Genomic DNA, 72,089 nt, shown 5'->3' with positions numbered 1-72,089 from the left:
TGTGTCTTGTTCAGGAATCTATCATGACAGTTATTCGTGACTGTGGACCAGATTAACCATCTTTTCCAATCAGAATGAGTTCTGTTTTGTTGTAAAATATAAACCTCCTCATATGTAGTTCTATTACTATCAGGTGTGGGCTCAGGTATGGACTGTTTGTTTAAATCTTTTATTTCAGCCAGGCAAAGACAAGATGTCTGTTGAACATTTTCATTTAAGACCATTATTTGTTCTGGGATGATGCAGGCTCTGAATAATGCTTCTAAACCTTGTACCTGCCTGTCTTTTGTGCCCCAGACAGTTTTTGTCTCAATGTTGTCTTTCCAAAAGTCAAAACCTAATGTGGACAATTGAGCATAAAAGGCCGCAGAATACATTTGCTTACTATTAGTCAACATACTTTTCATGCCTGTCTTATTAACATTTTTGAAGTAAAATGTTTCTGGATTTCTGACATTAAAACCTGATAAGTATGGACATTTTAAAAAAAATGTTTTTGAGCTACACTTTGGTGGCGTTGGACAATGTTCCCATTGATTATAAGTTAAAACATTTCTAGGGTTTGCAGATTTGTGCAAATAATGATGAACAAAATGATTAAAACAATACATTTCTTCATAATTTAATGAACCCTCTAAGTATTCATGTTTTGCAAATTTTGCTGACATTTCTAAGTCTGCCATCATATTATTAACAGTCTCAAAGTCCCAATCATCAGAAAATGTACTCGGTAAAACAAAATCACTCAGGGAAGCCTTAAATTGGTGTGGAATCTTCAGCAGCTCGACAGGGCCGTAAATGTCTTAATCAGTTCTATCCCATGCTATACCACCAGGTAGAGGAACGGCTGTGATGTTTACTGATGACAGGTCTCTTTGTTCACGATGAGATGATTTGTGTGGCTTCAGGAGCAAGTTGATGTTCTTACTTGCTGTGTCCATTTTACTATATTTCCCAAATCTATCAGCTTTCCCAAACTTAAAACAAGAATGAGCCATAGTAGGAGAAAAAGTACACCTAACACAATCCAAAATTCAACCCATGGTGAAACCAGATATGTATTTGCAAGCTGGTGAAAAAGTTCTGTTACTTGTTCCTTGAAGGTTTTGTTTGATGGCGTTTTTTCAGGCTCATTTGGATCCTCAGAAAAGGTATTGAAGTTGATGAAATAGCCAGAGGTAGTTCTGTCAATTGTTGGTATTGCATCCGGATTATTTGAAATCGCTGGAGCTGCTTGTTCCCTTGACATGTTAGTATAGTCAGATGCTACATCATTGTAGACAGGAGTTTCTTGACTAACTGTTATTTGGGTTTCAAGAGGCACAAGTTCCATGGCTTTATTGCATAGTCCTTTTTTTCTCACTGCAGATTCTTCAAAGGTGATGATTCTTTCAGTTTGAACCTCTTGGATGGTAGCAAGATTTGTCTGCCTGCTACATCTTTGGAGTCCACTCGGCCTACTACTTATTATCGGCCACATGGTGTGGTTTTACCAGGTCAATTGATACAGACCGGTTCTCCTTTCTTCCAACAAGGGGCAACAGTAACACTGTTCTTGATCCGTGGACTGTTTGTACAGGTACTGGTTTTCTGTAGGAATGCCCAAATTCCTTCTTATCCGCTATTTTCTCTCTGACCAGATCCCCAATCTTTGGAATCCAGACAGGTCTTGCTGGGACAGGTGGTTTTTCTTCAGTGGTCGTTGGCTTTTGTATTGTGTTGCTTAGATTTCTTCGTTTTCATTTAAGTCCTGCAAAACAGCCAAACAGTCTTTGATATCAAATGTTTTTTGTTCTACCACTGAAGTATGACGATCAAGGTTTTCGACCATCATTCTAGTACCAAAAAGGATTTCATATGGAGTGATTCCACCCAGAGAATTTCTTGGCAGGTTATTAAGACAACATTGGACACTTATTAGATGTTTGAACCACCCGTCACCCGAACCTAATACCCTGGCTGTTATAGATTGCTTTATGTCACGTTTTGTTCTTTCCACAACCAAATTTCCCTCAGGATGGAATGGACTTGAGTACAGCAATGCAATGCCCAAGCTGGCCAAGGCCTCCTTGTAAGCCCGAGAGCTGAAAGCAGGACCCTGGTCAGAATGTAGCATGCGGAGCGTGGTTCCGCATGCTACATTCATGTGGAGAAGCGTGGCTCAATGGTTAGAGCAGCAGACCCTGATGCAGAGGTCTGGCCCGGGACCAGGGTTCAATTCCCGCCTCGGCGGCTCTTGGATTCAATCTCCCCGGACCTGATAATTCTCGCCTCGTGCCTAGTCTAATCATGAGTCCCACTCTGTGACTCTGGGCAATAGCTTGCTTAATCTCCACAACGGCCCCAGCAGCGCTTGGATGCCTGACTTCACCTTGGCGGTGCCCAGGAGTGGACATTTCACATGGAAAAGCCAAAAAGGGTTCCACAGCGGTATGAGTGCAGCGCCGGGACGCCCCGTCGCGTGGGCAGCCGTGTGCTTTACAAAATACAACACACATTTACATTTACATGCCGATTGCGTATGTGCCGATAAAGACTCGCAAATCTTTTATAGCAGTTTATGGATCACATGAGTCTTTTGTAGTTTCTGTGAAAGAACTCCTTGTTCCCAAAGCATTTTATGCTTGATTGTGCCACCTTTTGCGTCTTCGAAACCGTTTTGAACCGTTTTCAGCAAATATTCATTGTAAGACTGGACGCAGTAATACGAGTCGCACACTATGAGTGTGGGGAATTCGCAATCGGGATTTTCAAGCGCCATCTTGAAAGCTTGGAGTTCAGCTCGCTGAGCTGTACAGTCTCAGAGAGTTTGAGTTTTTGTGACCATAGGTCTGAATTTACCATCGCCCACGCAGCACTGTAAGCTTGTTTTCCCCCAATTGCGGGTTGTGCTGATCCATCTGTATAAATTATACATCCGTAATGTTCTAGAGGCAGAATCTCAGTGGGCAGAGGACATTCTTGTTCGTATTGGAGAAATTCTTGAGTCTTTTAAGTAGGGGTCAAAACGTATTGTGTTGCAGCAAGAGAATTAACTGATTGTATCCATCTTGGATGTAGAGCTTTTGCATTTGGAATGCTTGTGTGTCACTGCCTCTAAGGCAGGTACAGGAGTAACGACTTTTATGCGTTTACCCTGTGCGAGGGCTCTCTCTTTTGCTACTGCAGTTTGAACCGCTGTCAGAATTTTTTCTGTTGAAGTGAATTTAATTTCAGCGTGTGTCTACAAGTGTGATTTGTAAGCTATTGGTACCTTTTCACCTTCATTAAAGGTTAGGTATGTGAATCCGCATCTCCCTGAGATGATTCGGATTACAAGGTTGCATTCATTTACACGTGTCTGTAAATGGGTTGTTGCTAACATGTCTGTTTGTACTGAACGCAAAATTTCTGTGTGTTTTTGAGTCCAATTAGTAGATTTGAAATCAGGTTTGATTAATTCGTAGAGAGGTTTAACCCTTTCTACGTAATTTAGAATGTAAGTTCTTCCGAAATTCAGGAATCCTAAAACTGACTGTAAGTTTTTCAGTGTTTTTGGAGGTTGGAGCAGCACACATTTCTCTAAAATGTTTACTGCCAGGCTTTTGCCTTCACTTGAAAGTTCGTATACCAAGAATAGGACGTTGAGGTGGACGATTCTTGATTTTTTAAAGTTGAATTTATACCCTTCAGAGGCAAAGCCAATTATTATGGTGTTCACCCTGTTCAAGTGCCTGTCCAAATCATCGTCTGTAAGATAGATGTCATCGACATATGATAATGCCTCATCATCATACATTTGCAATAATTCTGTTACTCTGGCTGAAAATAACCCAGGACTGTTCTTGAACCCCTGTGGGAGACGACAGAAGTGACGCCGTGTCCCCATAATTGAAAAAGCTGTCAAGTACCTGCTTTCAGGTGCGATATTTTGACAGAAGAAACCGTTTGAAATATCTAATGTGGTTTTATATTTTTTGTGCATAATGTTATTCATCAGTGCTGCACAGTGTGCATTTTGTACTGCAAAGGTTTTGCAACAAGAATTTAAATGTCTGTAGTCCAAAACTAGACGATAAGTATTGTCTGGTTTGAAGACAGGAAACAAAGGATTGTTCATGGAGGAGGTGCATGTTTCAATCACCCCTTGGTATTCAAGTTGATCTAGGATCTCCCTGACCTGCTTTTTATATTCTTATTTAACCGGATACTGCTTCTGAGCAGTTGGTTGAATTTTTAACTGGATATTATGGTGAGGAGAATCCTCATCCCATCCTACATGATATATAATACTGGAGCCTGGGCCACAGACCATTTTCTGGCATAGGTGTATTTTTTATGAATAGGAATATGATTTGAGAAAGCTGGCATAATGATTTCTTCGCCATGTGGGCACTTCCTGACAAATTCAGGTGGCCAGTCTTTTTCAGCCAGAAGAATGTCATAACCCTTAGATAGTTTTTCCCAAAAGAGTGCTTTTATCACCTTGGCTGCTGCCGAGGATCCTCTGCTGTGCTGGGCTATAATATTAATGGGTGTGGTCATGAGCACCCTAGAGGTATACCTCATCGAAGGGGTTATTTTCCTAGTTATGTCCCCCTCTATTCTGAGTGTTACTTCATATAACTTATGTGGTACACTAACCCTGGTAGCTGCAATTTCAACCTGAATGTATTCATTCAAGTCCACTGTCTCCAGATGATCCTTTAGGATCTTGCGAGCTATGGTAACCTCTGCTGTGCTGTCCAGCATTGTCTGGGCCCACTCCCCGTTCTTGAGTTGTGTCCTCAAGGTCCTCGGCATGTCTGATTTTAAGACTTGCTACCTTCATTTTGGTGAATTGAGTTTTCTTATTTTTCGGAACGTGTTGATCATCTTTGGACTTCACGCGTTCTTCCTTGTGTTCTGATCGTCCCCTTCTTTCGGATTTCTGCGAGGAAGTCTGAAGGGTACAAGAGGATCGTGTATCAGTATCTTGATATCTATCAGGTTTCCTCAAATTATCACTCTTTCTGAGGTTATACCTCTTTTCAGAGGGCTCCTTTTGAGGAGATGTTCGTCTTGATTGAGAACGCTTTTCTTTAGGAAGTGTCTGTCTAGTATTTTCCCACTTTCTTTTTAGGAGTAGTGAGAGTGTTTTTAGTAAAAACTTTTTCAGGATTTTATGTTAATTCAGGCTTTACTGGTTTCCCTCCCAAACTATCTCTTCCAAGTTCTTCCTAGGATTTTTATATTATTCTGGCCAGTTCATACGGTTGCTCAGTTACATCAAGTTCTTTTAGTTTTTGGCGGATTGCCACGGATGCTGATTCACCGTTAATATTAGCTCATATTATAGCTGAGACCTGTTTGAAATCCTTCAGTAACTTAATACTGAGATTTAAAGCAGGCTCTGCCCTGTATTAATTTTGAATCTGTTTCAGGACGTCTGCTATTACCGTCATAGACGGTACTCCATGAGTTTTTGTGTAGATTGCAGCAAAGACTGTACCTCAAGTGTCACAGTCCTCCAGGTGTGGTGCGACCCCCATTGGTAAACAGATTGTTAGAATCCTGTGTTTTTCTTGAGGTGTACTATCGGGAAATACTGCCTCGATCTGAGTAATTTTTTGAGCTAACCAGAATGGAATTTGTTCCCTTTTTGTGGGTAATTTACCAATGACTGATTGTATATTCTGTGGTGTAATTTTGTTTGTGTTCCCTTGATGAAGGGTTTGTTGTGGAATCCTTATAGCAGGTTGGATTGTTAGAGTCCGCATGACATATTGTAGGGCTTTGAAGACTTAGCTCTTTAACCAATAAGTTTGTGTGCTGATTACTGTTTCCTAAAGCATCATACTGCGCCTAGACACCCTCGGGTATTAGCTGCGCATTAAAAATTCCATAAATAAATAAATATTGAACCAATTGTCTATGTATTTTAATTAATTGTTTTAGCTGAGATAACAGTTCTACTTCTGTCATTCTTTCACTGTCAGGATGTGGTGTATAGCTGGCTAGTACCGGCCATGTTGCTCCTGGCCTACCTAGTGGACGGAGCCTGGTAATGTGATTTTGATCTTGTAGGGCGCCTTTAAAACAGAGCTGATGCTCTTGGTAAGTTAGTGGAATTTCAATGTCCTTGAAAGGAACGTATTCCGCTGGGTGTTCCTCTATCTTATAGAAGTGGAACACATGTGTTGTTAGATTTGCTTGTGGAAAGATAATCCATGAATAGAATACCTCTCTCTGCCGATATTCATGTGCCTCTATGACAAATATAATCCTACCACCTCTTGGTGATAGGCCATTTTCTATAGGCTTTATAGCTATTGTTTCCCTTACACTTTCCGAGATGATTATAGCATCTGCATCATTTTGTTGGAAACCTGTAACGTCAAGACCTGCTTGGTTTGCATTTACTGCAGTTCCACTAGCCCCACGATTATCCTCGTCGGCCATTTTGTTGAAAGTTTTTGCAGAGCAAGTTTCAAGGAGACAAAGATAAGTTCCCCAAAATTTTGGAACACTGTATCCTTCAACGTTGAACAACTCCAAAACGAATACATAGGATTTTCGTCCTACTCAGTTATGGCGGATATTTTATCCTTTTACCCACTCCAGACGTCTATTGGAGTATTTTACGGGAAAAAGGGGTCTCTGTGAAAAGCACGACTAAGTTACTCTAGTATCTAGCGTTAAATTAGTGCCTTACCAAACGTTGGGAGCCATGTAGTGTAGTTCCTATATTCCCAATAGGCTCTGTGCATTGGAATAATATATCCTATAGATGTGACGTAGGGCTTATGTCTACTAGGTGGCTATCGAATATATTATATCACAACAAAAAGAGAGACAGGGTAGTGGGATACTCTCGCACCCCAGTGTCAATCTCATAAACAAAACAAGAGTATTCCAAGGAAGGATAGGAGACCATCAATATGGAGCAAGGAACGACTTCACTTAAGGCGTTTTTTTGAAAGAAAGCCCTCACTCACCACCTAGTGATGACATGCTTCATCATCGGGCCCCACAGAGGGAATCTAGCATCCCCTCTGTGTGCTGCAACGCCAGAACTACTGCGGAGCGGGTAGTGGGTAAGGACAGTGATGTGCAAAGAATATTAAGTGAGTGATGTGAGGTTTAAAATCAGTCTGTAGTGTATCAAAACAATTTTATTAGGATCACTAAGGACTTATCAATAAAATGATGTGTCGGAAATGCGTCCACAATTATTCAAGTGGTAGTTTCCTTAAGTCAGTCGACATGTTTCAGCCACGAAACGGTGTGAATTTACCTGGCATTCTTCAGGACTTTGTGTGAATAAACCCTGGCGGCATGGACTCGCTAAGGTCCACCCTAACCTAGGGACGTGAAAGTGAAAATAATTAATGAAAAAGTGCAAAAAATTAGAAAGAAAAACTGTCTTTCTAATAACTCCTGGTTTAGGAGGCTTCCGATTTTACGGTTTCTGCACCTATTAGGGAAAGAAAGGACAGAGACAAACATAAAAACAAAACATACAATCAGTTGTCTTATTGATTGCCTATTTACAGTCCAAGGTGCTCCAGTTGGTGGTATCAGAGACATCATGTGGTCGAATAACAGTATAGTTAACACCACCTTGGTCCCCAGAGTATAGAATATTATGGGTAGGTAGTGCGTAGTGCTATACGTGCTATGTACAACGCGTGATATTTACAAGGGTTGTGGGTTAAAAACGCTATCAACCTAAAATTGGGCGCGATCAGAAATCGTGCCGGAAAGTTAAAATCAGGGTAATTTCTCACTTTGATAGTGTGATAAATGCACACCATGGGTCACAGGAGGGGGGTGGAGGCGTAATCGGCACACCCTGTGGTCATCAGAAATAAACAAAGAAATAAGGTAAGGCAGATGCAACACTCAGATCGGTACTTAGCTTAGTAGGAGGTAGAAGGTTTGTGGCTCGTCTGTACTCACGCCCTCAACGCTCGGCACCCTCAGTATACCTAAGGCGACCCTCTGCTGGACCCCGAAGATGTCCGCTCGAGGTAGCGAGGACGCTTAAGTAAACACTCCGTTTCACCGCTTCCGGGTGGGCGCGGTCAACCTGCGTCAGTGCGTGCACAGCGGGCCAATCGATGCGCTGTGGGCGCCGGGAGTATCCAGCCAATGGTTGACGAAGCATCGTTGTTAATGGCAACCAATGCTATGCGTCTACCCGAATCACTGCTGATCGGTTCCGCTGTTACTAAGAACACGGCAGTGTTGATTTTGAAAAAATGCAACGTTGCGGTAACAATTTTAGAACACACGGGACATTGACATTGGAAATGACTGGGTTTTGTTTTCTTTAGAAAAAAACGAACGAACGAATGCGGGGGCACTGTAAGAGCATTGCTTGATTGCGTGAGCTGTGCACGCACTGACGCAGGTTGACCGCGCCCACCCGGAAGCGGTGAAACGGAGTGTTTACTTAAGCGTCCTCGCTACCTCGAGCGGACATCTTCGGGGTCCAGCAGAGGGTCGCCTTAGGTATACTGAGGGTGCCGAGCGTTGAGGGCGTGAGTACAGACGAGCCACAAACCTTCTACCTCCTACTAAGCTAAGTACCGATCTGAGTGTTGCATCTGCCTTACCTTATTTCTTTGTTTATTTCTGATGACCACAGGGTGTGCCGATTACGCCTCCACCCCCCTCCTGTGACCCATGGTGTGCATTTATCACACTATCAAAGTGAGAAATTACCCTGATTTTAACTTTCCGGCACGATTTCTGATCGCGCCCAATTTTAGGTTGATAGCGTTTTTAACCCACAACCCTTGTAAATATCACGCGTTGTACATAGCACGTATAGCACTACGCACTACCTACCCATAATATTCTATACTCTGGGGACCAAGGTGGTGTTAACTATACTGTTATTCGACCACATGATGTCTCTGATACCACCAACTGGAGCACCTTGGACTGTAAATAGGCAATCAATAAGACAACTGATTGTATGTTTTGTTTTTATGTTTGTCTCTGTCCTTTCTTTCCCTAATAGGTGCAGAAACCGTAAAATCGGAAGCCTCCTAAACCAGGAGTTATTAGAAAGACAGTTTTTCTTTCTAATTTTTTGCACTTTTTCATTAATTATTTTCACTTTCACGTCCCTAGGTTAGGGTGGACCTTAGCGAGTCCATGCCGCCAGGGTTTATTCACACAAAGTCCTGAAGAATGCCAGGTAAATTCACACCGTTTCGTGGCTGAAACATGTCGACTGACTTAAGGAAACTACCACTTGAATAATTGTGGACGCATTTCCGACACATCATTTTATTGATAAGTCCTTAGTGATCCTAATAAAATTGTTTTGATACACTACAGACTGATTTTAAACCTCACATCACTCACTTAATATTCTTTGCACATCACTGTCCTTACCCACTACCCGCTCCGCAGTAGTTCTGGCGTTGCAGCACACAGAGGGGATGCTAGATTCCCTCTGTGGGGCCCGATGATGAAGCATGTCATCACTAGGTGGTGAGTGAGGGCTTTCTTTCAAAAAAACGCCTTAAGTGAAGTCGTTCCTTGCTCCATATTGATGGTCTCCTATCCTTCCTTGGAATACTCTTGTTTTGTTTATGATATCGAATATATTAGACTTAATTGTGAGTGCCAACTAGCTCAAAGGTCACTAGAAACTTTCTCATAAACATGACAACTTTGTTTCCCATGATAAAACTGATCTTCAGAGTCTTGGAAACAATAGATAGATATTTTACTCAGTCATTCGTGCATGCTTCCTTTCACCAGAGGTGTAGAGAAATAGAGAGACGGGCGTTCTCAATCAAAGTATTTATTGAACAATCTTCTTTCTCAGGCAGAAGAAATAAACTGCTACAATCGTGATACTGGTTGCAAAGTATAATGCGTACAGTAAGAAGAGTATTATAAAATAATACTGTAAAAGCATTGTGTGGTTCCTAGACCATAAATAAATACATACATAAATAACAAAGGCTAAAAAGTACTCAACTGGTGCTTCTAAAATACGCCTACCCCGATGTACCTAACCTAAGTCTAGTACAAGGAAAGAAGTGAGGTGTAGCATAAATTTAGTATTCTTTGCCAAGAATTCATCCAAGATTTATCTTAGGGTCTAATCAGCTCTGTACCTTGGTTTAGAATGAAGGAGGTCTGCCTCAGCACTCGATTTCCCAACAACCCGCATGGGTAGCTTGGAAACACTGGAGCTGGATTTCTCGGCCAGAGAAAAGACAGCGTCTCAGTGCGTCTGCTGGAGGGTTGGCTTCCTTCGGCACTTGCTGTAGCAGGATGCGTCGGACAAGTAGATAGTCAAACTGCTCCAAACCACTGTGTGTTTGCTTGGCAAGTGTGGGCACATTTATACCTTGAAGGTGCCGAGTTTTTCGTAAAGGTGAAAATAATGTCATCAAAGAGTCTCAGTTCTTTGAAAACTCCATGAGTTCTTGGACAAATCAATATTCAAGCAAGGGGATGTCCCTAGCTGCTGAAGCCGAGTTTTCCAAGAAATCTTTGTGGATTTTCGGAACTAGTGGAAGTAGCCATGCCGTATTTGGACTGCATGAGCTAGATCTAAATATGGTTATGATTTCTATGCCTATATAAGGATATGGTGATTTATACCTATATAAGGGCATGAATCGGGAAAATTACACTAGGGTCCTAAATTGCTATACAACACCATAGGAACACACCCAGATCACACTCAATAGTTCATTTGGTATATATCATATTTATTTTTTTATATATTTTTTATTATTTATTCATACCAAACTTTCTCCTGATCTTTGCTTTTACAACATAATTGCATCGATTAACATGTTTTTTTCACATGATTTTTACAAAATTCCACATATTGACATACATCATTTATCACAGGTTCCGTTTATTATGTATAAGGTTTTAAAGTACATAATGCCTATTGGTGCTTTTTACATTGATATGATTGGTTGTACTATTAAATATCAACCCCTAGAATATCATGTTCCACAAATGTCCAGGGCAGAATATATTTAGAGGTAGGTGCATACAGGAAAGTATAGATGTACTATTCCTAACTCCACATCTACATACCTTGAGGATACATATATCACATAGGTACATGTATGTAGAGTGAGGATTAGAACATCTGTAGTAAACTGTCAATATTTTGGATTCAATATTCTGTCCTCAATATTCTATGCCAACAATATTCTGGTTTCAATATTCAGGGTGCACACATTGTGATTCTATGTGAAGGGATACCTGGATTTTTTAAAGATAAATATAAAAGCACACTCAATGAACTTTCCACAATCAAACTTTAACTCCTATTAATTAGATGGGATTCGAAGCAGAGGGGTGTAAAGTTGTAAACAGCTGGCTTGCAACTTTGTGTTTTTTCTAAACTGTTAAAGGTTTGTGAAATGCAACAATTATGAAGTTCTTGTTTTGTTTTTAAAATAAGCTGGCCTCAGCTCAGAGCCCTCCCTCCCTCACTTTTTTCTTGAGGTGGTGGATGTGTAGTCTCCACACTCAACATTTTGTTGCTGGAGGGTTTCCTACCTGGGATATTCTACATCAGGAAATCATCACAACTGGAAGGCCCAAAAGGATAAACCTTACCTCAAGTAACGTTAGGAAACTTAGGATGGATTAAACCATCTACCGATATCTAAATCAGGCCCTCAATCTGCTTCATAAAGTTGAGAGTTCCCTAATCCCTTCTACGTAAGAGAAGTTTTAAATCCAACACACCACTAAATTAAAATATCTTTACAGCTTGGAGCATACCCATCAAGGACATCAACTGACATTAGTGGCTAACAGTGTGTTTTAAACAATTTCGGGCAGTAACAGTGCTAACGACTAGATAAAATTTATCATTTTGCAAGAGAAGTTGGGAAAACCCCACAATTAAATTCACTAGAAGGTTGTGACAAAAGATGGATAGTTTAATGCCATTTGATCAACAGCACCTGCCAAAACTGCATGGACTAGAAGCAGGCTGTGACTTTGGCATAGGACCTTCATAGTTACAGGCAGGTTATATGAAAGTTGATGTACAAAAGTAGACCTTTTGTCAGACATCCACCAGCAAGATAAGTAGGTGGTCATGGTAAACACTAGATTATTGTGTGAACTTGGAATGGATCCATTTGAGTCCTGTGAGCTGGCTGAGGACATTTTTTCCATCTTTAGTTTGAGGAAACATAATTGGGCATCTAGGATCCTGTTCTGGGATCACCTCATTTTCATGCTGCTTTTATGGTACCTCCCATTTGGATGCTACAGAATCTTCCACTTCCACAATTATGGACATCCTCTTCTTGTTCACATGCTGTGAGCCCCTTGCACAGAATCCTCAAGGTGGAACCCTCTATGTGTCTAAAATTGCTTGGACGAGCATGATTGGTAAATGTAGAAAGCAGAGATCCCTGCCATGCGTACTAGAATGAATAATATTTACTTGTAGAGGGTTTGTTCAGCATTACTAAAAGTGCAGATAGAAGTCAAGCTTCATGTTATGAACAGTTCAGAATGTGCCTTATTTAAATGTACACTAAAACGTTAAAAATCCTCCATAATACAGCTTGGATTTATCAATAAGTAGATTATACTTTCCAGTGACTATACCAGCAAATGTATAAATGGCTGATATCCATTAAAAGGGAAGGCGTAAGCACTTGTAAAAAGCAAAGTGGTTCAAGTAACAATGGGTAGACCTTTATAGTACTTCAATGACGACTATGCAAGGTGATTTGTAGATATTACATTGAGATCCTTTTTGGAAAATAAGTGCAACATTGTGCATTGAAATCACATTGGGACATCTTTACAAATGATAATCTATAAATCCCACTTAAAGTCTCTAAACACCTTTTCTCCACCTATATCTAATTCTCATTTTGACCATTAAAGATCTATTTTACTTATTCTCTTCCCAACTCCCAATCTCTGACCCCACTGCCTCCCTCATCCTATTCCTTACTACTCCATTCTGGTTGGTGCTGCATCTGTCTATCTTCCCCTCCACATCTCTCCTGCTCTCTCTTTTGCTGTTTCAATGTACCCTCCTTTCTTTCTCTCTCTTTCCTCTCCTTTTGTAGAACCTATTCTCTCTATATTCTCTCTAAACCTCAATATCATTTATTTTCTCCTTAGCTCTCTTACCCATAAATCATGTATGGTAACTGACCTTTCTCTTTCCTAGGCATTGCCATGAGCAGCCACTCCCACCTTTCTTTGGCCACTGCACTTTTCGCTGTTCCTCAATCCCTGAAGCTCAACCTCTTGGGGGCATCTGGAACAAAGACGTCAGTGCAATGTGGCTATCATATCGCTGAAGCTTGTCCATTCGTGTTGGACAGGATATCAAGCTGCATGGATTTGGTGGGTTTTAGCTGCTTCAAGGCAGAGGACAACCCATTGACATCCACTGAACCACCTTCATGGTGCATTGGACGTCAACGGGTTGTCCACAGTAGTGGAAAAGAAAATGTTTCTAGTAAAACATCAGAAACATTTTCTTTTCAAAGATCAAAGTGTGTAACAAAGGAAAATGCTTCCCCCAAGTGTCGAGTTTAATTTTTGTGTTTGTTTTTCTTTACTATGTAGAACACTGTGCAGGCTGATCTAGCAGCAAAACAACAGTGAAATCAGATCTCTCTAATGAAATCTGTGTGGATCCACAAATGTCCTAGCATACAGCGCTTTTACAATTCTCGCTATAAAAATAGTACCCCACTTGTGTAGCTGATCTATTGCCCATGAAAGGAACCACCTCAAATGCAACAAGGAAACATCAGGATTTTTCCTTCCAAATTAACCCATTCTGGAAATATGGTTAGCTGTGGTATATAGGTCAGGGTCAGGTTGCCACCCAGGCATATCTGCCAGACCCAGATAGTAGTAAAAACAAGGCACCTAGGGTACTTTGATGTGGTGTAGCTTGTGTGAATACATTTTCTTACCCAGAATGCCCTGCTAGCACCTAACTTTGACTAAATCACAGGTTTTGCTCATATTTATATGAAGGACAATTCTGTAATCTTTGAGTATCCATACAATTCCTATCACTCAATATTTCTACACTTCTCCCAATAAAAAGAGTATCCCAACTATTCCCTAAGCTTTATGCATTTAGTAAATTCTTTACGTAGGACCCTCATAACAGCAAATTATTTGCTATGGTCATCAATTAAATAAAGATATAGCAGAATTGTGAAGGAGTCAATGAATTAAAAAAGGCAGATTCATACTACACGGATCTGAGAATGCAATAGAAAAGAAGAAGAAAATGTTAATAGATGTTGTGCTGAGATGCCTACAGAGGTCAATTAGAATACAAACACTTTCAGTCTAGGGGGGGTGGAACTTGTGGATCTTTACTCCATATAATTCTGCGGAGTTACCTAAAAACTCCATGAGACTCTGTGGAGTTCCTTGAGTGGTGGATTTAAGGTCCATCGTGATGCTCGCGTTGATTGTTAGGGATGGGAGCTTGTCCCATCTGTAAAACCAGAGCGAACACCACCCCGTGGGGGGCCAGAGGGCACTCCTTCTTTCTGCCAGTCATGTAGATTTTCACATGAGCGGCTACTCAATGGGAGCACAAGTGAGCGGCCACGACCACCCTCATTGAGAAATCTCACTGGGAGACAGTCTAAAACTTGTTTTTTCTTGCTCGTACTTGTCAACTTAAGGTTGGTGTAAAATTAACTCCACCACATGGGGGTGAGGGTTTGGCAGAGTTTTTGCTGAACTCCACGCTCCACAAACTCTGCCGGTGGAGCGGAATTTGCTGCCCTCCCCTATTTCTTCCTTAGATGCCCTGATTTTAGTTTCGACAATATTTCATCGAAGGAGATGAATCCTCAGCATGTTGGCTCTGGCAGAGTTGTCTAAATTCTAAACCATGTGTGAAAGATAGTCAGTCTGTGGTAAATAAATAAATAATACCTCTATTTTTGAATGAATATATGAATAACAGATAGCTCAATAAATAAGAGTCAAGATTCGAGGTAGTAGGAGTTTGCAGGTTTAATACAGCATAAAGGACAGGAACAGGACAACCTGCACGGACAAGATCTGGGATGGCTAGCTAGCACAACTTTAATAACAGTGCACAAGTATATATACTAAAACAATTGCATTACAGTGAATTACAGTAGGCGGAGCAGTGGGTGTGGTCAATAGCAGTCGCGAAAGATAAGGGTGAAAGTGGGTGTAACAAGAGGCGTATACATAGACATGTGATGTAAACGTAACAGAGTATGTCATAAATGGGGCGGAAACATGGAGGGGGCTACCTAAGGAGCCGGGACCTCTAACCTAATGGTGCGCGCAAACTGACAATGACGTGTTACTAGGAGAAGCTGGGGGCTATGAACTCTGTGCTAGGAGTAGAGACTGAAGTCTGGAGAGTCAGGGCGACATGTACCTAAACACTATCTAGTATCTGATGTTTAGAGAACATGTTGATATAAACTAAAAGTTATCGGGGTAAAGGCTAACAGACTCTAAGACCGGAGCATGCATTATTCTACATGTAGTGCGTTGAAGAATATTAAATGACCATTAAATGCAGTATTTCTCTTACATGGAGACGTAAAGGCTAGACAATGACGGAAACTATTGATGCGATTCAGTAGCTTAGGAATGCAGAGAAGGAGGGCTGGACTGATAACTAGAATCATAACATACTCTTGGCAGACTCATAGGCAGAGCCAGGCTGAACCGGGCACTGTGAGGCAGGAAGTAAGTAAAGGGTCAGGAACACAGGTGGGGGCTGTATCGCTCCTCAGCGAGGGCTCAGGAGACAGAAGCTGAATCTGGTGTCCGGGCCCTTTTGAGGCCTAGAAACGGGGACTTTCCAATGAAATAACGTGCACACTGAGAAACGTGGCAACGCAACTTTACATAGGCCTAATACTCGTAGCTTTCACGTGAACTGGAAACTGGCATACTAGTGATGGACACAACTGTAATTGCGTCTTTAATCAAACATGGGGAATACATATGCATATTAATCATGCACACATAACATAAGATGGAGGACACGTAGGGACACAGAACATGGCAAAATTTACTTTTCCACATTCCCTCCTTGTCACTACGTTTCCATCAGGAAACATCAATATTCATGATACCATCTATCATTTCATACAGTATCATTTGCTCGCCTCGAATTTTCTTGGAACTGGATTTAGAACGGGACTCGGGACTAGGAATACAAGAGGTAGCACAAATGCCGCAAATCGCAGGGCCACATTGTAAACAGAGGCAGCAACTGAATATGATCGCTACTGCAATACCTAGAAAGGATAATACTTTCCATCCCCAGGCGGAAATTATATTCCAGAACCAACCGGACCATGTCCAGGTGCCTGGATCTTGGTGTAACATATGGGCAATATTATGGAGTCTGGTAATAGCTGAATAAACAGACGGTGCGTTATTAGGAATGAAAATGCAGCAACTAGATCCGATGACTCTACATGCCCCGCCCCTATCGGCCAGTATGACGTCAAGGACGAGACGATTCTGGAGCACGACAATTCTCATAAAGGATTGTTCTTCGGTTAAGTTACCTAGAGCAGAAGTAGTCTCAATCACTACTGCTTCAAGTGTTCTGGTTAATCTACGTATCAGTTTACTATTTACAACAGTACCTAAGTAGGGGAAGACACCTTTATTGATATCTATGTATTGTTCTAGAGCAGTTTCAGTATAATCGACAATCGGGAGGTCTCTCTTGTGTCTAGTATGTACTAGGTGGGAATTCCTATGATAGTCAGGTGGGGCTAGGAAAACTGGTGGCAGTAGGAAGGCAATGTAACAGGTTCCCTCCCAATCGAGGGGCAGACGAACATATGCGGTCTGACCACAAACAAAATAAGAATGACGTGAAGCTTTGAAAATAGATTTCCCACTGTCACTATACTTGACAATAGTAGTACAATCACTGCGGCCTACATGTATGGAACCATTATTTCTGACACATAATTCGCCTTTGACTGGTAATACTGACATAGCAGGTAAGTCTGGAGTAGAATCAGACTGAACATTCAGGACCATGAAATTCGAAGAATAACCCTGTTCTGTGGGGAAGACCTTGCTTGTCTGGAAAACATGTACTGTTAAGTAGGGACATATCATTTGAGGATGACGTTAACGTGGACCATGCTCCACACGAACCATTATGTGAAAATGGATAAGGAAAGAGTGGCAGAACTCCCTTCGGTGTCTGGAAAGGGGGAGTCGACCACACACCCAACAATTAGTGGCATTGCTGGTCTGGTGTGAATAATGTAACATGCGGATAAAGGAATTATTACGCATAGCAAGACGATAAGATAGTTCATGAGGAGGCAGATCACTAAACGTGTGCTCTACTGTAACATTAGCAGACTTATTTACATGAGACACTGGAAAACACAAATAAAATGCATAACCTGTGCAGGAAATCATAATGCTAAAATATAGCAGAAAACATAAAATAATAGTGCAACTTTTAGAGTTCTCACTAACTCTCTCTCTGTGGGGGTCTATTATATACATGTCAGAAACCGGTCTAACCGTTTCACCTAGGGGAGGACTTAGACAATCAAACTGGCTGACTTATTTTACTAGACCTTAATTTAAGCTTATACTCCTGCTGCGGAGTTTTCTCTAACGGGGAGGAATCTGTATCATTGTCTTTTGCGGGACAGTCCTTAAGAATAGTACTTTGGCAGTCTTTACAATCCTCGGAAATGTTCTTGGTAACAGGTTTTAGTCCATAAAATCTTTTCACATGTGACAGGTGGACCCAGCCCTTCCTGCCTTCCAACTTGACGGCAGTACGGGTGGCCAGGAGGACCTGTTTGGGTTCCTTCCAGCGGGGCTCCAGCGGACTTGAACGATCAAAGTTCCTCACAAGAACCATGCATCCGGGAACGATTTCATGCGGTGCCACCTCGGTATTGTCTGGAAATGCGGCGGCAACCTGTGAACGACAAGAGTGTAGGGCAGACATCAAGGAAGCTAGGTAATCTGTCAGCATATTACTTGAAACATCGGTAATACTTCGGGGTCTAGGTGTACCCCACATATTAGGGGGGCGGCCGAATACGACCTCGTACGGGGACAGACCTGATCTGGAATGTGCGACCATGCGCATATAAAACAAAGCGACGGGCAGAGCTACCAGCCAGTCCACACCTTTCTCTTTACATACTTTTGCAATTCGAATTTTCAGGGTCTGATTATGTCTCTCTACGAGACCGGCTGCTTCTGGATGGCGTACACAATGAAACTTCCACTGGTACCCTAACAGAAGGGAGATGTGTTTCATGAGCTCAGATGAGAATGGCTGGCCGTTGTCAGAATATACGACTCTAGGGAGTCCGTAGCGGAGGAAAAATTCACGAACCAACTGCTTGGCAGTGGTCGCGGCTGTGTAATCTGGGACTGGATATGCCTCTGTCCACCCGGACAAAGCGCATACAACTACAAGGACATACTTGAAACCTCGACATCGCTCCATCTGAATATAATCCATCTGGAGGACTTCAAAAGGGTGGTCAGGGGGCTGGAATCCACCTTGTTCCACCGGGACACTTTTACCTGGATTAAACTGGCAACATATCATACAGGTACGGACCTTCTGCTTGGCTGCAGCTCGTAAATGCTTGTTGGACCAAATGTTCTGGATACTATCTAACATAGCTTTTTCTCCTAAGTGTGCTGGACTATGTGCGGTATTGATAATGACTTGAACCATAGAGTCGGGGAGAAACCATGTGGCTTTACCCTTCGTTACCCATCCCTGATCTGTCTGGACCCCTCCTTGTTCGGACCATTTCTTGATTTCATCGGGAGTAGCATGTAACTGGATATCTATGACATCTTGAGTAGGGTCCTTAACTGTCATACAGGTAGTTGGATCTGGAGTGTGTGTCGGTGTCTTATTAACTGGAATGTCTGGTGTCTGAGCTGTAAGTTTGGCTGTGCGATCTGCTAGATCATTACCTTGGGAAATAGTGTCAGTAACCTTCGTATGTGCTTTGCATTTCATGACGGCAATAGATGTTGGTAAGTGTATGGCATCTAACAGAGCTTGAATAAGGAGACCACGCTGAATCTTGGTTCCATGAGAAGTCATGAAACCTCTCTCCTGCCAGAGCACTCCGAAGTCGTGTACAACTCCAAATGCGTAACGTGAATCTGTGTAAATGTTAACTTTCAGGTTCCTGGCACGTATGCAGGCTTGTGTCAGAGCAACTAGCTCCGCTGCTTGAGCGGACAGAGTGTCAATACGGTGTGTTTCAATAACTTCAGTGTCTGTAGTCACTGCATATGCGGCTACTAGTTCTCCTGTACTTGTTCTCATACATGAACCATCCACATAAAGTGTCAGGTCGGGATCTGGTAATGGAATATCTGTCAAGTCTTGTCTTGGCTTAGTCATAGTGTTAACTACTTCCACACAGTCGTGTGTGGCAGGATTCGAATTAACTGACGGTAACAGTGTAGCAGGATTTAAAACGTTGCAGCGTCTGATTTCTATGTGTGGCTGGAACAGTGTCAGTTCATAACCTGTTAAACGTGCAATTGTCAAGTGCTGAGTCTGTGTTCGGTTTAAAAGAACTTCCACGGAGTGTGGAACTTGTACTGTCAAGGAATGTCCTAATACTATGGAATCACTTTGTCTGATAGCTAGTGCTGTGGCTGCAACTGACTTGAGGCACGCAGGCAGAGCCTGGGCTACAGGATCTAGTGTGCTCGAAAAATAAGCACAGGGCTTGTACTGTCCTGCTTGATCTTGTGTGAGAACAGATAATGCTGTACCTTCACGTTCTGTGACGAAAAGTGTAAAAGGCTTACTGTAGTTCGGTGTAGCTAGAACTGGAGCTTGGCATAAGGCTTTCTTTAATTCATTGAAACTAAGTGTATGTTCAGATGTCCAAGGGAGGACAGTCGATACGGCTGCCTCCTGTGCCGTTAACTGTATCAGTGGCTTAGCTAGAAATGCATACTGAGGAATCCATTGTCTGCAGTAAGAAGTGAGGCCAATAAAAGCACGTACCTCCTTCTGTGTCTTGGGCTGAGGAAGACTCGCTATTAACTGGATACGGTCAGGTGTCAACTGCCTACCCCTCTTGGACAGTAAGTGGCCTAAATAGATCACTTGCTGGACACAGAATTGAAGCTTTGAAGGGGACACCTTGTGCCCCATCTCGGCAAGGAAATACAAGACTGTAAGGGATGCTCGCTCGCAAGCACGTTCAGAACGGGCTGTGATCAGTAGATCATCGACATACTGGAGCAGGGCAGTGTCAGTTGGCATGTGAATGTTGTCTAGTTGTCTCTTAAGTGCTTGACTGTAAATACTTGGACTTTCTGTGAAACCTTGAGGAGCGCGTGTGAACATATAGCTCCTTCCATTTAAACAAAAACCGAAAAGAAACTGGCTATCTGAATGAATGGGGACACTGAAAAACGCGTTCTTGAGGTCTATGACTGTAAAAAATGTGGCTTCAGAATCAATGGCTGTCAGTAGGGAAGAGATATCTGGGACAACTGGGTACTGGGGAATAATACATTTATTGAGTTCTCGAAGGTCAATCACTAATCGATATACTGGGGGTGCATTTGGATCAGTACGTTTCATGACTGGAATGATCGGAGAATTACATACATTGGAGTCAGTTTCTACAACTACTCCTTGAGCCATGAGCTCATCAATAATTTTGGATAAGGCTGTTACAGCCTCAGGTGGCAATCTGTACTGTCTGATTCGTGGCAGGACTACACCTGGCTTGAGAGTCACACGATGGGGTGTGATTTGCATATAACCAACATCAGTTGGACCTTGTGCCCATAGATGCTGCGGAACATTAGACAATCTCGGATCAAAATCTCGTAATACATAGTGACCCTTGAAGTCACGTAAGAACAATCGTATTCCCTCTGGGGAGCAGCAAATAACTGCACCTAATTCTTTCAGTGTTTTAATACCTAACAAATTTTCTGGGCATGACTTCGTAAGTAATAGATCAGTAGTGCGGGACAATGGACCTACTTCTAGAGTAACTGGCTTAGATATCTCGTTTACAATAGGCTTTCCTGAAAATCCAAGGGAAACATTTCTAGAGCCTGAGAGCGGAGCCTCTGGAACCTCGGCGTGACTGATGGTGGTCCTACTTGCCCCTGTATCAATCAGAAACTTTCTGTCTTTCCCTAATACTTGACTGTGAACATAGGGACCCTCTTGATCTACAGGTATCTCGATGAGAGGCAAGCCTACCTCCCTCTCTAGGCTGTTTCATGAGTACGGCTGATACTCTGGATACTCGGACTGTGCATACTGGTACATCTGCTGTGTAACATGCTGTGTTGCAGCAATAGGCTGCGGTGCTGGAACTGTCTGTTGTGCATTCTGTGGCTGAGAAGCCTGTGAAACTTGTTCTTGTCTAGGCGGACGTGGTCTTTCTTTAGTCTTACCGGTGGCTATGTTGTGTTTCAGAACTGCACACTCGTTTATATAATGACCTGGCTGTTTACAATAATTGCAGGTCCCTTTAACGGGAACTGCAGGATGACTGGCTTGATTCAGACCCCTCTTCTGACTGTCTTGAGGGACAGATTGTGCAACCAGTACTTTCATTTTCGTGTCTTTCATACGTTTCCTTTCATGATCTTGCTCTTCTCTGATTCTATTCTGGTGATACTGAAGCATCTGTAACATCTGGGACGGAGTATTAGCTTGCCAGGTACTTTCGACTTTCAAAACTCGGTTCTTAACTTGTGGACTTGAATTCTCGACTAATTTAGTAACAAAGAGATGAGGGTATGACTCGCTACTTGTCTTGAGGCCACTGTTAATACTAAAGCATTTCTCAAATCTAGAATAAAAATCACTAGTGTCTTCATCTTGTTTCTGTTTACAGGCTGAGATTGCATCCCAGTCTTCCTTTTTAGTGGCTAATAATCTTGGCAAAACTTGTATTAATAGTTCTGGTAATTCTTTACATTTCTCTCCAAGACCGGTACCTGGTACTCGTATCTTGTCTTCAGCTTCTAGAACTGCCCAATCGATCTTTTTCTCTCCCACCTCCCATTCTTTTTCCTTGAGTTTTTCATATACCCCTGCGGGCAACAGGACTTTTAACATTTTAATTATATCTGGATACGTGTATTCTCCCATACGGAGCATGTCCTTTAATTCTCGGTGGAACCCTGCTGGATCTTTGTCATGACAGGGAATTAATTTCTTCATCTCTAAGAGTTCCATCTTTGTAATCGGAGTGTAAACAAACACTCGTTGCATTTCACCATCTGCTGTCCTGACTGGGTGTACTTCTCGTAACGGATTCTGTCTGTCTATGTAAAAGGGTTTACTTTCTGGGGGTGAGACATGAACAAAATGCGGGTTCAAAAACGTTCTATATTTGTGGCGCTGTTCTAGAATGACACTAATTAAATCGGTACCTAGACCTTTCCATCTATACTGGAGTAACTCGTTCAGGACATCGTGTAACGGACCTGGATCAGAATGTTGACCCTCATACAGAGTAATGAGGTGTTGGATCATATACATACCCACCAGTCGTTGCTCGGCTGGGGGCAGTTTCAGAAACATTTGTGCCACTATTTCGTCTGAAAAAGTGGAAGAATCAGTAGCCCATCGGACTGCTGATCGGGCTAGTTCTTGTTCATGCATAGTACTTAACTCACTATAACCGATTCGTGATTTCAGAATGTGATCGGTAACTTGAAATACTTGTTCTAGAGAACCTTGTTCTGGTGCTGAATGAGGAACAGTTTTTTTGTAATCTAGACGTGAATGTCGGTCGGAAAGTCTAGTTCTACCTACATACGCTATTCTAGCGGGATTCTCGTCCTCTACCTCTTCAGTAGAGTCATTTTCTTTCTCGCTTACTTGTGCTGCTTTACGTTGTTCGTGTAACTTTAGTATTTCTTTACGAATTTTCTTGTACATACTCTCTATACTACTGATAGTCTTGTGCTTACCCTCGGCTATATTATCACTCCACCTTGTCAGGATTCTCATTTCGGCCGGATCTTTAGACGGGTAATCTTGTTCTCTTATTAGACAATTAATCAGAAACTTTAATAGCATGAGCTGGATCTCAGCTTTCCTTTGAGACATGGCTTCGCCAATACTTTCTGGATCATCCCCTGTACGGATGAAATGATATATTCTGTCTAGATCTTCTTTCATATTCGGTAGGGTGTCCAAATACCCGGTCACCCGTCTTACACGGATGGAATATATAACTGTACTATCATCACCTGCAACTGGATCATAGCGGCATTCAGTAAGAGCTCGTCGGATATCTGCAACGGACTTATATTTGGGCGTACGCTGTAACGCACATTCATGTAACTCGGCCAACGTTCTACGTTGGTGTGGTGGCGGGGTACCAGGAGGACCTCCTCCTGCGGCCCCTAAACTGGAATCGTCAACTGATACTCTTCGTGCTGGCAGAGTGGGAAATTGTAATGTAGGCTGGACCGGGGGTACCGTAGCAGGTACTGCAAAAGGTGCCCCGGTGTCTGGAGGAGCAGGATTTACATTATTTACAGGAGCTGGCGGAACAGGATTTGCATATTCCGGGACTGTGTCGTCCAAATAGGATGAGATAAAAATATCAGCTGCGGTCGGTTTGCGACGTAGCTTGGTCGGAACTAGTGGCGGCGGAAAATTACTGGATGCCTCCGGGGTCGCTTTTGGCAAGCCCTCGGCAAGGAGAGGATACATACCCTTGATGAGGGCATTCCTCTGTCTGTCTGATTGTTCTGTTTTAACTCGTTCACCTATCTCGATTAGTTCCCTTTCCTGGGCTCGTTCTAAGGATTCTCTACTTAGTTCTGACTTTCTGATTTCTTTTTCGGTTCTTTTATGGGATTCTTTGCGCCATAACTCGATGGCATCTTTCTGTGACTGTCTGGCTTTCTTTTTCCATAATGCTTCTTCTACTCTCATGATGCACTCGGCATCCCACGTACCTGATACGGGCCATCTATACTTTTCTTCTAACTCTTTGGTATACTCTACCCATAAATCTAGATATAATATGGCACTTATGCCATGCTTCTGATACATAAAATGACCTGGACTGTCCCTAGGCGGGACAGGAACTGCTGCTTCTAGCAGACCTTTTCTGGTTTTTAACTGACGTAGTTTAGAAAATAAGGGCATGACTGAACTGTAATCTAGACACAATACAATACACAATGAACACGATAATTACTCCACTCTCATACCACGACATTAAAAATACATGAAGAACATTTAAAATAACAGTTCGAACAGAATACTACCTGGAATACTGAAAACAGAATACATGAATTTTCTCGAGAACAGGACTGACTAGAACAGAAACTAGATGCACTGCTGAAACAGTACGAAACTTACCGGTCTCATACAGAGACACGTCAGGACCCGCATCCACCGAAGTGGACACTTCGTTTTGGGTCTGTGTACCACCAAAACCCACGGACCAGAGACAATTAAATTGACCCTGTCTAGATACTACCCCAGCAACGGTACTCACCGGGCAGCAAGAACGGAAGGCCTCGGACTGGACTGGACTGCAACGACGCCGGACGGACGAACTTCGGACTTCTGTTACGGGTGGGCCTCCGGATACCTCGGACCTTGGACTCTCGGCTTGGGCTCTGGTCGGGACTCGCCGCGTTCCTCCACCGCCTCGTCTGGATGCTGGACCGCCACCTCCGTCTCCTCCGTGGGCCTGAGGGATACTTGAAGCAGAAATATCTGCACGTGCACGGTATGGTTCCGTCACGGCTGCAGAGGGTCAGGGGGCCGGCGTGGCTTCACCGGCGCGTGGGGAAAGGGCAAGTCCCTATTCGGGCGCCATTATGTGGTAAATAAATAAATAATACCTCTATTTTTGAATGAATATATGAATAACAGATAGCTCAATAAATAAGAGTCAAGATTCGAGGTAGTAGGAGTTTGCAGGTTTAATACAGCATAAAGGACAGGAACAGGACAACCTGCACGGACAAGATCTGGGATGGCTAGCTAGCACAACTTTAATAACAGTGCACAAGTATATATACTAAAACAATTGCATTACAGTGAATTACAGTAGGCGGAGCAGTGGGTGTGGTCAATAGCAGTCGCGAAAGATAAGGGTGAAAGTGGGTGTAACAAGAGGCGTATACATAGACATGTGATGTAAACGTAACAGAGTATGTCATAAATGGGGCGGAAACATGGAGGGGGCTACCTAAGGAGCCGGGACCTCTAACCTAATGGTGCGCGCAAACTGACAATGACGTGTTACTAGGAGAAGCTGGGGGCTATGAACTCTGTGCTAGGAGTAGAGACTGAAGTCTGGAGAGTCAGGGCGACATGTACCTAAACACTATCTAGTATCTGATGTTTAGAGAACATGTTGATATAAACTAAAAGTTATCGGGGTAAAGGCTAACAGACTCTAAGACTGGAGCATGCATTATTCTACATGTAGTGCGTTGAAGAATATTAAATGACCATTAAATGCAGTATTTCTCTTACATGGAGACGTAAAGGCTAGACAATGACGGAAACTATTGATGCGATTCAGTAGCTTAGGAATGCAGAGAAGGAGGGCTGGACTGATAACTAGAATCATAACATACTCTTGGCAGACTCATAGGCAGAGCCAGGCTGAACCGGGCACTGTGAGGCAGGAAGTAAGTAAAGGGTCAGGAACACAGGTGGGGGCTGTATCGCTCCTCAGCGAGGGCTCAGGAGACAGAAGCTGAATCTGGTGTCCGGGCCCTTTTGAGGCCTAGAAACGGGGACTTTCCAATGAAATAACGTGCACACTGAGAAACGTGGCAACGCAACTTTACATAGGCCTAATACTCGTAGCTTTCACGTGAACTGGAAACTGGCATACTAGTGATGGACACAACTGTAATTGCGTCTTTAATCAAACATAGGGAAAACATATGCATATTAATCATGCACACATAACATAAGATGGAGGACACGTAGGGACACAGAACATGGCAAAATTTACTTTTCCACAAGTCATATCAGCCCTTTGTGACATGACAGGTTTTAATGGGTAATTTCAGACTCATACTACTGCTAGTTAAGGTGTTTTCAGAACTTTGTAGCAGGGACATTCACCTACAATCTTTCTAGTGCGTGAAAACAAAATAAAGATCTCTAGAGCAGATGCATTATCTTCACTGGCTATATTTCACAATAGGCCACTGCCCCTAGAAAGGCTGTATCCTGGAGCAATGGAAATGTAAGTCATACCTGACTTGTGATGATTCTGCTCCAGCCAATTGGCTAATTAAAGCACTATGCCATATTGGAATCAGGATATTTCCTGATTGGACATTGCTTCAGAATGGCTGGTCGGTTTAGGTAGTGGCATCCACTTATTCATCAGGGATACTAAAGGTCATGAAAGTTGCTGGCCTAAGAACAACATGACTCAATGTCAGCACATTTGTGCACTCCTTTCATACAGCAAATGTTTGTTTGCCATACCATATGTGAAAGATAAGAATGGAGTTCAGTTAATGCTCATTGAATTCTTGACAGGTCAGCTGTGGCTGCAAACTAGTGTTAGTACCAACTTTCACATCAGCTCTTCACACACAACACTGTGGCGTTCGTCAGGGTCCATCGTATCCCTTAATACCACAAACACAGATAGTATGGTCTACGGACATGGCAAAAATAGACGCCTACTGCCATGTGGCCTAAGGTAAGATTAAGTTAATCAAATAATACCAGGAGTAGTCAGAAACCCTTAGGTGACCATGTATTCAGACCTGTACTTGATACCACATGGTAATGAAGTTACAAAGAACACTTTCTATGAAGTGAAAACTCCAAGTGGCATGTTTCCATACCTTAGATATCCACAAAATCCGTAAGCCATCCTCACAATCATAATCTCCAAGCTTTACTATGTCAACCACCATTACTGTGGCACTCCTGCATTTATCATACACAAAATATAATTCATTTAAATTGTTGCTGCAAGACTTCTTCTCTGCCTTCAACCAAGAGTTCACATGACTTCAGTCTTGCATTACTGCACTTGAGACGTATAGATAGAAGACCAATGTTCAAGGCACTTTGCATTGTCCACAGATCATCCAAGAAAAATGGGCTATATACCTATGAGTTAAATGCAAGCAATACAAACAAAACAGGACTCTGCTCTCCAGGCCTGCGCTATAAATACCACAGCAGGGTCCATGTCCACAGGGGTCTGCACTGAAAATATGGGACATTTACCATGTCTCGACTCCGCCATCAGGCGCTTAGTTAGGGAAGGGTGTCCCTTTGTCACCCAAAAGCAGCTTCCACCAAGTGCTCTCTTCAACTAACCAATGCGCCATATGTTGTATTTGGGTGGCCCAATAATATTGCTCTAAAAAAGGCACAGCTAGGTCACCCACTCCCAATGGTGGAGACATGTGGGTCCTTGCCACCCATCTCCACCCTCGCACAGATCAGCAATGTCAGTAGAGAGTGTAACCTATAAAGACAGCCCGCCGCAGAACACTGAATGAATGCTGAATAATGTTAGGGCAATGAGGCATCTTCACGTCAGCCACACAACTCATGAGAGAGAGCAGCAGGGAATTCAAAAATTGCACTGATGAGCGAAGGCCCTCAGTGACCTTTACAATATTATATTAATACTAATAATTATTTCACATTTGTAAAGTGCTAACTTATCACCCCTAAGGGTATCCAGGCATTGGGGGTGTCAGCGAGATTAAGTGAGCTATTGCCCAGGGTCACATGATGCTGAGCTCAGTTGTCACCAGCGCCAGGGATCGAACCGTGAGCCCCACACTCCAGACTCAGTCAATCTCTGTGGATGTCATCTGTCACGCAGTTGAAATCTCCTCTCACAGTACCCATGTGTCAAGTGCCGGGGAAATATTGTCCCTCTTCCTCGGGTACAATGCCTCATCATCTACATTGGGCCAATATGTATTCACTAGTACCACCTCTTCTGCAGCGAGTCTGCCTTGAATCAACATGCACCACCCTTCCACATTCACCTTCATACATGTCAGAGTGAAGGGAACCACTGGAGCTAGCCAAATGAGTACCCCAGGGAAGAAGGTGGAACAATGCCCCACAGGAGAAGGTGGAATAATTAGCACTGTACTCCAGGCCCCTCAACTGCTTGACTAACTTGGCCACTTCTCCATCTGAAAGAGGAGTCTCCTACAAATATGAAACATCCACTTTCCGTCTCTTGAGGAAAGAGTGCTCCCTGTATTTTGTTTTTTAGAAGAACCTAGCCCCTGCACCTTTAAAGTGAGGAACTTACAACTAAACTAAACAACTCCCTCCCCACTTTAGTGCAAATATCACACCCCATCTCATGCCAATACACAAGCCAATAGCTCATCAGAATTCCAGATCTGCCTAAAAGACGTCACGCATACACACAAGTGCAACTCCTTTACCCCCCTAGGACATTGAACACACCAGAAGAAGAGAGACATGGGGAAGAAGTAACAGGTACAGGAAATAAACTACATCTGCATCCCAAGCTTGTCACAAAAATCCAACGTACACCATCACCCCAAAGCGTCCTCCCACAGGGGAAATGTTTCTCACAGCCAGTACAGCCACCTCGCAATGATCAAAATCAAGCAGCTAGAAAGCCCAACTACACTCAGACAGAAAGGAGAGAAGAAAGTAGTGTTCCTCTCCAACCCCTTAAGGTGGAATATTATCCTGCACAAAGTCACTGTTTTGGTACTGTGCCCCCAGTCTCCCATTGTCCAGCGCAGCCTCGCTCAACAGCATCTCTGGTATCTGCTGTGTAATTGGTTTGGTGGAAGCCATTGTACCTTTGCCAAGGACCACAATATGGCCAGTGCATCTCTTTGGTGACCTAGAACTGTCTCGATGTTGAAGACACTTGTGCCTTCCAAGTTTGCACCTGGTAAGAAAGGGATCAGAGTTACTCAACGTTTGGGAAGGCCAAACATCCAACATGTCAAGCCAAGACCAGACACCCTCCATTTGTTCAAAGAAGTGGGGCCTCCCCGATGCAATGACATGGAGTTTGGCTGGAATAAGAACATGGGCTTGAGGTTCATGTTACACAATTTCCTTTCGACCTCTTTTCTTGCACTTTTCCCACACCTTCTGGGTGTAATTGGAGTATATTACTATATGGTCTCAGGATCGCATCTCTATCCCTAAAATGTAAAATTCGAGCAATAAACACTCATAGAGGATCGCATGGCGACAAGACTGGCATTAGAGCCCTATGTGCTCTTTCAATGACAAAAAATCTGACAAGTCTTTGGGACACAATACTTGCCTTACTCAATGGTCCAGGAAGGGCCCTCCAACCACTCAGAGAAGCTCAGCAGGAACACATTATTCCTTTGTGAATGCCCCTCAGAACCCTCAAATCTGCCTTCCATGGTATTGGAGACAGTTTGCAAATAAGCTACCTGCTTTTTAAGTTGATGCACCTCAGTCTGCAGGGTAGTAATGTTGGTTTCAACATTCTTGACGTTGTCCACTACTTTGCGGCAGCCTACACACAGCACGTTAACCTTTATGGACAGACCTACAATCTGCCCATCCAGGGCTGCCCTTACCCCTAGTATCACCACCAAGAGAGTGGCACTGGAGGGTGCCTCCTGACGCTCTGGAGAGGGCTCTGTTGTAGATGGGAGATCTGAACCAGTGAGCCTACGGGTGGCCTGGCGAGATGTATTATATTTTGTGATAGTATTCTCCTGTTGTTTTCTCTTGGGCCTGCCCTTCCCCACCTTGGAAGAGGAGAATTAGACAACACAGCACGCAACTCCCCAATGTGCACTTGGACCTAAGTAATCCTCCGGCATCATACACGGCTAGCACTCCAAATTGACACCAACTCAGGTCACCACAAAATGTGAAGGGTGGCTGGACGCTTTACAGTCCTGCAAACTCAATACCACCAGGGCACCCTAACAGCAGCCTCACCCCCACAGCATCGTCTCAACTGCAGGAAAGTGCACACACCAAGTCCAGCTTTCCTGACTTTCGATGGGGTGTCAGTAGACTAAGCATGTCCAGCAGGGGGGGCCAAACGACAGGTACAAATAAGCTCCCCAAAATCAGAGTCCCCTGTATCTCCATTAGATCCCTCAGGGTAATAAGTAAATCACACTCAGCCTCCATGCCCAGTTTGGATCGAGGCCAACTACCCCACAAGGCCCCCAAGCACCTGTTACCCCTGGGGAGGACCTTCCAGTTAAAGGACTATCTAAATGCTGGCGAAGGCAGGGACCTCACTATTTGAGCAGGGCTGCATTGTCCCTACAAGTCAGGCACCTTACCACGGTGCGTCACCAGCCCCTCCAGCCATCTCCCTGGCATTATATTCATCTGGGCTCAAAAAACAGAATGAACGAAGGCCAGAGCAAGCCAGCAGATGCAGATATTACCCCCATCGAGGCCTGGTCAGCCCCTACAGGCACTCTGACACTCCAGGGCCTCCCAGGGCCCCAAGCCAGCTACCTCCAGCAGGGTTTCTGACTAGTCGCACAGCGCAGGCCAGTGCTGCAGTGTTGTATGGCTCTCAGCAGGTGGCAAGTGGTGTGGGCAGCAGGTGGCCCTTCATCCTCCCCCACCAGGCCGCTGTTGCTCCATCCAATATATGCCATGGGGAAATACTCCTACAGGCTATCCAGCTGCAAAGAATTAGCAGTCATCTCCTGGTTCACAGGCCTCATAATGAACCAGAGATGCCAGTAAGGGCTGCACCTCTAGCACCCAATGAGCCCAGCTGAGGAAGCAACATCTCCTGTACGGGACCCCCTCACCTCCAGCAGCGTCTTATCAAGCTTCACATAGATACAGCGGCAGAGGCATGTCAGCCCAGTGGAGGCACCATGCTCCACAGGCTACGGCCAGTGTTCCCTGAGTAATGAGTGATCGGGAGGCTGCTGGAGGTATTCAGGATGGGTTCGAGCATGGCTCTGATGGGCTGCAGTTCTCCAAAGTAGGTGTGCTGATGGCAGAGGTCTGATGAGGCCCCTGAGTCTATGAACATCATGGTGGCAGCAGTTTCCCCTGGGGTGATGATGGGCCATATGGCTAGCACTGGTTCTTTGGATAAGATGGTAAGATGTTTTGCGAGGTCTATTGGGTTTGACTGCAGGATGAAGTTGTAAATGGCGATGATTTTGTTGCTGAAGAATTGAGAGAGTTCATTGCAGAGGTCCTGCAAGGGGTTGTCAAGTTGGGGACAGCTAATGGTGAGGTGAAGTCTTTCACAATGGCGATTCATCATTTGTGCATAACTGCAATTTGTTTTGATACTATTTAAATATTTGTTTCCAACACACTTCAGACCTACAAAACAACATTTATTCTTTCATAACTGCTGATATATTTTGAAATATTTGTACAGTTCATTTACAAGTATTTACATTTTGTTTTTTATTAAAAAAAAATCTTGTCTCACTCCCTGTACACCAGTGAGATTGTCACATATTTCATTTGCAAAATTCTCTCACTTTACGGTTAGAGAAAAAAAGGTAAAAATCTCGATTTAAAAAAAAGTAAGAGAGAATTTGACAGAAGACCTAGCCTGATATTTGACCTCTGTCTATGAATGCACAGCAAATGTGACAAAATTAAACAAAACTTAAAGGCACTTTATTGCTCATGCTCCTTCTGAACTCCAGCATGGTTATTTTGATCATATTTTATGCATTCAAATCTGAATGTGCTTTCTTTAATTAACCCAAATTTTCAATAAATGCTGTTTCAACTGCCTGGGTCATTTGGGGAGGGTAAAGGTTAATATGGGATTGCTTAGCCCTCAAATACACCCCTCCACTCCCAGTTACGGCTCACTCTACCTTCCTCAATTGAAGTTGTATAGGATGGTAAGTGTTGGAAATTGGACTTCTCTAAAGTTTCACCCCAATATTTTTACCTTCCTCCTTTCTGAACTTCTTGTGTTGGCTTTAGGACTGAGTACGTTGCCACTGCTAACCAGTGCTAACGTGCATGTGTTCTTTTCCCTAAACATGATGATATTGGTATACACTTGATTGGCATATTTGTTTTACCTATAAGTCCCTTGTAAAGACCACATTTACAAGGCCTGTACTTCACATGCTACTAATGGGCTGCAACACTGATTGTTCCTTCCTAAGAAGTAGCCTTTAAAACCTGTCATTGGCCGGCCACTGCAGTGCTTAAGTGTGGAGCTTCCTGCCACTTCGAAGTGAAATTTCAAACTACTTGCCAAGCCTTAAACTCCCCTTTTATTACCTATAGGTTACCACTAAGGTAGGCCCTAAATAAACCTAAGGGCAGGGTGCTGTGTAAGTAAAAGGGAGGGCAAGTACATTAATGTTTTGCATGTGCTCGTAGTGACAAACAGCTGTAGTTTCTGATCAGAGAGGAGTAGCTTTTTCATGTTTCATATGTTTCGAATGGTAATCATGAATCCTTGCTATTGATGAAGTAGGATTTAATGTTACTGTCTTACGAATGTCATTGTTAGAAAGTGGACATTTCTTTGCACTTGATGCTCTGGGTGCCTGACAGTCTGTTCTCAATACACGTCTGGGGTGAGTTACAGCTACACTTTGTGCATTCCTTCTACACACTCACAACACAGGAAGGATAGGTGGGTCTGAGTACCCATGTAAAAACATTTGCTTTCTAATGGCCAGGCTTGGGCAGGATGGAAGGGAGGGGCTAACACTTCAGTTGAATGGTCTGTGTCCGGTCCCCACACAAGGGACTGATTATCCCCCCAGATAGCCTGGCCGATGGGACAGTTAAAAGTGATACTTGTGTACTTCAGAGAGCTGCTGTGAAGTCATCCCCCCACTTCACAGTTGCTTTTGGGTAAAAGTACTGAGTCTCTGATCCCTAAACTCAGACACTTCTGGACTTGTAACTGAAGCCCTGCTAGAAGAACTTCTGTGCTGCTTAAAGGACTCAATTGGACTGCTGATCTGGAAGGCCTGCTTTTCTGTTTGTTGCCCTGCTACCAGCTGCTCTCCGACTCTGCTAAAGGAGAGCTGAAATCTGCCTTCACTCTAAGTGATCTACAAGAGCTTGTTGCCTACCTGCTGGTGCTTGAGACTTAGGGATATCAAAGTCTCTAACCCTGTTCCTGTGCCTGGCTCACTGGAAGCGGCCCTGATATCTGAAAAATCACATGGGAACCAGCACTATGCCTCCAGAGATCGCCGCTTCAGCTAGCATATCACCACCGCTGCAGCTTGGTGAGATCCATGCTTCCCCTCGACTGTGTGGCAAAATCTGGTGCATCATTCCACACCTCTCAACTGACACATCACTTACCCTGCATGGAGAAAATTGACATATCTCATTATTTGTGACCACTAAAGATACTTTGTTCACCAGAGCCTACATGGATCCTGTAGCCGGCCGGCACTCCATCGCAGTCGGCTCAAACTTTGACTTTGCCCCGGTCCAGCTTGACCTAAAGTAGCCTTTTTTAGCTCTACTTGCTTTAAAGCGCTTTACTGCATGTATTCCTATAAAATTCCATTACCCAAATTCTATAAATTGGATTTTTGCTGTTTGATCTTGTTTTGCTCAGAATATAACAATCTATTTTTCGAAACCTGTGTGGAGTCTTTTTGTGGTGTATTCGTGATGTTTCAATGTGTTTCACAAATACTTTACACATTGCCTCTTTAGATAGGCCTGAGTGCTCTGTGCCAAGATGCCAGAGGGTGTGCAGAGGCTATATTTTAGTGTGTATTCAGCTTTCCCTGACTAGGTTGGTGGTTCCTGCCTGGCCAGGGTGCATACATCAGGCACCCGGAAATCCCACTTCTAACAGTAAGCCTTTCACAGGAAGACCTGAAATACAAACTAGAAGGTATTGAAGAATTAACACTACATCCTTTCTCTTCATCACCTCATCACACTTATTTCTATCATTTCATAGTAAAAAGACACACATCCATTTATCACAAAGTCACATATAGGCTACCCAGAGGCACCACAGAAGAGAAAAAGCAGACTGAGCATTGAAACACTAAGCCAAATATCCACAGGCCTAAAGATCTCCAACCAAGGAGGAAGTCCCACAATCAATGATGCACTTTTTGGAAAACAACAGTGAGGTACACATTCAAAGAAGGATGACAGACAGTCAGTGATAAACATCACCCATTACAAATCATCCGAGGAACAACCCAATACATGATAGAAGGAACAAACCAGCATAAAAGTTGCTGACAGACACAACCCAAAACCACTTATGGGAAAAAGACAAGGACACTGATCGAACCACCCATCACAAACTTCCAGACTAAAATAGAAGAACCTGTCCAGACAAACTTAGCGATGAAACAAGGAAAACCTCAACCAAACAGTGCCCAGGTAAGAGACCCAATCGCACCCTAACCAATGAGCAAGGAAGTGGTGGATGTAGGAATAACCATCTTTTGTATGGTGTACCTCCAGAATCGCCTTGACTGTTTTTGCTGGCTGTAGGACTCTGTGCACGTTACCCGTGCTAACCAATGTCATGCTATGTGATGTTAAGTAATTTGCAAAGCACCTGGTTACTTCAAAACAAAGGGTCCATGGGCTAAATGTTCATTCTCAAATACAAGTCCATGCAGTCTCTCAAAACAATGGCCTTATTAAGACTGTCTAAATAACCAGGTTTTAGGTTTTTGCTGAAGGTCAATTCAATCTTTTCCTGTTAAGTTCCACATCTTGGAGGCTAATAGACTAAAGGAGCAGCCTTCCATACATGCTCTTTCTAGTGCCCGGATCACAGCTAAAGATGTTCTTGCAGATCTAAGATTTCTGCCAGGTAGATGCAGTTTAATAAGAAGGTGCACAAGTAACGAGGCCCTTTCCATTTAGAATGCGATGAAGGAAGCACAAAACTCTAAAGGACACTCTCTTACCCAGAGGCAGCATATGGAGTTTGGCAAAAGCTGGACCCATAGCTGACTGCCTCCGGAGATTAAGCAGCAGCTAAGCTTCTGCATTCTGCATTCTGCACTCTCTGCAGTCTCGTCAATCATGACTGTGAGACTCCCAGATACAGCATATTGTAGTAGTCCAGTCTAGACATTACCAAGGTCTGGACTACTGACTTTCTCACCGCTTCTGGGAGGAGTGCCAGGATATTTTCAGGGTCTTCAAAGTACCAAAATATCTTCCTGCTAGATTGGTAATCAGACAGTGAAATAAAAGTCCAGTGTAAAACCAGATGCCGAGGTTCATGACTTTCAGTTTAGGGTCCACCAAACGGGGGACCCGATTAAGGGTTGCTTCCCTAAAATAATACCCTCTGTATTCTTGGCATTACACATAAGACAACTGTGGTCTATCCACTCAGTCAGTTCTCGCAGGCAGGATCTTAACAAAGCTGCAGTGTCCCCTCACCCTGAGACAGGGTAGTAATAAGCTGCATATCATCGCCAATGATAAAGTGTCTGTGTTCTTCTTTTCAAAGTGATGAAATTGGTATACTCCTAATTAGTATATATAACTTATATATAAATCCATTGCATATGGTACAAAATTAATCTAGCCCACGGATACTCATAGTAAGGCCCGCGGGCCACCAGCGGCCCAGCAAGTCTTCCTTGGTGGCCCGCTGACCTTGCACACATCGTACCCGTGTTTAAAAATAAAAATTAAATAGTGTTAGCAAACACCGCCGCAGCAGCGCTTGACTCAGAGACTCTGCTTCGTAGGGGCCGGGGGAGCAGTGATTGTCAGAGTGGAGAAGCAGGGGTGCTAAGAGGTGAAATACAGCAAAGCTTCTACTCTGTGGGGGCCGGGGGAGCAGTGATTGTCAGAGTGGAGATGCGGGGCGCTAAGAGGTGAATACAACAAAGCCTCAATAACATGTAAATGGTCTTTTAAAGACCTGTGAAGTGCTCGGTGCGGCTGTGTGTGTGCGCTGAGAAAGCTGTCTCAGCTGGGGCTGAAGGCTGAGACTGACACACACAGACACACACACACACATACACACAGACACACACACACACACACACAGGGGGTGAGATGACAGAGGGAGAGAGAGGGAGAGGGAGGGTGACAGAGGGAGGGAGAGGAAGGGAGACAGATAGGGATAGAGGGAGTGAGACAGAGGGAGTGGGAGACAGAGAGGGAGACAGAGGGAGAGGGAGACAGAGAGGGAGACAGAGGGAGAGGGAGACAGAGAGGGAGACAGAGGGAGGGAGACAGGGAGACAGAGGGAGAGAGACGGAGGGAGACCAAGGGAGGGAGAGAGACAGGGAGGGAGACAGAGGGAGGGAGAGAGACGAGGAGGGAGATAGAGGGGGAGACAGAGGGAGGGAGACAGAGGGAGGGAGACAGAGGAAAGGAGACAGGGAGGGAGAGACAGGGAGGGAGAAAGAGCGAGGGTGGCAGAGGGAGGGAGAGAGTGGGCGAGAGGGAGGGATACAGAGAGGGAGGGAGACAGAGAGGGAGGGAGACAGAGAGGGTGGGAGACAGAGGAGGGAGGGAGACAGAGGGAGGAAAAGAGAGGGAGGGAGACAGAGCGAGGGCAAGAGAGTGGAAGACACAGAGGGAGGGAGACTGAGAGGGAGGGAGACAGAGAGGGAGGGAGACAGAGAGAAGGAGACAGAGGGAGGGAGACAGAGGGGGACAGAGACAGAGGGAGACAGAGAAAGGGAGACAGAGAGAGGGAGACAGAGAGAGGGAGACAGAGAGAGAGGGAGACAGAGGGAGGGATACAGAGGGGGACGGAGACAGAGAGAGGGAGACAGAGAGGGAGACAGAGGAAGGAGGACAACAGAGACAGAGGGTGAGAGACAGAGGGAGGGAGAGAGAGGGAGACAGAGGGAGGGAGAGAGAGTGGGGGAGAGGGAAGGAGACAGAGGGAGGGAGACAGAGGGAGGGAGACAGAGGGAGGGAGACAGAGGGAGGGAAAGAGAGGGCGGGAGACAGAGGAAGGGAGACAGAGGGAGGGAGACAGAGGGAGGGAGAGAGAGAGGGAAACAGAGGGAGGGAGACAGAGAGTGGGAGACAGAGGAAGGGAGACAGAGGGAGGGAGACAGAGGAACACAGAGGGAGACAGAGGGAGACAGAGGGAGACAGAGAGAGGGAGACAGGTAGGGAGACAGAGAGAGGGAGACAAGAGAGGGAGACAGAGAGGGAGACAGTGAGGGAGACAGTGATGGAGGGAGACAGTGAGGGAGGGAGACAGTAAGGGAGGGAGACAGTGAGGTGGGAGACAGAGAGGGAGGGAGACAGAGGGGGACGGAGACAGAGGGGGGCGGAAACAGAGGGGGACGGAAACAGAGGGGGACGGAAACAGAGGGACACGGGGACAGAGGGGGATGGAGAAAGAGGGGGAGGGGGCCAGCGGGAGGGAGACAGAGGGAGGGAAACAGAGAGGGAGACGGAGGAAGGAGGACGACAGAGACAGAGGGAGAGAGACAGAGGGAGAGAGACAGAGGGAGGGAGACAGATGGAGGGAGACAGAGGGAGGGAGATAGATAGACGGAGACAGAGGGAGGGAGACAGAGAGAGGGAGACAGAGAGAGGGCGACAGAGGGAGGGCAACAGAGGGGGGCGACAGCAGGAGGGCGACAAGAGGGAGACAGACAGGGAGACATACAGAGACAGAGGGAGAGGGAGGGAGAGAGAGAGAGAGAGATGTAAGTATGCTGGGTCTGGTGGCTCAGTGGGCGAAGGTGTCCACTGCAGGGACCTCTGTTCTACCTCAAGGTCCCAATTTTCGTTTTGCTTTAACCCCGCCCCCTCCACCTCTGACCCCGCGCCCAATGGTGTGGCCCTTCAGCCACAAACCACACTGTAAATTTGGCCCCCGAGAGAAAGTTTGTGAGTACCCATGATCTAGCCCATGTAAGCTAAATGTTGCTAGGGGACTGCAGCACCAATTCTAACATCCACTCAGTGATGGTGTAAAATATGGCTTGAGGCCTACCACTGTAGCCTCATTTTGGCAGCTTAAACACTGCAATTTGGTCTGCCAAAATAACCAAGTCAAAACTTAAACCTCAGTTTTAAATAGTAACAAGTCACTGATATGTAGGCCTTGTAGTCCATTAGGCAGGGTGCATGGTTTTTAAAAGTAGGCTTTGTAGAAAGGTAATGTTAACAGGAACTTTCAATGGCTAGGACCCAAAAGCTATTTTTCACTGTTACAGGTCTAGCTGTCCTATAAAGAAAACCAGTACAGAATAAAATCCAAAAAGTGTGTCTCTGGAGTGGAATGAAACAGATATCTTAAATAGTTATTAAAAATCCAATTAATAAATATTAAACTTTTAGAAAGTTACCTTTTACCTGTCTAGTGTTCCTGAAGGCTAATGTGCATTTGTTCTCAAACTTCTCCCAGCCAGGGATTAGCATTTTAATAGTAGTGAAAAAAATTGTGAAATCCTTTCCAGGAACCAACAATACAATTTTTACAGGGCCACCCCCACACTTTTTGCCTTCCTCCTTCTACATTTTTTTTAATTTGACTTTGATGGCTTTAGGACTGCTAACCAGAGCTAATGTGCATGTGCTCTAACCTCTAAACATGATAATATTGTCTCATACCCCATCAGCATATTTGATTTACTTTTAAGTCCCTAGTACAGTGCAGTACATGCATCAAGGGCCCGTAAACTAAATGATACTAGTGGGTCTGCAGCACTGATTGTGCCACCTACTTAATTAGCCTTTGACACATGTCTAAGGCCCGCCTGTGCAGAGACTGTGTGTGCAGTTTTAACTGCCAATTCAACCTGGCAAAATAAACCTTTTGTCTGGCCCAAACCTTTCATATAAGTCACCCCCGGGGTAGGCCCTGGAAAACCCTACGAGCAGGGTGGAATGTGTTTAAAAAAAAGGACATGTGCTTTTACGTTTTACATGTACTGGTAGTGAAAAACTTGTACATTCCTTTTTCAGTACTGCAGGCATATATTTCCCATAGGATAACACTGGAAATCTTGTATTACATTTTATAAGTGTAATTTCCAAATGGAAAGATATGACTGGTTCAAGTTTGGTGTCGATGGAATCCTAATTTACCATACTAACTTATGATGAAGTCATATTTTAAAAGACAATTTGGGAAATACCACTTTTAGGACATTGGCATTAAATTGCCTTAGCCAGAGGGCGTGGCTGACCGAGCAGCGAAATGGCCGCTTGAACGGCGAGCTCCGCCGGCTGTGCACATTATCCTGTATTAATCCTGATTAAATCGAAAGGCACCTAACTGAATCCTAAGTGTGGTGATAGTGGACGACCAGAGGCACGAGCGTCTCAAATTTGGATGCCGTTGCGGGTGAGGAGCGGAAGATATGCGCACAGCTTAGGCCGCCGAGGGGCAGCCGCTGGGGCACCTGCTGTCTGTGGCGGCCCGTCCGGGCGACCTGCCCTACTTGAGACCAGGGATTGGAAGGCCGTGCACGGGTGTGCTGAGGAGCCCCCTCATTGTGACCAGCTTCCCCAGGACGGCGAGGTGAGACACAGAGGTCGTGTCGGACTCCGACCGCTGGCGCATTATACTGCGTGTGATCCATGTGGGGACATTTGCACATGGACTGGTGCGATATTTAGACTTGGATGATTTCGGCGAACCGCCATTTTGAATTGGGATAGTGCACAGACCCTGGGGCTTCGCACATGGCTGCAGTTGCAGTGCTCGACCCTGCAATAGTGTAAACATTGGCAAGTGATTGATCCCTGTCACGGCTGCCGCATTGCGCGCAGAACTTATGCTGTGGGCTCCTTGACTGCTCTTATATGTGATCGAGTCATGGCCGGTCTGAGGGAAACAAAATGGCGGCCCCAGTGTAAACCCGAGGGGAAGGACTGTGTGCCTCGCGCTGAAGTGGGTGCTTTCCCTGGAACATAGGATGTCATGAGGATTTTGCTGCTGAGGGGAGTGCTTGTCTTTTACTCTGTATGCGCAACCGGACTGACCTGCAGCCTCTTGGTCATTGCGGTTCATAGCTGGCGCCAAAACACCTGGCGGTCTTCGCTGGATTGTGGGGTGACGCCCTCCTGTCTCTATTCGCCTGCCCTCTTTCAGGCATCGAGACCTCACAAGTTGGAGCGCCGCAGGATCGTTGGCTGAAGCCGTCTCCTTGTCTACTAACTGGCTCGGCGACAAATACTTTTGCTGACAAGACAGGAGGTCGTGAACTGCTGTCAGTCCCGCCAACCTAGTGCTGTCCCACGCTCCTAGCTTTAGTCAATCAGGGGGCAACAGTCACACCATACCTGGAGGACACAGGGCAACGCAGAAGCAGTACCACGCTGAATCAGCAACGATGGGTAAGGGAGACCCTCGCCAGCCAAAGATCGCGTTCGAACAAAAACGCCAGCCTAAACAAACGGATCCTGACCCGAACACCGCGGATGCGGCACTGCAGGGGGATAACCAAGATGTCGATGTCAAAGCACTGATGTTGGAGGTACGCTCGGGTTTGAAAAGCATAGACGCTAAACTAGATGCTATGTCCACCCAACTGGAGTCAGTGAGATCACAGGTAGTGGCACATGAAACAAGGCTGGATTGCTTGGAAAATCGACACACGGAATGCTGTGAGTTCTGGGAGGAAGCGAAGGAGCACGTAACCACCGTGGAGCAAAAACTCAACATGTTGTGCGCTAAGGCAGATGATTTGGAAGCGCGATCTCGAAGATGCAACGTTCGCATTACAGGCATTCCGGAAACTACGGCCATGGGGAAAATGGAAGCATTCGTCACTGACCTGCTACATGAGCTGTTTGACCCGTGCCTATCACCAGTGTTCACTGTTGAACGTGCCCACAGGGCGCTGGGTAAGAAGCCACTGGTGGGTGCTACGCCGAGACCTATCCTTGCGAAGCTACTCAATTACCAGGACAGAGACCTAATACTAAGGCTTGCGAGGGAAAAAGGGAGGATAACGCACAAAGGGAACACTATCTCCTTCTACCCGGACTTCACGCCATTGGTACAGGCGGCACGAAAAGAGTTCTTACCAGCAAAACGTCTACTGCTTCAGGCGGAAATTCCATACTCCCTCTTGTACCCAGCCAAATTGAAAGTCACACATGATGGCACCACACAGTATTTTGCTGACGCTAAATCTGCACTAAAGTTCGCAAAGCATATCTGTGGCTAGAAATCCAAAAAGAAAGCTGTGACTGGGGGAGATTCGGAGGATCGCCTGAGCGACAATGACTGATACCTGCAGGTTCTTCTGTGTTGTGTTCCTTTTTCCCTATCCCCTATTGGGTGCCGCTGGGTTATATTTATTACAGGGCCTTCGAGCTGTTATCATATGATTTGCATCTAGCTAATATTGTAATAACTAAACTGCACTTCTCGTTAGCTGGTACTGTGCCGCATCGGGCTCTGGTCCATGCTTTTGCCAATTTGTTTCACCTGTGTTTTTATATACCAAGCGACTTAGATTGTGACAGCATAGCCACCCTGTGAAAGCAGGGGTGTACGCTTGAGATACCACGCCTCCAAGGGGTGTCTCCCAATGTTAACATGTTTTAATTGTTGTTACGCTATGCGTATTTCGGGAGGGGATTTTACACAACCTAGTTGGGAGGTGGCTGTGAGCGGGGGGTGGTTTGGGAAGATTGAATGTTTGGTGAACTGTCAGTACTGCAGAAACGAGGTCTATCCTTTCATGGCACTTAGACACATCTTGGGTCACTTTGTTTACTACTGCCAACCAACACACATAGGTCAATGGGTGTGACAAAGGTTTTGACATGGAACATTCGGGGATTGAATGATAGTAGAAAGGCAAGGCTCATGCACGGCTACTTGCAGAGGCATAACACTGACGTATGCTTTTTACAAGAAACGCATATAAACTCCACGCCATCACCTAAACTTAAGCATTCCAGATGGGGTCCCATATACTCAGCTATGTACTCGAACTATGCCCGTGGGGTGGCGATTCTTATAAGGAAGGGACTAGACTGGAGAGAACATAGGGTCACTAGTGATGCCGATGGTCGATATGTTGTACTGCATGGGACCCTCATGGGGAAACCCCTTGTGCTTGCGGCTGTGTATGGCCCCAATGTGCATGATCCAGAATTCATCAGGGGATTCTGGGCACAGTAGTGATGATGAACTGCTCAACGATTATTTGGGGGGAGATTTTAATGTGGTGCTAAATGACTCCTTACATCGCAAGGGCGCGTCTAGACCACTACACCCACACGCGGGTCAGGCCCTACAGGATATCATCAAAGAGGGCTCGCTGTTAGATATATGGAGAGCAAGGAACCCAAATGCCAAAGAAGGCACATGCATATCCAGTCATCATGCAGCCTGGTCTCGGTTAGATTTTTGGCTGGTGTCCCCGGATGTGGCTACATGGACGGTTAAGGTGGTTGCACTGGCCCGTTCGCTGTCCGATCATGCCCCCTGCCTTCTGGAACTGGAGATTCCAGGCGCCCCCGCTCACGTCTTCACCTGGCGACTACCGCCGAACGCACTGCTAGATGCAGCGTTCACTGAAGGCATCAGGGGAGATATAACAGACTATTTTGAGAAAAATACGGGATCTATGTCTACAGACTCGGTCCTATGGGATGCATTTAAAGTTGTTATTAGAGGTCAGTGTCTATCGCGCCAAGCAAGAGTTCTTAAGGCGATAAGGGATACCATGGATAGGTTGGAGAGGGAGCTCAAAGACCTAGATAAGCTATTTTGTGACAATCCCACGCCCGATCTAGCAACACGCATCAAAGCCAAATTGTTAGACTTCACTGAAAAAGCACAGCGCAAACTAAAATTCCTGGGTAAGCAGTCGGAGGCTCGGAAGTACGGTGAGGGGGATATGCCCAGTCGGACTTTAGCTAGACTTATTAAGGCCGCAGTACCTACAGCGCACATTCATACTATAGGTAATCCTTCAGGGGACGTCGTCATAGGGCAGGATGAAATTCTGAAGACATTTGCGGCCTTCTATTCTAACCTATATAAGTCCACCAATGTCCACACACAAGACTCCCTTAAAGCGTATTTAGATTCCATCGCTCTGGTGTGGTTCAATGACATGAATCGCAGATACATGGACATTCCAGTCACGGTCCAAGATATTGCTAAGGTTATTAAAGGTCAGCTGTCTAATAAGTCTTCAGGACCTGATGGGCTAACTGCGGCATTCTATAAAACATATGTAGAAGAACTTGCACCAAAGCTACACGCGTTTTTTGCAGAAGCACTGGAAGTGGGGGTGTTACCGGAATCCATGAGGGAGGCGCTAATTGTCACACTTTTGAAACCAGATAAAGATAGCCAATCACTTGACTCTTATAGACCATTGACTCTCATAAATGTTGATGTAAAAATATATGCTAAAATTATAGCCGACCGCCTACAGCCCCTACTTCCTATGGTGGCCCTTCCGGACCAATCAGGGTTCATACCGGGGCGGGCCACTTCGCACAACCTAAGGACCATATTCTCAGTGCTACATTACCTCCATCCAGATGTCCAAGCTGCAGTGGTGTTTTTGGATGCCACGAAGGCATTTGATTCACTTGAGTGGCCTTATTTATTTAAAATATTGGAACGTATGGGCTTTAGCCCATTATTCATAGGACAGATACGCTTGCTATACACCGCGCCCAAAGCTAGAGTGAGAGTGAATGGCGAACTATCTGACCCATTTGAGATATCTCGGGGCACTAGACAGGGATGCCCACTGTCCCCGCTGCTATTCGCGATTGCAATGGAACCGCTGGCGGCAAGAATTAGGCAACACCACACAGCCAGACGTATAAGTTTCAGCACCCGTAGTTTATTCATTTCATTATACGCTGAGGATGTCACTCTGTATGTTTTAAAACCGGTAGAGAATTTGAACCCATTGCTAGGTGAATTTGTAAAATTTGGAGGACTATCAGGCATTTCAATTAACTGGGCAAAGTTGGTGATATTTCCCTTAACTGACAACTCTCCTGAAGTACATTCTGAGTTTCCTATACGATGGGAGGCAAACGAGGTGAAGTATTTGGGGGCCTGGATAAGTCGCAACCTTCAAGATGTCTGGGCTTTGAATTTTGGGAGAGCGGTAAATTGGCTCGAAAGCAAGGTGGCCATATGGGCGACACTACCCCTGTCCATAGCTGGGAGGATTGCAATTGCTAAAATGATAGTTCTACCAAAGTTCCTGTACCTGTTTGTAAATATCCCAATCGCATTGACGAAGCACTTCTTTGCGTGTGTGCGCTCTCATTTACTGTTACTGATCTGGGCTGGCAGTCAGGCTAGAATATCTTGGGCGCTACTGAAACTGCCGCTGAGACAGGGAGGGTTGGGGGCTCCGGATATGCACCTCTATGCATTATGCGCGCAAGCTCAGTTCGTGCATTTTTGGGCCTACCCCACGCCTTATCAGCCACATGTGGCGGTTGAACTTCACTCAGTGGCTCCGCTACCTCTTGGGGTTGCTCTATATGAAAAGACCCCGAGGCCCATGCAAGATGTTGACTCAGCTAATATGTTACGCTGGACATGGCGCGAATTACAGAAGAGAGCTAATCTTCCCCTTTTATACGCGCCGCCGATTCCTCTAAAACAAAATCCTATGCTCCCCTGTTTGGAGGAAAGTAGAAGTGACATAACGCTGGCTGGGGCACAATTACGCACATTTGCTGATTTATACCCGGACGGTAGGTTCAGAGATCTACAGCTTTTTTTTTTTTTGTCCTCATTAGCCATATAGCCGATCCAACTGTGCTCCTAGCCGCAATAACACGAGGCCCGACCCCCCTGTAGCACCAAGGAGCCTAGTACTAAGCTCCCGGTACCCAGAGAGTCAGCCCCGATGTCACCAGCAGAGCTTGGATGGGGATTCTCCCTTCGGGCCGGTTCGGCCAGTTGTCCATTAACTGTACGGTACCTCCATTTGGACAGGGATATTTTAGGCCTAATCATCGGGAAAAAAAAAAAACCCGGGTTGGCTAACTATCCCTTCTCCAATTGATCAAAAGGTCCCAAAATCTCAGAGATCGAGGGCTACATGTTCTAGATAGGTCGATCTTCGATGCTGCATATAGTGAAGACAGCCACTCTACATGCGTTGGAGGATTTGTGTTGACCCAGTTTTTGCAGATTTCTCTTCTTGCTAGCAAGATGGCATAAAATAAAAACTCTCTCTCTAAACCTTTGATGTTATTATTCAGACCGAAGATGATTAAAGGCCATGACCAAGGGATAGATATTCTGAGGATAGATTCAAGTGTTATCCTGACTTCTTGCCAAAAAGTGGCAATGTTCGGGCACTCACAGAACATATGGAGATCTGAGGCTGCTGGAAAGAAGCATTTGCAGCAACACTTCCCGGGTTGGAATTTCGAAAGCCGTTTGGGAGAGTAATACGCTCTGTGCAGTGTGAAGAAGTGATTACGCCTCAGCCATGCTGGCTTAATGATTTTGTAGAGGAGGATAAAAGAATCCACCCATATGTCCCCCATATTTAGTTCACCCTCTGCACCCCAAAGTTTTTCCGGGAGGTTGAAGTCACGCTCTCCATCTTCTATAATACGCCAGTAGAAGAGTGCGACCTCTTTTCTTCCCGCAGGTCTCTCAACTAAGATGTTTTCGAGAGGGCTATGTTCTCCCATCATTACTTTCTTCTTGGTTTGAGTCCGAAGCCAGCTGCCTAGTTGTAAGTATACTATCCAAGCAAGTGGTGATGTTACCCTAATCTTAAAAATATCCCAACCCATAAGTAATCCTTCAACCAGCAGATCGCCCCACTGTGTTATACCTGCAGCTAGTAGGACTCTTTAACTGCGTTGGCTTCTTGTGGTGATAGCCCAGGTAAGTCCCAGATCGGAGCATGTTCGGATAGATACCCTATCCCGGCCTTGGATTTTATTTGAGACCATTCTTTTAAGGTGCCCCATAGTGTCTTTCTTCTGATTTTTTTTAAAAACTTCTGGTGGCCAAACTTAAACAGAAAACCGTTCACTGGAAGGTCCGAGCCCAATAACATTGCCTTATACATGATCCCGTTTGCATTTTCCCAGGGGATCTTGAGTAGCATCCTGGAATGGGACAGATGAAATGCCCAGGCATAATATTCCAAATCTGGTAGTGCGAGCCCCCCTTTTTCTCTTCTCCTTCTCAGTTTTTTCCAGGCCAGTCTGCTTGATTTATATCCCCAAATAAATGAATTGATATTTTGCTGACATTTTGCAAGCTGTTTAGTATCAAAGGTTAGCGGGATGGTGTTAAAAATAAAAGTAAACTTCGGGAGAATACTCATTTTTATCAGGCTGGTTCTCCCGTAGATGGTAAGCGGGAGAAAAGACCAAGCTTTCATCAGGGTTTGGGATTCTCGGGAGATCCGGGCTAAGTTGTTTAGAGCCAGATGTTCTAGATCTTTGGTTATTGTAACTCCCAGGTACCTCATTGAGGATTTTACCGGGAGTTGAAGATTGTGAATGTTCCAGACCATAATTTCCGTTTTCCCTGCATTTATTTCATATCCCGAGAATTTTCCAAAGTCCTCCGCTTTCTTTATAATTATAGGGAGTGCCGACGCGGGATCCGTTGTATAGATGAGTATATCATCGGCATAAAGGCCGACCTTCTTTTCCCATCCCGAAAAAATGAAATGTGGAATATTAATATCCTCCCTAATAGACTGAGCAAACGGTTCTACATACAAATTAAAAAGAAGGGGGGATAGAGGACAGCCCTGCCTTGTTCCTCGGCTAATTTTAAAAGGAGTTGTTCGCGTACCATTTATTAGTAGGGATGCGCTGGGGTTTTTATATAGTAAGCCTATGGCCCTACAAATTTGGGGCCAAGATGGAATTTTTTCATTATTAGATTTAAATATGCCCAGTTTACCCTATCAAACGCTTTGGTGGCGCCGAGGGTCATAATAGCCAGAGGTAGACCCCTTTTGGTCAGGGTGGATAATCGATCCAATCTCGCTTCCCAATCTCGCTGCCAAAATTGACGTAAAAATATTGTAATCATTATTGAGAAGCGAGATTGGGCGATATGATCCACACTCGGCTGGGTCCTTACCTGTTTTCAATATTAAGGCTATATTCGCTTCCCCCCAGGAGCTTGGTGGTGACTCCCCTCTAATCAGTATATCATTAAAAAGATTCGTAAGGACTGGAGTGAGAGTACGATTGAGTACCCTATATAATTCTCGTGGGAGACCGTCCGGTCCCGCGGCCTTACCCTGTGTTAGAAACTTCTAACTCCGTTATTTCTTTATCTATATTCTCAGTTTGAGAGCTTTGCAATTCAGGGAGAATTATATTATCCAACCATTCGTTCCTTTCATCCAAATTAGCATTAAGTTGCTCTGTGTAAATATTCCGGAAGAACTCACTGAAGGCATCACCAATGTCCGTATCTGTTGACCTACTATTGATTTCCCCAGCGACCCTCACTTCTTTAATAAAGTTTCTGGACTCATCAGCTTTTATTTTCCAGGCCAGCAATTTTCCGGCAGATTCGCCATATTCGAAGTGCGCAAGTTTACTTGCCTGCCATCTTTTATTTAGCCTCTCTTGCAGTAGTGTATCTAACTTAGTTTTTAATTCTATTTTCTCCTCTTGATTATCTGAGGGGGCTTGATCTGATGATTCCAAACGGGTCAATTCTTGCTCTATATGTAGAATTGCCTCACCGTATTTCTTCCTCCTATATGAGGCCCTACCAGTAATGCAGCCCCTTATAAAGGCTTTCCAGGCCTCCCATACAGTGACCAAACCGGCAGAGCCTAAATTTAACTCTAAAAAAGAGAAAGTTTCCTGCATCAGATAATCTTTCTCCTCTTCCTCCAATAGAATTGTTCGGTCAAAGGACCAAGATGGATGAGTGGAGTTCTGCTCTAATTTTACTGAAAAAAGAATGGCAGAGTGATCTGACAGATGTAGAGGCAAATATGTTATGTTTTTAACCTGATCTTTAATGGAGAGGCTAAATAGGGCATAATCAATTCGTGATTTATGTCTATATTTGTAATTGTGATAAGAGACTCCCATGGCTTTACCAGCTCTTTGTCTCCATATGTCCTGTAGACCAAGGTTCGACATACATCTAAGCAGTGTATCCCTCATATTACTGTGCGCTACGGCCCTAGAGGTGGGAGATTTGTCTAGTTTTGGGTCTAGAACAAGATTAAAATCTCCCATCCATATTATGGGATCAGAACAGGTAATCAGATAGTTCTGCAGGATATTCAGATAATAAGGATCGTCTTGATTAGGTCCGTAGTAGCTAATAATGGTGAAAGCCTTCGAGAATAATTGGACATTGACTATCAACCATCTACTGCTCGCATCTGTTTTCCAGTCTGTGATCTGGGCCCTTGCTGCTTTTTTAAAAATGATGACATTACCTCGAATACTAGCGTTATGGTCCGTACTAACGAATTTATCAACCAATTTAAGCTTTTAAAATATATCTGTGATCTCTTGTTTGTTTAAATGTGTTTCCTGGATCGCGATGATCTGCGCGGGTGAATCTCGTAGGTATTGTAGAATTCTATTCCTCCTTGCCCTGACGCGCAGACCATTTACGTTCCAGGATAGGAATTTAATATCTGACATTAATTTTTATGCTCTTCCACATAATTTCCCAAGCCTCAACTCTGATACTTTTTTTGCAAGACAGCCTGTCATCAGCTACATCTCTTTCTATTTTAGCCAAACAGCAGCTTTGAGGCAACATTGGATCCATATTCTTCGTGATTATAGAATTCGGTTTATGAGGACTTTTATATTTTGCCTTTCCCTTCCCACCCCTCCCACCCCTGGAAAAAAAAACCCAACTTACTCTGGCATGATGTATTGCCAGCTTGTCGTCTCTGACGTGTTCCTGTTCCATGCCCTACTATCTTCTGGGGCATGTCGGTGGAACCTTCGCCGAGAACGAGCGCACCGCCCTAACAAGCGGCCGCCATGTTTTCCCCCATCGAGATAAGCAGCTTGAGGACGTTGAAACATACCCCTCCTACAATGACCAGTTCACATACCATAAACTAAAATCATCCTGTAAGGCATTCTTGGACAAGTTTCCGGATGAACTTCCGCAACTACATGCACTCCAAAACGTTCCAGCACGGGCCTCACCGAAAAAATTAGTTTCTCGCTTATATAATACTATGCAAGATCAGGCCCCCATCATAGTGCCCAACTCTATGCAATTATGGAACGCAGAGCTAGACGCACCTCTAACTGACGAACAATGGTCTTTCTGTTGTAGACAATTATTAGAGCTCTCCCCCAATTATAAACTCTGACTGATACACTTCAAGTTTCTGCATCGATTCCTATCGCACCCCCATTGCTCTTCACCGCATGGGCATAAGGGACGATGATAGATGTTGGAGATGTGGTGCGGATGGCGCTACATTTTTACATGTTGCCTGGAGCTGCCCATCTCTCACTGGCTACTGGACTGACACATTCACAGCACTAAATCAAATACTTAAAAGAACAGGTGATCCCTCCCCATTACTGGGTATCCTTGGGTGGGTCGCCGACACCGAATCTAAAAGCCGCAAATTGCATGCCATATTATTGTTATATGCTAAACGTCAGGTGGCTATGAAATGGGGGCGCAGAACTCTGCCTAAATCTACGGACTGGCTGTTGGATGCCACTTACGGTCATACGCAGCTTGGAACGTACTGGGAACTAATGCCGCCCGCCTCACGGCTGCGAGATATCTGGGAGCCATTCCTGCAGTGGATGCGAGATAGAGAGTCCCTGGCTTGCGGATCGGATGGACCTGGGCAGTAGACCGCAGGAAGTGTAGGGAGGTGCGCCTTCCTGACGCTGCTTGACAATTGGCTCCGCCTCAGGCGCTGTCTATGACCCTACTCATTGGTGATTGGATTGGATGGGGGTTGAGCCCGCTCTGGACGCACCCTGCTGTTGTATGATATATGCCTCTGTGGTTATCTATGTTTATATGTTTGCAATGTGTCTACCCTACGCCGACCTGACCCTACAGGTATTGTTGTCTTTGTGACTGACTTGCATTACTGCTTCCTCATCTAGGAAGGAACAGATATGTTTCTCATAAGTGCTGACTGTCGCCTTGTTGGTTGTTAAGTTTACCAAAAACGGTATCCTTTCGAAATGTAATGCAGTTGCTCATATTGTGATTCTCTCATTGTTAATATGTATGGTATACTGTTAACACTGCTGTGTATTACCCAAGCAAATTCTAATAAACAAAATTTAAAAAAAGGAGATAAAAAGGAGCATTGAGGGCCTGTTTCACAAAGGTAAACTTACACTTGCTGTAAAAAGGTAGGACAGGTCTACCTTTTTAAGTGTGTCGTTCTCCACCCCAACAGTGGAGTCTCCACAGTCTTAAACTTGCTATTAAATCGTTGTTTGTAAATACCAAAAAAGTAACCTTAAACAGAGGTGTAAGTTTGCCTTTGTACATCAGGTCCTTAGCCTTTAGTAAAAGTGGTCCTGAATTAAAAGAAAAATGTAGCAATTGCAGATAATGATAGTGTTATGCTGAAATATGTTGCAGAAGAAGGAATAAAATTAAGTATGTTTGAGATGGGAAAAAAAATGGAAAAAAAAATTGCCTTAGCCATTTGGTTCCTGCATCCTGTCTCTGTTCACAAGAATGGATGTAGTTGGCAGCTGGGCTTCGTGTATTCCTCCTAGACAGCCATGCACAGGGGGAGATAAGGTGTGACTGAGTGGGCCATCACTGTCAGGATGGGAGGGATGAACTGGACCCAGCCTCACTTACATTTGAATAGGCTGTGTCCTGTCTCTATACAAAGGGATGCATACCCCCTGTAGTTAGTCTGGAGCCAAGCAGGGAAGGCAGGGCATCAGTGCGGATCACAGACATGCCTTTAGAAGTGTGTCCCCACTTGCAAGAATATACACCTGTGTATAGAAAAAGGACCTCCAACACCACCACTTCAGTCCACTTCTGGACATGTTGATTCATTGCCAGGAAGAAGTACTGCTGCATTGCTGGAGGACTGCCACTCTGCTGAACTGGACTCCTATTTTTCTGTGCTTACCTGCTGCCTGCAGCCCTCTGGGTAACAAGGGCTAGACCTGCAACTCTTGAACAGAGAACCAAGAATGACTCCAGGGGCTAGTTGGCTGGCCTCCTGATCTGAATCCTCAGGGGCATACCAGGCTACCTCGCGCCTGCACCTAGACCCTTTGAAATGGTCCTAATGTACTTGCCAGTGGAACTGATGCATCTTCTGTGCTGGTCGATACTTCTCCAAGTAGAACCAATGCATCTCTGCTAATGTGTGGATTAGATCCGTTGCAAAGATCTGCCTCACCCACCACAATCCTCTGAACCAACGTGGTGGGCTCATTAATGGCAGCCTTGGCGACAAAGACGGACTCTACATTGCAGCTCCTTGGAACTAACACATCACCAACTACATGCTGCATTCCCAATGCCGTACTTCGCATCACAATCCCTATTAATGGGATCATCAACAAGAATGCAACAGGACTTTGCACTGCAGCCTCATCGCATCTCGGACCAGATGCATTGCTTTGGATCACGAAACATCTTCCACCGGGATCTGCACAATGCTCTTCAACCAGGATTTTGGATACTCTGTACAGTGGATCTAACTGGGTCCCTGTAGCCGGCCCGCACTCCTTCACAGTCGATCTGAACTTCTGACTTTGTCCCAGCCCAGCGCAACCAAATTTACCCCGTTGGTGCTCTGTGCTTTTTGCTGCTATTTTCACTAAAACTCTCAAATCCAACATCTCTGGTTCTACTAACTGTATTTTTATTGTTTTGCTCTTTTTTTATTTATTCTAAATCACTTATTTTTCCAATCCTGTTGTGGGCTTCTTTTGTGGTGTTGTACAAATATGTTAACCTGGACAAACTTAAAGTGGTCTTCCCTTTAACTTTTTTGCCTAGCTCCTCCACTTGTCTGACTTTGTTTTGCTAACTTTATGTCTCTGTGCACTTTAACAAAGCTAACAAGTACTAAAGTGCTTGTTCTTTCTCCTCTCAGCATGGTAATATTGGCTCATCCCTAATTGACATTTAAATTACTTATAAATACCTGGAAACGTGCACTACATATGCCCAGGGCCTGTAAATTACATTCTACTAATGGGCCTGCAATACTTATTGTAGCACCCACTTAAGTAGCCCTCTAATCATGGTTCAGGCATGCCATTGCACAGCCTGTGTATGCATTTTACACTGCCATGTCAATTCTGCAATATAAACCATTTGCCAGGTCCAAACCTTCCCATTTTATACATATGTAACACCTAAGCAGCACAATGGTACAGCACCCCACATAGTATATCTTTTACAATAACATTTGGATCGAGTGAGACGGCAGACGCAGCGCTTAACCGAAAAATGATGGGGTGTGGACACTGAATAGATACGTTCCACATGACCAGAGCTCAGCATACACAGAAGGATTTGACTGTCATCCTTCTTTGCGAGGCCACTTATGCCTTGTATACTCTCTGACGCTCAACAAACTAGAAAATAATAAGAAAAGACAATAATTTTTTTCAAAACAGCCACAAATGAAAAGGTCGTTATTGACAAATTTAAAGCCGTGATAGCAATTGCCTCATAAAAAGATTTGTGTGACAACTTTGAAATCCGTAGAAAAACTTTCCGCCCTGAAGAAGTCCTACGGACGAAACGCGTTGGCTACGTTTCTTCTTTTTAAACTGGAAGATTGTTAATAAAAGCAAAGAAAAAAAGAACCTCCAGTCCTACTGAAATGTTTTTTTGAAGAATGTATTCAATGTTATTGTAAAAGATATACTATGTGGGGTGCTGTACCATTGTGCTGCTTTGAATCATTGGGAGTCTAGGGGTATATGACTTCAGGTTAATAGCACCCACAACAAATTCACTGAACCACAATATATAGGATAATTGTGCAGATCGTTTGGCCTGATACCCCTGCCGTGGTGTTTTATATGTAACAGCTAAGGTTGATTCTGGGTGCAGTGTACTTACAAGTCAGGATAGTGGAAAAACTCCCAAAGTCATTTTTCACTACTGTAAGGCCTATTTCTCCCATAGAATAACATAGGGATTACCTTGTTACATCTTATAAGTGTATTCCACAATCTCTAAGGAATACACTTTTTGAGTTAGGTGTCTTCAAATCAACATTTTAAATCAAATTTTATGGTGGAGTCGGATTTTACACTGGATTTCTGAAAATGCCACTTTTAGACAGTTATAAACAGAAAACAACACGAGGTGGCTGCTTGATTTTAACACATTTTTACTTTTGTGTAAAGATCATCCTATTCAATAAACATGACCTTCTTTTTAACAGACGATTATATAATTTCAAAGATTCAATCTCATTTCAAATAAGGGAGTGATACCAACTATCGATTCTGAGATATGCTAATTATAAAGGGACATTGTGCTCAATCAAAAAACAACAAGCACAAATTATAATACATACAACTGACAAGTTGAAGCATGTGGTAATCAGTTTTCAACCAGTCCTTCAATTAGAGAGCCAGAGCATTACATCACCAACACACGCTTTTGGTACCCAGTATGGGGGTCCAGATTAATCTATACAGACTTGAAGAAACTGTCTTTCGCTACAACTCAATTATAGTAATCCATATTGATGTGCATTGCACAGGATTCCCATTGTTCATAGTCTATGCTTTTCAAATCCACTTCCTTTATGGATTCTCCTCAGGACAAGGGCTGGGTGATTTCGTAAACACCAACACTGGGAGTATATTTGATGGTGCCTCACGAATGGTTGAAACAGATTTTGATTAGCAAGGCTTTGTTATCTGCGGTTTAATTTGGGGCTGCAGCATCTGAAAAGCACATTACTCTTAACAGGCTTTCAGTCAAATCTTTGGAACTGCAGATGAGTTTCCAGCAGCAGCCTCGAAATAAAGCTATCCTTTTTGGTGGCTTGTGTTTTTGACAGATGATTGCAAACGCGGTGTCAATCGGACAAGGCTCTTTCAGGCTTTCGCTTCTAAACCAGAAAGTTGGCATTTTCTTACATTAGCCATTTTCTGCCTGTCTCTGATCACTGATTTTGAGTGGGTAACTGTTGGACTTTGTAACATTTCCCCTAGACAGCCACACATAATGGGAGGCCTAGGTGTGACTTCATGGCCAATCCTCGGAGAATGGGAGGGAAAAGCTGGATCCAGCCACACTTACATCTGAATAGGCTGTGTCCTGTCATCACACAAGGGGCTGCATAACTCCTTGCAGTGAGTATGGAGGCCAGGCAGGAAAGATGGGCCTCTGTACACTTCAAAGGCCTATCTTTGAAGTCTCCCCTAATTCAAAGGCCCAACTGGGTATAAGTACTGAACCTCTGACACCACCATTTTTGTACACTTCTGGACATGTGACTAGTGAATGTTTTGCCATTGTGCAACATTCCGTCCATCATCTTGTGTGTTTTGCTGTTCACCCTATGTGGGAAGGGTATGCCCAGACGTGGGTCCATGCTCACTACGCCACTGGAGTCAAGCTATCATGGCTGAAGACGGCTGATAGCCAGAAACCGGTCTAGGATCCTTGATTCCGGTCCAGGGAAGACATGGCTTGGCAGTTCGGTCGGGACTGTTCCCATGAGGCACAGGGTCAAGACTGATTTGCATATGGCCATGTCTGAACTGGGTGGCTTGGTGAGCAAAATAACGATGGATTAAACCCAGATCTGTGACTGGGGGTGAATGCTTTGCCGTTGTGCAACATTTCATCCATCATCTTGTGTGTTTTGCTGTTCACCCTATGTGAGAAGGGTATGCCCAGACGTGGGTCCTGTGCTCACTACGCCACTGGAGTCAAGCTATCCTGGCTGAAGACGGCTGATAGCCAGAAACTGGTCCTAGGATGCTTGATTCCGGTCCAGGGAAGACATGGCTTGGCAGCTCGGTCTGGACTGTTCCCATGAGGCACAGGGTCAAGACCGATTTGCATATGGCCATGTCTGAACTGGGGTGGCTTGGTGAGCAAAATAACGATGGATTAAATCCAGATCTGTGACTGGGGCTGAATGATTTGCCATTGTGCAACATTCCGTCCATCATCTTGTGTGTCATGTGACTAGTCTGGCAGGAAGAAGGACTGCTGTGGTGATAACCACCCCCTTTTCTGAATCGTTTTGGCCACTATAGGTGTGGCAGGGTATACTCAGACATGAGTCCCTTTCTCACTGCTCCATCAGGATTCAAGCAAGCCGGGCCGAAGAGGCTGAAATGCCAGAAACCGGTCCCCGGTAGCTTGTCTCCTTTCTGGTGAAGAATTGGCTTGGTGGTTTGGTCTGCCCTGTTCCCATGATGCACTGGGCCAGGGACAGACTAATTTGCATATAGCCAGGTTCTGAGCTGGGATGGGGCAGTGAGATAAATAACGGTGATGGATCAAGCCCTGATCTTTGGACTGGGTAAGAGTGGTCTGCTTAATTCAGACACTCTGTTCATCACCACCCCCTTTTCTGAATCGTTTTTGGCCACTATAGGTGTGGCAGGGTATACTCAGACATGAGTCCCTTTCTCACTGCTCCATCAGGATTCAAGCAAGCCGGGCCGAAGAGGCTGAAATGCCAGAAACCGGTCCCCGGTAGCTTGTCTCCTTTCTGGTGAAGAATTGGCTTGGTAGTTTGGTCTGCCCTGTTCCCATGATGCACTGGGCCAGGGACAGACTAATTTGCATATAGCCAGGTTCTGAGCTGGGATGGGGCAGTGAGATAAATAACGGTGATGGATCAAGCCCTGATCTTTGGACTGGGTAAGAGTGGTCTGCTTAATTCAGACACTCTGTTCATCACCACCCCCTTTTCTGAATCGTTTTTGGCCACTATAGGTGTGGCAGGGTATACTCAGACATGAGTCCCTTTCTCACTGCTCCATCAGGATTCAAGCAAGCCGGGCCGAAGAGGCTGAAATGCCAGAAACCGGTCCCCGGTAGCTTGTCTCCTTTCTGGTGAAGAATTGGCTTGGTAGTTTGGTCTGCCCTGTTCCCATGATGCACTGGGCCAGGGACAGACTAATTTGCATATAGCCAGGTTCTGAGCTGGGATGGGGCAGTGAGATAAATAACGGTGATGGATCAAGCCCTGATCTTTGGACTGGGTAAGAGTGGTCTGCTTAATTCAGACACTCTGTTCATCACCACCCCCTTTTCTGAATCATGGTGATAAAGGACTGCTGCTTTGCTGGATCCCTGCCTTGCTGTGCTGCCCTGTTGCCTGCTACTCTTCTGCCTCGATGGGGAGGACTAGACATGCATCACTTGAACCGAGCGTGATTCCAAAGGCTAGCTGACTGGCCTCCTGATCTGAAGTCTCAGGGAGGTAAAAGAGTGCCAAATATTCCTGCCTCTTCGCCTGCCTCTGCCATCTGTGAGTCTGCCCTGCCAAGGGGTGCCACCCAAGTCCTGGGGCCTTGGAAGTGGGACTAAGGTGCTTGCTCCAGCGGACCTATTGCATCCCCTGCCAAACTGACAAATCACCACTGTTGCATGGATCATCACCGATGCCTCGCTGCTACTGCGTGGATCGGACTCAACGGATCACCTTCAGGACCCCTACTGCACAACATTCATCCTAGTGGAAGGTGCTCACATGCCTGCCAACGCCAGCATTGCCCTCGATGCAGAAATTCTGTTTCGCAGGTACCTTACTCATCAGAGACGATACATCTCCTCGACTGCATAATGTATCCTCGTCACATGTCCTCGCATCACAAGCCCTGTTGCTAGGATCCTTTACATTGACGCATCAGGATCTTGCACCGCAGCCTCGCTGCTTCTCGTTAATAGGCACTTCGGCTCTGCTGCACAATGCATCTTTGATACAAATCAACACAACTATCTGCAACCTTTGATTAAAGTACTTTTGTTCAGCCAGCCAAACTGGGTCTTTGTATTTGGCCTGTGCTTCATGGCGGCTGGCCTGAAATTGTTGTCGTTGTTCCAGTCCGGTATGACCAGATATCCCATTTACGTGCTTTATGCTTTGTAGTGCTATTTTTACTTAAAACCCTTAAAAATCAATATCACAAGTTCTACGTATTAGATTTTTATTCTGTCAGTCTTGTTTTATTCAGTAAACTCAGAACTATTGTTATGATTTGGTGTGGTATCTTGTTCTGTGGTGTTTGCACTGTATTACTATTTGAAGTGTTGCACAAATACTTTACACACTACCTTCATGTTAGGCCTGACTGATCTATGCCAAGCTACCAGAGGGTACGCAAAGGCTAATTTAAGGTTTGCCTGACACTTATCCAGACTAGGATTATGGTTACTGTTTGACTATGGTGTACGCCCGATTCGACCAACAACCCAATTTCTAACATAATACTTTACACATTGCCCCTGAGATAAGCCTGACTTCTCTGTGTCAGGCTACCAAGGGGTTGACCACAGATTATTTTGGGGTTTGCTTGTGTCTTTACCTGACAAGGATTGTGGTTGCTGCTTGACCAGGGCTTACACTCCAGTCAATCAACAACCGAATGTTGCACACTGGTGTTCAGCACTGAGGACTGGACTTGTGTTTTTACAGTGCCATACAGTAATGTTGTGTATCACTAACACCCCTCATGAATATGACTTTTAGGAGGTTTTTTTTAATTCTACTTTTTCTATCATTTGGTCATTTTTGCAAATTTGACTCCTTCTTCATCTTCATAGACTTGAGATTCTTTTATTACTGTACCGTGATACGTTGACAGACTAGAAATGGATTCCAAATGCCTATCAAACTACAATGAGAAGGATCTGGTCCCCATTGAGGACCCCAGCAAGGGTAAGCTGACAACGTTCTGCAAGGAGAGAGGGCTGGCCATGACAAAGGGGATCTACTAAGCAGCACCTGCAGCACACCATGTATGTTTTTTGAGGAAGTACAGTGGAAGAAGTCTTCAACAGAGCACCAGGAGAGGGAGGCCTCTGAGGACGAGGCTGATGAGGACTACTATGCAGCTCCTGGTATAGAGAGAGGAAGGCCTATTTCACTCTGGATCCAAAAGTAGAGGAACAAGAAGCCAATGGCCCTGAGAAGGATGATGAGGAAGAAAAACACTTAACAGTGGCTCCAGAGGAGAGGGGGGAGCCCACCGAGATTAAGACCCCTGCTGGATCTATTGAATGAAGCAGTGTCACCTCCCACACCCTGGCTCCTGAGGAGTTGAGGGACAGACAAACTGAGAGGGACCAAAGCCTGCAAATGGCCCAACTGGCTGCAGATGGGAGAAAAATTGAGGCTGACAAAGCCCTGGTGGAGAAGAGGAGGGCTAAGGCTGCTAGAGCCTTAGTAAAAATAAAGATTTTACTAGCTCATGGACTGTGGCTCAGTGAGCTGGACTTAAAGGCCAAACAGCTGGCAGAGTCGAATGGTGGCAGAAAAACGACAGGGTCTAGTGTGGAAGGGAGGATCCACATACCTAGAGAGGTGCCTGACTTCAAGGAGGAGGATGATATAGACAGGTAGTTTAAAGCATATGATGTAGCTCTAGAGGTGCACAGGATCCCTGGGGAGGATTGGGGAGCTCACCTTTAGAGGCATATTCCTGTTGATGGTTGGGGTGTCCTACTTGCCCTAGAGAATGGGGACCGGCTGAGGTACCCCATCATAAAGAGACACTTACCAAGAGATATAAGTTCAGCCCAGAGGGTACAGGTTAAGATTTAGGGAAAGTCCGAAACTGTCTTAACAGTCTTGGTGGGATTTTGTCGGTTACTTTTGCAAAGCATTGGATGGTCGGGTGCAGGGTAGTGAGGTTCGCACATATGATGGGCTGTACAATTAGATCGCTAGGGAGCACATGTTCATTCACTGCTTTCCAATGCAATGCCAGCACCTACTTGATTGCATGTTCAATAACCCCAGGGAGTTGTAGAGCACATGTTCAATCACTGTTTTCCAGAGCTATGCCAGCACTGGTTGATTGCACATTACCTGACCCCAGGGAACTAGAGAGCACAGGTTCAGTCACTGTGTTTCAGAGCTATGCCAGCACCTGGTTGGCTGCATGCTAACTAACCCTAGGAAGCCAGCAAAGGAGGCAGACCACTGGGTGATTACCAGAGTGTCTGGGAAGGCAATGGGGGGTTATCCTACAGAGGGTTTCTCAGTTTCCCTCTAGTGGAGTGAGGGGGAGGTACGCCATGACCCAGACAGGTCCCAGTATGGTGAGGGGGATAAGAATCCCGGGTAACTTCTAAGGATAGGCAGGGGGGCTCTGGTGGATGGAGAACCAGGGCTTCCCAATTTCCAGCCCCAGTGCTTTGGAGGCTCCCAAAGTGGGCACAATCAGGGGGCCTGATCTGCACTAAGAGACCGTTCAATGGTTGGATTGTCACAGTGTCAGAGGAGCTGGTGCGGATGGCCGCCACTGGTGCCCTACAAGTTCTTTTTCCTGGGTTCCTCAGCTGAGCAGTGCATCGCCAAATAGAACTGATACATCGCCACTGCTGTGGAAATTGGACCCATCGCAAAGACCTACATCGCCCACTGCAATTGTCAGAACCAACCATTCATCCATGTGGCAAGGTGCATCCACAGGCCAGGTCCTTGCATCTCTCATTGGTGGCAGCCTAGCCAATGATCGCAGACTCTGCATCACATCCTTGCAGCTCCTCAGAAGTGATGCATTGCCATCTGCATACTGCATCACTGATACCGGGTTTCACATTACCATCCCTGTTGACGGGATCCTCAACTGAATGCCACAGGCTCGCACCACTGCCTCGCCAAACCTCGAACCCAATGCATAGCTTTGGCTGAGCAGCGCATCTTTGACCCCGATCCACGCAATGTTCCACAACCAAGATCTAAGGCACTGTGCTCAGCGGGCCTAACTGGGTTCCCATAGCTCGCCCGCTGACCTTAATTGGCAGAGATGACTCCTCTGAACGTCACCGAATATGAAGGGTGGGGGCAGTGGGCATCTTTTTTTGACATTACAGTTGCAAAGCCTGCTTAAGTTTAAAATCTTGCTCAACAGATTTTCTGGGTTTACATATAACACTTTTGGGTACAATTAAAAGGCAGAGAAGAGGATGACAAGACAATTTCTGCATATCCACGATGCCAAAATTATTTTTGCTTATCCGCTCTCTGAGTGCTTGAACAGCGTACTTTTGCTGTAACAGACATCTGCCTTTGGGTTTATCATGGGTACAACGGATTCCTCAAACTGGATTTTAGTGTTAGATTTGGGAGGACACAAAGATTACCATAGTACACTGCCCATACACTTACCAGCCATCAGAGCCCAAATTGAGTGCTGCCAAAGACTTTCACCATCTTAAAAATGCCAATGTGAATAGAGTTGCCCATGTCAATTGTTACCCCATTGCTTGTGTTAGAATGGAAAATTCATGTTTGGGTATTGCTCTATGTAGGTTAGCATTCTCAGCACCATTTTCTTTGTGGATACCATTTTGAGAAATAATCTAAACACATTTTTCGTCATGTCTGAGAAAAGGCCTTTGCTGAGTTGCAATTCCCAGAGGTTAGGTTTTGCTGCACTAATGAATACACTGTCCTAGTTAGCGCTTACATTTTCTACTAAATAGTGGTCTTCTCCCGGATGTCTAGTAGCGGCCACAGGCAGAGCGACCTTGAGTAGTAGATAGTGTGTGCCGGCCTCAGAATCAAAACTTATCCTCTGTACTTCATTGTTTAGCTGCATCTGCTTGGAACATTCCATTGTAGGCGGGCCTTCATTGGTTCTGAAATGTACATAATGCATCTCTATGCTTGCTGATGTCAGTCCCTCTGCAGCACTCCTAAGTGACTCGGAAGACTGGGCTGCTCTCTGAGTGTCCCTAAATAAACAGATATTGGTTTGTATTCTCTACTGTCTGACCCACTCTTCATTTTGTATGAAAGGCTGAAAGGTGGTCGTGAGTGATCCAGGTGACCCTAATCGGGCCACTTCCTTCAGTTGGGCATGCCCACGAGTCATTCTCACTCACAAGCTATTGTCAGGTATCAGGGTGGCATCTCCAGGCCCCACTTCAGTACACTCCTGGGCCTGAGGAAGATTAAAAGTTCATTGAACCTGCTATAAGTTGCTCTGAAGTACTGGACCTGCTCTCTCTTACATTCAGGACAAACAAAGTGGACTTCATGGGCCATAAGGCTGACATCCTGTTCAACCAACAGGGATATATAAAGTTACAAGAAGTCTTTTCTTCAACTGCCAAGCTCACCAGTGTGGGCTGTATTCTTTTTTTGCTCAACCACACATATAGACACACACAGAATGCAATGGCAATGAAATGCATGTAAGCATTCCGATTAGATTGACTAGAGTAAGGCAGGCAAATGAATGGAAACAGTACACATCCATACATATATGACTAACACCCAACACTCTGAACAGCAATACACAATCCAAGGGAGTGCCCCAACAGCAGTACTTCAATGCCCAAGGCAGTCTAGGCATAGTACACACCACACAGCAGGCTTACCTGAGAAATTACACAGAAGCAACATTGATTAGAAAACAACAAAACACACTCTGAAGACAAGAACTTTCTTGCTAAACATGTGCCTTCACAAGTAGGCACAAAACTGTCTCTCCTATTTTCCTTCCACTGAACGAGAATGACCAAAGTTTACAAAAGAGAACTTGATTAAATTGGACTACAAGGGCTGTAAAGTGTTTTCTCTGATAATGGCTCACCATCATAGATAAGGTCTGTGAAGAGGCAGATGGGTGAAGTGTTTACAGTGGCAAAAGTTTCAGCACTTGCAAGTTAATAGTTAATATATAATTCCTCATCAGTATGAGAGTTGAGCCTGAGATATTTCCCTTTTGGTAGGATCGTATAAAGTGAGGAATGGAATGCCAAAGTATTGGTCTGATATGTGTCTTAAATTGTTGAGGCGCAGAAGTAGGAAGTAGTAGTATGCTATCTTAGGTGTGAGTAATGGTTAAACTTTAAATAGCTGTGTATAGCATTTGGCTGTAAATGTAACAGCGATTTTTGAAGTTATAAAGTCATAATGGGCACAGCACAATACAATAACATAACACAAAGCAAAATAACAGCACAGCAAAAACATAACTAGTTACAACACAGTGCAACATACAACATGGAACTACTCAACATCACGATGTTATGATGCATCAAAACACAATAGCACAAACAACAACATATCACCACCACAAACAGAAATACAGAACAATGAGGCATAACAGTATACCACCACAACAACAGAGTAACAGAAACAAAAACTGTAATACAAACACAACATTGACATATAAAATAATAGTGGCACAACACAAAATTACACCCTAACTCAATTAAACAAAAGAATAATGACATGCAATTGCACAGCACAGACAGCAACGACACAGCCACACTGCAACACTAAATAACGCTACACCAAATTAGAAAAATCCAACACAATTGTAAATGTGCTGCAGTAGTGTTGTTTTGTATTGTGTAATATTTTGGTAGTTTGCTCTGTTGGTGCATTGTATTGGCATGTTACGTTTTAATGGGGTGCTGTATGGTTGAGTGGTGTGTTTGCATTGTCATTGTCAACAAAGCTTTATTTCGATATAAAATATCTTAAAAGCAATTATACATTTAAAAACACATTTCATAATAAATAAAGTTAAAAGAGAAAAAAAGAAAGTTAAAAAAGTTTACATTAATAATCATTGTTACAATAGAAAGATAAAAGTGTATTAAACTGGGAGAGCTTTGATAAAGACTTGAAGATTAATAATCATACATATTCATCGTAGGGCTTTTGATCTTATGAGCCAGGCCCAACTTAGAAATGTTGCCACCCCGCAGGCTAAGGTTGTATTTGCATCTGTTTGGAGGATTCTCAGAGCAGTAGAGTGATTCCTGATTTCATGCTGTCGGCACACATGTTTTAACCATTTCATTCTGGGTCTAATATAAGCTGGACATACAAAAAAGAGGTGTGGAATATTTTCAGCTACACCTACACAATGTGGGCAATCAACAGGTGTTTGGTGGGGAGAGCTCCATTTACTCGTGCGTTCACGGACAGGGAGAGTGCCTAGTCTGAATTGAATAAAAAGTGCCCTATCTCTCGGTTTCTGGATGAAGTCTAGGTAGGGCTCAAGGCGAGGCACCAGCTTATGTTGGCGAAACTCGTCGGTCAGTCTACCTAGTTTGGGATCTCTCTGTTCCTGGTCATCGATCCATGCCCAAAATGCTCTCTTAGTTTCTCTTTTGGACAGCGGGATCCCTGATTCCCAAACAGTTTTAAGACCAGTGGCCAAAAGAACATTTTTACATTTGCTAGCCAACCAATCTTATGGGATCCCTGTAAATTCATTACTTCTCTAAGGCCATCACCATATCTGGATAACTCGGGGGTGCGCCATAGTCAAGCCCAAAAAAGGAGGGGACGCAGGGTGATTAAATCCTTGATTGAGCGACGACCCAAATCGTTCAAATGAGGCTTAGTGGGGGTCCCCCTGGGAAGCAAAGCAAGCTCTTAAAGAACTTATTTTCTGCGGTAACAAGCATGTCTACGTTACCAAAGCCCCAGAGTTCGGCTCCATATAATGCGCAGCCCACAGCCTTTGCAGCGTAAATCTCCAAAGCCGGGGCGATGGGCCTGGAGGTTGAAGCGCGGTGTTCCCTCCCTATCACACCCACAACCCGCTTATGGCTTAAAGCCATTTTTTCAATGTGCGGCTGCCATTTCAAGTTATCCGAAATTCTAATCCCCAAGTAATCGAAAACTTTCACACACTCTAGGGATACACTATCAAGTAAAAGGGGGGATTTAAACGACCTACTAGGGTTGAAATACAGGAGCTTCGTTTTCGAAGTGTTGATTGTTAGGCCCCTCACCTTACAGAAGAGGCAGAACCGATCTAATAACTTCTGTAGTCCCGCTGGGGTTTTTGATACCAGCAGTGTGTCGCCCGCAAAAAGTAATGCGGGGGCTTAACACCTGCCAAAACGGCAGCATCGGCATTGATTTCCGATAAGAAGGAGACAACCCCATTCGCAAACAACATGAACAGGGTTGGCACCAGTACGCATCCCTGGCGGACACCTCTGTTCACGGGAATTTTATCTGTGTTTTGTTCCTGAGTGCCCCATCTAATACGGGCATAGTTTCCATCATGCATGCGGACCAGGAGATTCAAGATGGGCTGGGGGAACCCCATCTCCAGCAAGACCAACCATAGGCGGTCTCTGGGAACCAGGTCAAAGGCGGTCTTCAGATCAATAATTGCTAGATAAAGACCGCCTTTGCCAATGGTTACCACCTTCCAATGTAGAAGTACCAGCCTGAAAGCCTGGTCTATTGTACTTGTGCATGCCCTAAACCCTGCCTGGAATTGCGAGATAATATTATTCTCCTCGGCCCACGAAAGGATCCTCTCTAGGAGGACCCTGCCAACCACCTTCTGACCAGCGTCAATAAGGCTTATTGGGCGGTAATTGGCAGGGTACCCCCTGGACCCCTTCTCATAAATAGGTATCACTTCTGTTCCCTTCCAGGAGTCTGGGACTGGAGATCCTTCAAGCAAAGCATTAATCAGGAATACAAAATAGGTGGCCCATTGCTCGGCGTTTGCTCTAAATAAGTCTCCCGGTATACCATCTTGGCCCGGGGCCTTGGCTGTAACAATTTTGTTTATAGCCGCCACCACCTCATTTTTCCCTATGGGATCAAAGGAGCCCAAGGGGATCGGAACAGATACCTTAGGGCAACTAGTGGACTCCAAGATCTCGTCTCCTGCATAGAGTCTCCTAAAATGATCAAATCACTCCCCATCAGTGATATGGTTAGGGATTTGGTCCAGGTCACGGCCATTGGATCTTCTTACCAGGGCCCAAAAGAGCTCGCCGTTCTTGGACTGGCTCGCTGTCTTTAGGCTAGTCCAATGTGATTCTTCCCATGCCCTTTTCGCCTCTATGAGGGCTCGTCTATACTGTAGTCTCGCCAGACGTATTATGTATTATATATATATTATATATCGCACCTCAGCGGTATTATGGGATTTGATAGCGAGTATCAATGCTGTCTTTTTCCTCCTACAATCCTTGTTAAACCACTTCTCCATTGGCTTAGTACTCAGGGAGCGCTTTTTAAGAGACGGGGCCTCTAAGAAAAGTGAACCCATCAGGTCAATTGTTTCAACGTAGATTGTCTCCACCACTGGGGACCCAGCCTCATGTGTACATGCTACAGAAAGCTTAATGGTCTGATCTTTTAGGATTTCCCCATGAGCTATATTTTTCTGTTCATTCAGAATAAATTTTGGCCATTTGAAAAACCTTTTGCAATTGGATGGTATGATTGACTTTGTAAGCATTCCGGGGCTAGTAATACGGTAATGCTCCGTGTTTTGCCACAGTTCCAACATGGAAAGAGATAGAGGATTATGCTCACTATCAATTGATGGTATAACAATCATATCACTCACATAATTCCATAGTCTCTTATCAACCAATATATAATCAATTCTACTCGGGCATGACACCCTGTTATATGTATTAGCTCCCAAGACATCGGAGGGCGTGCGCCCATTGACAGCTCTTAGACCAAGTTCCAACGTTAGGGCATTCATTTGAATGACCACTGGCGACCATTTCTTCACTGGCAAAATCGACAATGAAGGTCTTGCAACTTCATCATGGATTCCCAGAATGTCGTCAGTTGCCAGAAGTTCAAACGTACAGTTTAGGTCGCCAGCAACCAAGATAAAGGAGTCAGAGGGGCAGGAGAGGAGCACTTCAGACAAGATGGAGATAGTTGAAGATTTTGCCCCCCCTTGTGTAACTCTTGCATAGATGTTAAAGAGGTTCTAAGGTGACATTGCCCTTTATGCCCTTAATTGTTAGTCTCATCGGGTCTGGTGTTGGACAGAGGTGGTGGACGATTTTACAGTTAAGCGCAGCCTTAACCCAGACCATGAGTCCTCCAGATGGGCGTCCACGTCCCGAAGAGATGGCTTGAATATGGAAGCAAGAGTAGCCGGGCTTACACAGTGGCTCAAGACTCCATGTTTCCTGGAATACACACAAATCGTAATCATCAATAAAAGTGTTCCAGTCCGGGAGAGATAACTTGTTACGTAGGCCCGCTATATTCCATAAAACGATTTTAAAGTTTCTAGTAGGACCTCTGCAAGGGATCATGCCAGCTTGAGATAAATCGGGGGCCCGCCCATTCTCCTGAATAATCCCCAGAGTTACTGGAACAGTAGTTGGCAATTCGAGACCTGGACACAAGGCTGGTTTAGATGGGCTAACAATACTACTGGTGGGTGGGGCAGACGTATTTATAGGTACCCCTTCGTGAACCTGAAGTCAGTCAACCTCCTCCAGACTGCTAAACCGATTTTGGGTAGAGGTTTGGCTCGGGACTGGTAAAGACTCCAGCCTACCCCCGTTAATCGGTCCCCTCCCATTCCGCTGTACTAGTGTCCACCCAACATCTACAGAGGGAAAGTAGTCCCGGGGATAGAAATATGACAATGGGAGGGATAAGAAGGAGGCTCCTAGACTATAGTATTTCCAGTTACAAATGTACTCCACTGTCCTTGGATCTTTGAAATTAACGAGGACACAATCCCCCCTGATATCCTTAGCCATGTGCCTCACCCAGGACACCCTTTGTACCATGAGTATTTTGCTCGAGATGTGCGTTGGTAATGGTCTATATTAGTTTAACCAATCAGCTACTTTGTTCCTCAAGGTCGAAAATGATTCTTGGCCAGGTTTGCTCAAAGCCGGGACCCCTGCTAGAACCACCAAATAAGGGCTTACTTCCGGGGGCCAATCGATGTTAATTACCCCCCCTGGAGCCTGGACTACAGGATCCCCATCTCCCTCTTTCGACTGGGCTAATTTACACTCAGTTGGTTTATTAACTACTAGTGCCGCAGGTACCTTAGTTGGAGGAACAGCTGGAGCCTGCGAAACAGTAGTCGGAACTAGAGGGGTTACTCGATCATTAGCGACATTCCCTCCCCAAGAGTTGTGTGACGGAACATTGACCCTCGGAGTAGTTGCCTTCTTTAGGGAGTCAGCAATTCCCAGTGACGCGAGTTCAATCTTGCTTACTTGCTGTTCAATCTTAGTTAGTCTATCTTCCACTGGGCGAAGAAGGAGTCTCAATAGATCACCCATTTTGACCAATAAGGGATCCGCCATCCCCGCCCTTCTCCCTGAACTCCCTGGACTCTTACCCCCTGCCTCAGCCTGGGGTGCCACTCTCATGTGTGGTTGGTCTTCACTAGATGCGGCTACAGTCTGTGAAGAAATCGCGGCAGCCTGGTCCACTACAACAGTAGTTACTCGAGTATTTTTGGGTAACTTCCCTTTCTTTCCACCAGTGTCTTTGGCCTGCCCTTGCTTCTGCTTCGGGATAGCCCCTTGGCGTCTCTCTCGTAGTTGCCTGGTGTTGGACTCCTTAACGGGACTAGCCATAATAGGTAGCATGAGGGGTGTCATCAGTAGTGATTCGGAGACCGTGGACTGGTCCCCTGTGAAAAAGTGATCCAGGTCACGAACTACCAAGTGAACATTTGGTGATTCGGGTATCACAGATACACCGATACCACTGATAGAACCATGGTGTTCTGGTGTCCGTGCATTGGCAATATACCCCATTGATGACCTTCTGGCCATAGCTAAGTCCTATGAGACTCGCCTCTCCATCAGCGTGATTCCCTGGTCTATCACAGAATTAACCCTGACGATAAAATTGTCCATAGTGCCAGTTAGGTTTACATTGGCCGACTTGCTCCTACCCTCCTTGGCTGCCATATTCTTGCAGGTAAGACGAGAATACAAGTACAGTACTTACGAAAGGTTCCCCGAGGGTAAATATTAAAGGGGGTGGCCCGTCCCGTCCTTAACCGGTCTTGAACGGGCTTAAACCGGCCCGCCCTTGGCCCGGGCTTCGCCCGGCGCGCGTCCGCGGAGCGGAAGAATTGATGCGTTATATAGGCGCCGGTCAGCGGCAGATGGTTCCCAGGTGTGGGCTTGGTCAGAGTGCCCCCTGGGAGTCGTAGTTCCTGCTCCAATCTCCCGCAACAACCAAAAGGGCGAAGCGGCTCCCGCGAGAGCGGGTAGGCGCTATGTAGGCGCCGGTCAGCAGCAGATGGTTCCCAAGTGTGGGCTTGGTCAGCGTGCCCCCTGGGAGTCGTAGTTCCTGCTCCAATCTCCAGCAACAACCAAAGGGGCGAGGCGCTATGTAGGCGCTGGTCAGCTGCAGATGGTTCCCAGGTGTGGGCTTGGTCAATGTGCCCCCTGGGAGTCATAGTTCCTGCTCCAATCTCCAGCAAAAACCAAAAGGGCAAAGAGGCGCCCCATTGTCATTGTATTTTTTTGTTGCATTTGTGCGTGCTTTTATTGCAGTGCTGTTGTATCATCCTATTTTGCAGTATTTATTTTATTGTTCTGCATTATTGTTATGTGGTGTAGTGTTTTTGTGGAGATTTTGTACCTTAACTGCGGTCTGTCTGTCTAAGTATGTATATGTAATCTCCATTCCCCTCCCACAAATCTGATTTCATAATACTGTGGTCAAATGTGATTACTCTAAGCATTGCCTTAATTACCATCAAGGACTTGTAATATATACACACACACACACACACATATATATATATATATATATATTTTTTTTTATGATAGGCTTCCTCTTTGTTTCTATAGATTTACTATACTTGTGAATATTTTGTGTCAACTTTAACTTGAAGTCTCCTTCAAGTCACAGAGGTGCGTTTGCTATTTTTAATCAAGCTGTTCTAAAGTCGAACTGACATTTTCTCTGCTCCTCTTTGAAAGATCATATATCCGGAGCCTTAAACGCTGTATTTCTTTTTGACATATCTTGATTCTGCCGTGACTTTAAAGTTCAGGCAAGAAGAAATATTAAAGCCAGCAACATTACTGCAACCAGAGAAGATAATAGCATCGCCGTGTGCCGCACATGCCTTTAAGACTAGTACTCCATGACTTTCTGGTATTACCTATTCCGTTCACATGAAAAGGTCGGCGAGGTGAGAAACGACAGACTGGAGCTTTCTGTTGATCATCCTAACTCACCCAAAGAAGGTCGGCGGTTTCTCCTTTAGTAGTCTGAAAAGAGCATGCCATTTCTGTTATGTGATTTTGTGTGGTGACATTAGGTAATTTTAAGCACTCGTTCAAGTGAGTGAATTGGGTACCGTGACCTCGGGTTCTGCGTTAGTGTGCAATGTCCTATTTTTTACTCTCGCTTCTGTAACAAGACATCTTGCGTGGTGCGTGCCCCTTGGTTTTTCTCTTGGCAGTATCAAGGTAAACTGGGTTAGTGGCTCCTCCGCAGTTTCTTGTGTTCCAGGCAAGTTATACAAGTGTACCAAGCATAACACCTTCCGCTGACAGCTTCTATAAATCATATGCCATTTCTGAGCCCTAAAAACTACATATATGCAAATTTCCGCTGCGCGTTGGCACCAGGTCTCCCTTCCTCCTTGCTGCTTTAAACTGCCCTTGGCTATTTCCGTTTTGAAACAGAGATGTTTCTTTACAATTCCCAACCTACTCCGAGGGGAGAACGTATTGTTTGTGATCCGTAGCAGAAAGGAAAAGCTAGGAAAATGAAAGCCGCTTGTATTTCTGTTTTTTCTCCCTGAAGGAGGTTTGCTTGCTTAGCATATTAGCATCAGGGGCAGCTTCTAGGAGGGGGGGAGTGAAACGTGGAGATACGCCTGCAGGATCAGGTCAGTATGTAGGGACATCAAGACGAAAGAGCTGTCTTTACAAGTTAAGGTACACAGTGCACGGAGCTTTTCATGCACCAGCGACCTCAAACACAACTTTCTTCGCTTAGAACTCTTAAATCACACATGCACATGGTTATATGGGTGTAAAGCTATATATACCTGCAGGTGCCATGAGGCTCTGCACTGCTTTACAAGTCTTACACTTCTGTCTTTGGAGGTTCAGATCACAACCTTGACTTGTGACTGTTCCAATTGGTATTTGATAATGAAGATTACCAGTAAGTAACCGGGTCATTTCCTCTTCACCTCTATTCCTCGTTCCACTTCTTAACTGAGTGAGTACCTACTGATGCAGTAAATCAACCAGCAAAACGTCAAAAAGAAACACATTCCACAGAGTCCAAAAAATGCAAAAAGCAGTACATTTAATCACCCTCTGATAGACCTACAGAGACTCTTTGCTGATTGATGGATGACCTTTTCAAAAACTCCCGTTATGAAGCAATGTCACGTCTTGATCTACGCTTATGAACACTTTGGTACATCTCTTCCCTCTTTTTGATAAGCCAGAACGATAGTTTCCTTCAACCACTTGCATACCCTGTATACGAAAGCTTAAGTCCTTGTCCTTTAATGCCTCAAGTCATAAACAAAGAAACCCCTTTCTTCATGAATCCTATCCTGTCAATATACGTGGAAAGTACAGGATGAACATCTGATGAATGCAACACATCTTCCTTTCTATAACTTAAAGATACATGTAATAAGGGAATAAACAATTTTGGAGGAACATGACAAGTGGATAGTATTTGAGGCAAATAATGATGGGCCAGGTCTTTGAACAACCTTAAATAAAAGAAATGTCAAAGAAAATCAGTGCATAATAAAGCATCTCTTAGACCTGTCATACTTAGGGTGGTCTTTCCCCCTGTTTTGTTGATTCGTTTTATTAGCCTTAGGATTCCGATCAGTTTCTGACTGCTAACCCATGCTAAAGTGCATGTGCTGCTCCACTAAACATGGCGACATTGGTGTATACCGGATTGGCATGTTTTATTTAGTAGTTTCCTTGTAAAGTGGTATAACATATACCCAGGGCCTGTAAGTAAAATGCTACTAGTGGGTCTGCAGCTCTGATTGTGCAACCCACATAAGTAGCCTTTCAAACCTGTCAAAGGCCTGCCACCACAGTGCCTGTGTGGGCAGTTTACTGCCAGTTTAACTTGGCATTTAAAACTACTTAAATTTAAACACAAGAAAACCTAGGGGTCTAAAGTATGGTACCTTTCGTACACTTAAACCGCAGCGCCAGCTTGCTGGAAAACTCTAGTAGGGGTGGAAAACAGATGCAACTGAAATGAAGAGGTGTAAGTGATTGTAACAAAGAAACCTGCTCGGTTTTGAGGATTCCCATCAAACACTTGTATGATCAAATTCTATCATTTGCTCATCCTCAGGGGTCTGGTGTCTCTAGATCATTGAGACCCAAATGTCCCCTGTAGTGTAGCGGGGTCAGTGCCCACAAGCACTCAGTGACCAGTGATAGACTGAAGATGGGTATAGGTGCAGTGCAAAACTAAAAAGTGGTGAATTTAAAATAGAATAGAGGACAGAAAAATAGATTTATTAGGACGCTATCCTCTTCCTAAATAAAAACAGCATGAACAGTGCAAGGATGCAGTATGGGAGCAAATTACTGCATATCAGGCCAACATGTTTCAACCTCAAAGGGAAGGACCCAAGGTTTTCATCAGGGCCCTGTTCACAACGTTGCTACTGCGTAGTGAAAAACAAATAATATATTTTCAAATATTACAGATCCAGTGTAGTAACCAAACAAAAGGATACAGCGTTTGGGTTCAAAACTCCGCCGTGCAGAAGGTTCCAAACAGTGATCTACAAGAACAACACAGACACCCCAAATATCAGAACATCTCACATTTCAATCCTACAACCTCCAGTGTTTCGTAAGGGTCAAAAAGTACCACTCACCCTATTCTGCCGGGGAGTAGACCTCACCTCACCTGGACTCTGACTCAGGAATAAAGGGGAGGCCACGCTCTAAAAAGGAAAACCGAGGCGTCAGGAGTGGAAAACAGTGCAAAAGTGTACTACCCTGCTTAACATATTATCCCTCCACACAAATGTGTCAAGCCTCTATTCCTAAATCCACTTCTTCGAACAACTAACTCAAGAAAAACTAGCTCTACCTCATAACACTCCTCTCAACTAATAGTTAATGACCTATGTGATGGTCAATAAATTCTGGACAATACATGTAATCATAAGTCCATCCAAGTACTACTCTTAATACACTGTCAGATAAAAAGTCCCAGTGTAGTCACAGAAAAGGCATGCCAAGAAAACCTTCTCACATGGG

Source organism: Lissotriton helveticus, chromosome 4_1, assembly GCF_964261635.1.
Source record: "Lissotriton helveticus chromosome 4_1, aLisHel1.1, whole genome shotgun sequence".
Classification (NCBI taxonomy): domain Eukaryota; kingdom Metazoa; phylum Chordata; class Amphibia; order Caudata; family Salamandridae; genus Lissotriton; species Lissotriton helveticus.
Note: the sequence above shows the minus strand (reverse complement) of the source record.